The 70,281-nt window shown below is 42.6% G+C and overlaps 2 protein-coding genes across 5 annotated transcripts in view; both read left to right on the forward strand.

Annotated features, from left to right (window-relative positions):
* Positions 1-214: 214 nt before the first annotated feature.
* On the forward strand, positions 215-51,033 carry ACER3 (alkaline ceramidase 3). Of its 4 annotated transcripts, XM_042838203.1 has the most exons (13): positions 10,699-11,824; positions 12,585-12,822; positions 13,328-13,417; positions 18,197-18,307; positions 24,791-24,843; positions 28,823-28,875; positions 30,521-30,602; positions 32,166-32,201; positions 41,294-41,352; positions 43,096-43,197; positions 46,625-46,729; positions 48,991-49,036; positions 49,253-51,033. In XM_042838203.1, the coding sequence occupies exons 3-13, from the start codon at positions 13,408-13,410 to the stop codon at positions 49,304-49,306; spliced, it is 711 nt and encodes a 236-aa protein (XP_042694137.1). In that variant the 5' UTR covers positions 10,699-11,824; positions 12,585-12,822; positions 13,328-13,407; the 3' UTR covers positions 49,307-51,033. The 4 variants fall into 4 exon arrangements, with proteins under 4 accessions (XP_042694134.1, XP_042694137.1, XP_042694135.1 ...); XM_042838201.1 differs by having other exon boundaries at positions 10,699-12,822; XM_042838200.1 differs by lacking the exons at positions 10,699-11,824; positions 12,585-12,822; positions 13,328-13,417 and adding an exon at positions 215-337.
* A 17,682-nt stretch (positions 51,034-68,715) lies between these two features.
* The window catches only part of CAPN5 (calpain 5), a 51,261-nt gene continuing 49,695 nt past the window's right edge, over positions 68,716-70,281 (forward strand). The window contains exon 1 of the mRNA XM_042838220.1: positions 68,716-68,804. The gene's annotated coding sequence lies outside the window, so the exon portion shown is untranslated. The remainder of the gene's footprint in view (positions 68,805-70,281) is intronic.

Below are 70,281 nucleotides of genomic sequence, written 5' to 3' on the forward strand. Positions count from 1 at the left end.
CGGTCGCCATGACGACGCGCGGTGCCTCCTCTGCTCAGCTCCGCCTTCAAGCGGGCGGGCTCAGCTCGATTCTCCGCCCTCAGATCTCCGGGCCCGGCAACCTTCTTCTTCCCTCCCTCCCTCCCTCCCCCCCACCCCCCCCTTTTTCCATGCTTTTTTTTCCTTTTTTTTTCTTTTTCTTTTTTTTTTTTTTTCCCTTTTTGCTCCGCTGTGGCCTAAAGCCGGCGCGCCGCGATGGCTCCGGCCGTTGACCGGGAGGGTTACTGGGGCCCTCCGACCTCCACCTTGGAGTGGTGCGAGGAGAATTACGCCGTCTCCTACCACATCGCCGAGTTCTGTGAGTGGAGCCGGGCTTCCCCTCCTTCCCCCCTTCCTTCGTGCTCCCCCGCGGGTGTTGTGAGGGCCCCCCAACCGCACACGCTGTGCCCTAGGGCAGGGGGATTCCCCTTCCTTCGTGATCCTACGGGAAGCGAATGGTGTGGGCTGGGGAATAGGCGTACCCCTCCGCCAGCCCGGTGGGTGAGAATGGGTCCTTTCCCCCAAATCCCTGAGGGCTTTGCTTGTCCCTTCCCCCTTCCCCAGATCCCTGCCTGAAGGAAGGCCGTTTCTCCCAGTGTATCATCTCGTGGTCCCTTCTGCCCAGACTCTGCCCTTTTGGCTGTGCCCAAGCAGCAAAAAGGTGCCTGAAGGTTGTGGAGGGTTTGAAGGGTTTTGCCATTGCATTAAAGGTGTTCTTGCAGCAGTGCGTGGATAACCAAAGAAGGAAGCCTTCCCAGAGCGCTACAGGTCCACAGCCAGCAGTGGGTATCTTTATACAGAGCTGGCATCTTCAGCTGCCTGATCTTGGGTTGCCCAGTTCCTCGAGGTGCTTTATAGTAGCTGGGCCCCACCTGTTGGCATAGCTCTGAGGAGCAGCAAGAGGACAGGTCGCTGTGTGGACCTCAAAACTCTGTTCTTCAGGAGCAGTCAGGAATTTAAATGTATTCCAGTGTATTTCGGAGGGAAGGCGTTTGAACTATGCAGTCATCCAACAGGCTTGTTGGGTTCAGAGGGTTTGAGATGCTGTATGTCGTGGTAGGGAGTAAAGAATCAAGCCCTGTCTCTAATGTGTTGTTGAAAAATTACGTATTTTTGTGTTCTGTGGCTTCAAATGATGTAGAAGTTTTGTACTGCCACCTAACCCTGTCCTACGAAGGCTTTCATGTCCATTTGATGAGAGTGCTTTTGAAGTCTTAAAACTATAGGAAAGTAGTTCGAAAACTGAACAGGCTCTTCTAACCTGAAATGCTTGGAGTGGGAAGCCTGAGAGGGCCTTTTGCATAGCTGGGATGCTTCAGCAGCACTTTGGAAGAGCGTGGTATGCAGGAGAGTGAAGGTTCTGGGTGTACCTCCCGGGCTGCGAGTGGGTGACAAACACTGACATGGGTGGAGGACCAAAAGAAATAGTTGTTATTTATTGTTGAGGTTTTCAGAGTGTGGGAATGGGAAAGAGTGAATAACATGAGCACGGATGGCATAGAAACTGAGAGGAATAGGGATGTTGGGGTGTAGATTTATGGCTGAAAAGAGGCTGCTAAGAGAGGGCTTAATACTCTAAAGTGGGACAAACGTAGGAGTTCTTAAATAGAGTGACAGTTTTGCAGAGTATGTATTTTTGTGTTTTCCTCTTGGCAGAAATTGGTTTGAGAGATAATCTGCATGGGGAAGAGGAAGTTGGTACTTCACCATGTGAAAGTAGATTTGGCTAGCATGTAAATTTTGAAGTAACCCCTGCACTGTTGGGTGTGTGAACTGATAGTTTTCATCTGCTTCTAGATTAGACAAAGAAGATGAGATTAAAGGTGTGTGTTTAGGGGCAAAAGTAAAAAGGGATTAATTACAGAAGGTTTGGTCTCTCCTTATGGTTTTAGTGTTGGGGACTGCAGTTTGTTGGTCCGTCAGTTGTGCTGAAACAACTGCATATGAAAGCTGTGCTGTAAGCTGCAGCACTTAAATGGACCAAGCTCAGCAAGAAAAGCAATTAAACAAAAACTCAAATTCAGAGAGCAAAGAAACCAGAAAGTACAAAAATATTTTTCTTGCATCTCTCCCCGTTCTCACTGTGGTAATTTGTGATGTTGCAGTTAATTATATTTAAAGCTCTGTTACTTTGTCTTACCTTATTGAATAGCAAAAATCACTTTTGGACTTCCGGCTGACTTGGTACCACTCAGTTAAGCTGGTGGTGTATTTAAAATATTTTCATTAAACATTTATTGTAATTAATTCGTAAGAAATCATTGAAGACCCAAAGTTGAAGGATGCTGATGGGTCCAAATCAAATATTATGTTTTCTTCAGGTTTCTGAAGTATGCAAAGAGCCAAACTGAAAGCTTGTTTGGCAAATTAATTCCTAGAGCCATTTAGCAATTTATTTTTATACACTAATTTTAGTAGAAATTGCTACCAGTTGTGTTCCAGAAGCAGTTCTTTGCTATTCACTTCTTAAAGAAACAGCAAGCAACGGCAGTTCATCAGCTGTACCTGTTCAGAGGTGTGAAGGTAACGTGGTGCAGACTGTTGTTTGTTGTTTTGTTTTGTTTATTTAGCATGTCAAGTTTGCAATGCCTTCGTATGCCCCAAAAACAAGGACTTGCATTCAAAGACTCGTGCTTTAACTAAGGAAAATTGTTTTTTTCGTGCCTTTGAGTTTGCATCTAGCCAGTTTTCCTTCCTTGTGTAGGTGGATGACTAACTAAATAATATTAAACTGATTGAAATGGAGAAGCAGATGAAGATAATTACTTCACCAGCCTGTGTTTGATGCTGAAATGACTCTCGCATCCCTCACTGATGCATCTATTGTGTGGTGTAGAAATTCAGTCAGTGTTCCTTGGAGTTTTGGATTAATTCTCATGAGCTAGAGGGCAAGCAGTACAGGTGCATTTCTTTAGAACTGATCCTTTCTACCTCCCAGTGTGTGTATGCTGAATTATCTGAGCTTTTGTGCGCCAACAGAAGCGAAATAAGACCACCACCACCCTCCCACCCAAACAAACAGAACAAGGTCAAATGTAAGTCGTGTTGTTACAGTTTATTCCTTGTTTCGCAGGGGTGATGTTTCAGGTGAGTTTAACCCATATAGCATTCAGTTCTTGGGCTCTGTTTTGATTTGAACATTTGTATGATAAGTACTGTGTCCTTCTTGCATCCGTACTCTGGGAAGCACGTGTCTTGTAGGCTTTGGAAAGTGGATATAACTGATCTTCGTAATTTCTGTGCTGTGGTTCCAAAGGGTTTATGATTCTCTGTCAGAAGAATCTGTTGTTGCTACCAACTCAGTGTTTGGTTTCAGTTCTGATCAAACTTTGGTGGTGTTTCTGGGTGTGTGGAATAAGGCCTTGTGCTGTTGTCTGTGAGTAATGCGCATGGCCTACAACAGAACTGCTTTCAGGTGGAGTAAACTCATGTTGGCACAGACAGTGGCAAGCATCTTGAAAGCAGCTTCAGGCTTCCAAGGAACTGTTGTCAGATTGTTTCTTTCTTGGCCTCTGATCCTGTGTCACTATGTTCTGCCACCTTCATTTAAGAAAATATGCTTTTATTACCTTTTGTTTTCATTGAATGCTTGTTTACCATATTTCTTGAGCTGTTCTTTCCTTATAGAACCAATATTGGGGGGTTGAATTGGGGGGGAGGGGAAGACATTGTTTTGGTCTGCTTACGATTCAGGTCAAGCAGGGCTGGGCTCTGAGCACCTGATCGAGTTGTAGGTGTCCCTGTTCGTGGCAAAGGACCAGATGGCCTCAAAGGTTCCTTCCAACTCAACTCTGTGATTAGAGCCACTTCTGCCAGTGTTTCTGAAATCCTTCCTATTTTTCATCTAGATGAGAGGTAGAGGTGAGATGGCTGTTACCTGTGTTGTTGGATACAAGAGATTTCGTTCACATAGATATTACTATCAGAGAATTCTCTGTTGGAAACTAACACAAAAATACCTGTGCTTTCTTTGAGCAAGCCTTAAAAAAAAATAAAAAAATTGAGCTGTCAACAAATACACCTGTATCTCTGTTCTGCATGGGAGTCATTACTTTGGAACCTGTCAATTTGCTTAATGTACTTAAAGTTGGGAAAACATCTTGGATGTTGGATTTTGACTGCCGTGTATATACTCTTACCTGTTCCTCTCGAACATCCTGCTTTATTTTGCTTCCTTTGCCAGAGGCTTTGAAAAGGGGCCAGAGGCTGAAAAGCTTGATATTGCTGTGTGAGTGAAAATAAAGAAAGAAATGAAGTGAAATAAACCCAAACTGTCTGGCTTCAAGAGCTCTGTCTGTTCTTTCTATCATGAAGTGGCAGGTGAAGGAAGAATCATGAGGATTAATTGGGTGTGATCAGCCCAGCTGCCTGGCTGCAGCTGAATTATTTAAAGGCATCATGAAACCAGTGGTTTCTAAAGTGCTGTTTAAAAAGAAGACAGTGTCACAGCCCTGCAGCTTTCAAGACTGAAAGGGATTTGGACGTGCAGCCTTAATGACCTGATTGCAGGAAGCCGCATCACACATTTCCTCTTTAAACTTATCAGGTTCCTTCAGGGAGCTCCCTCAACTTAGGGGGTGGTAGAGATGAAAAGGTAAGGGAAGATTAAACTAATTGATGGTGCCTGTAATGTCAGGTGGAGTGTACAGAGCACTGTGGAGCTGCGGGATGCTTTTCAGCACAAACACTTCTCACTTGGTTTTTCGTGCTGTGGACAAAAGGAAGTTGATAGAAGGGTCTTTTTATTCGAAGAGGGATGTTGCAGAAGGAAGCTCGTTAGGCAGACAGCTGTCTCTGCTTACAAGTAACTTTTGGTCAGTGGCAAATAACTGCTGCATTATTTTTATTTCTCTTCCTAGTTTGTATATGGGTATGCTACAGCTGGAAGATCATCTTGTAGCCTTGCTCTGATTTATAATTTTTCCTTTTCTGTGTGTGGGTCTCTGATCCTTGATGCTCCTCTACCTGTCATGTCATGATAGCTTAACTTTTACAGCTTTCATTAAAAGGCATGGTCAAAGGCTTCAGGAAAATCCAGGCTTGCCCAGTGAACTTGTTCTCTTCTATCCCTCACCTTGTGGATGTGCTTAAAACTCGTGTGTGTTGTATAGCTACTAAGTGACAATAAAAGCCTTAAATATGGTTTAACAAAGCATTTAATTACTCTATAATTAGTGCTTCGCATTCGGTACTTGTACAGCTGGCATTTGGACATCTGCCACTCCACATGGTAACAGAGCAGTGGCATTTGTACAGTTCAGTTCTGCTTCATGCAGGCTGAAGCAGAGAAACTTATGAACTGCACGATATTAATCTGCAGAGTATGTATTATTAGCTAAGCATGGGAAAGTTAATGTAAAATAAATTATGGTAAAGGAACACTGCTGAGTTCTGAATGCCTGTAAATGAGCCTTTAGTGACAGCTGTCCCAACTGAAAAACAAAAATGTCTTCAGTCTGTTTGGAGTCTGTCTTTGATTTTTGAAACTGCTGTTTCTGTAATGCGTTTTCCATATTTGCTGGAGCCTTCTGTAGAACAGTGGGGAAGATGTTTTCTAAACAAAAGAATAATATTAATCACTGTAAAAATGTTCAGAGGAACTCGGTGTTGTTTTCAAGCCCAGGAGCTAAGTGGTATATGGTCATTTTGTCCTGCAGGGCCTGCAAGCACTATTTGGCCATTCTCTCACTTTTCAGTGGCATAAAGAGGGTCACAGGAAGGTTCACAGATCGTGAGAGGTTAAAAAATGCAAAAAGAGTTTTTAGTTCAAAGTACATATCAAATAATAACACGTACAATGCTGGGAGTGAGTCCAGCTGCAAACAGTTCTCGAGTCAAAGCTACCTACCTTTGGCTTTGAGTTTTCTATCCGTGCAACTCTTCATGCCTGCCTCATTAATTACAGCCATTTTTCAGTCCATTAGCAGAGAAGAAAAGCTGCTGCATGAATTCAAGGCACTTGACTATTTTGGTAGTTTTGGAAGCATTACAAAGAAGTCAGGAAAGTGTCAGGTAAAAAGAAATTTCTAGACAATATTAGAGCTCAGAAAACAGAAGCACTGGTTTTGCACTGATCTTTTTTACCACTGACAGATCTGAGTATCTCAGTATCCCAGACAGGCAAGCTCTGGGCAGGGTTGCAGTGATTTTATGGGTAGCATTTAGGTTTGACAATGTGGGCACAGATCTTTTTGTGCATCTAAAAAACTGAGCGTAAATACTCAGGTTTCTTGTGCTAGCTCACACAGGTCATAAAATCATCATTAAGGTTGGCAAAGACCTCTGAGATCATCTGGACCAACAGTCAATCCATCACCACCATGCCTGCTAAACCTTGTCCCTCAGTGCTGTAAAGTATTTTGACCAGGCTTATTTATTTCTTTAAAGGGAACCAGTGTGTCTGCAGCCTGGGAGGTAGCAGCTCTCATTCATTCATTTCTGGTGGCAGAGAGGCACCCTTGGTGCTCAGCCCTCCCCCAACCATCTGATGCTTCTCTCCATTTCTTGACCTTTCCAACTGGTGACTCAACCTGCCTTCTACACTGCAGATCTTTCCTGAGGGAAATTCCAAAACTTTATTTCCAAATTGAGATTAATGTCCAGCAGCAATGTTGCTTTCCAGCTGTGTCCTGGGGCATTAGTTTATTGTATCATTTTTTTTTATTGTCATTGGTTTTGCTGGGGAGATGTTATTCCTTGGTTTGATTTGTTTTCAGAATGTAGTGTCCTTGGAGTGACCTAGCAGTGATACAGGCATCTTTTGAAGGATCTCCAGCTGGCTGTGTGAGCAAGAAGTTATTTTCCCTTGCAGCCTGGTCCAAGCAACACTGTGCTATTGATTCTCTTCTCTAACCAGAGGAGCTGGTGAAGATGAATCACCAGAAGTTCTTGTCAGCTGGGCAACTTTCAGGCTTTCAGTTTGAGATTTGACTTTCGGGTTTGAGGAGAAGACAAGGTTTGCTCTGCTTTAGGCAGGAAAGTAAACAGGCAGGATTAGAGAAAGACAATGCTGAGGGTGAGCTGGACATCTGCCTCTACCTGCAGGTTTGCACCAGGTGTGGGTATCCGGGACACAATGTGTAATTTACACCAACCCTTCTTTCCTCTCAATATCTTCCTTCACGTTTGCTTCCCTGTGAGTTGGGATGTATGGCAGTGGATGTCTGTGTATGACTTGTGTGGTTTCCAGCTAGTAGGATTTCAGTATATCAACCTTATGGTCATAAAGCATGACCTTGGAAGCTCTCTTACTTACACAATGCCTTAATGAGCTCATTATTTGCAGTGAAAGCTCAAGATACTACTGCTCTGTAGGCTGGATTTTCAGTAATTGCTAATTGCAATTGGATAGGGGCCTTCATTTGGACAAGATCCAGCATCCAGAAATCAGATAAAGTATTAGACCAAAAGGAAGGAGACTGTAGTGCTGTTGTAAGATAGTTAAGCATTAATAATAGCCTGGAGCATTGATGATCCTGGGACAAAGTAATTCTGTCCACTGTCATTTCTTCATCACATATTTCCATCCTCCCAAGTCAGAGCCATTTGTCTGGACCATGGTTTGCCTCCCAACTGGAAAGCATGCTGCTCCCATCCCCTCTAATGGGTGTTTTGACCTTACCATGAGGAAGCACAGGGATCCTTGAAGAATTAGTTGCATATCTTCTTTGTGAAATAGTATCTGCAGACCTGGCTTTGCTCTGAAGCAGTTTCCAGCATTGCTGTGCTGTTAAGGACAGCCAGGTCTATGCTGGCTCTGGACTGCAGTGGGCCAGGGCACATTCCTCCTATAGGGCACAGCTCTTTTCAGGTTCTTGTTGATTTATAAATAAAGATTTATATATGTCAAAATTGCTCTGGGTGATATTTTGCTCATGAGTAAAAAAACGTCTTTTTTTCCTCCCCTCCCTCCCCCCCAAGTTGTTTTTACAGCTGTGGAAATGAATAGAAGGGAAGAGCAGTCTGGAGAAGCAAAAGGTTTTTCTACCAACTTTTGATTTGGTAACAGAAGCTTAGAAAGAGAGCAAAAGGAAGGTGCTTGTGTTCATGGCCTACTGTTACCTGCAGGTCAGGCTTCTGCAAATGGCTCTCCATAAAGCTGCAGCTAGCTGCATAATGTGGGAGATCATAACTTTCTTCAGAAGCAGCAGAGTGAAAACCAGGTGAGAATTGCTGGTTTATATTGCTTGTGGCTCTTTGGAAATGGTGACTGTTGGCTCTAAGAAGAATCAGCTCAATTGGACTGCATAGATGCTTCGGGAAGTAGCAGAGAAGTGTGGCAGGGCAGTGAAATCATCCAGCAGATGTTGTTTTCCTTCACTTAACCAAGCTGCTATGGCTTTGTGGTCTGTGATATCACAGTTGTTTTTCACTCAGGCGTTTGGGACTTGATGGCTCTTAATTCTTTTAAGGCCCAAGTTTATCTTCCTGTGATACTGTCTTCCATACGATGTCCAATGGGAGCACAATACTCGAATGCTAAAATTGAGTCCATCATACTTAAATTTGCCTGTATTTTTTCCTCTTTTCTGTTGTAGGCTGTAGAGAAATGTTTCCTTTTCCTAAACACATCCTGCTGGGAGGTCTTCTATTCTTTTTCTTGTTTTGTCCTTGAACTTTCCCACAGTGATTTCCATATGTCTTTTGTGTTAATTTATATTTTCTTCCACTTTTGCTGTACTTCTACATTTGTCTCAGAGCTGTCCTCTAAAAGTTTCCTCTGCCAGTCTTTGAGCCAGCAGTTGTGCTGGGAACTTGGTTCATTTTGTGTTCAGTTTGCTTATCTTTGCAGAGTAGATCGTCTTCCTGCCCAAATGTCTTCCAGCTAACATATGAATTGTTTCTTTGCAGCTACTGTATTAAACAAAGACGGTGTGTAAAGCTTTAGTCTTCAATGCACTGCATTCTCTCTTCCCATATTTGGTTTAGATTGTGAGATTGTTCAACTTAGACTTCAAACTTACTGTCTTTATGGAGAAGAATCTTCATTTTCACATAGATAGAATCACAGAATGGCCAGGGTTGGAAGGGATCTCAAGAATCATGAATCTCCAACCCCCTGCCACTTGCAGGGCCACCAACCTCCACATTTCATAGCAGCCCAGGGCCCCATCCAGCCTGGCATTGAACACTTCCAGAGACAGGGCATCCACAGCCTCTCTGGGCAGCTGTTCCAGCACCTCACCACTCTCACAGTAAAGAACTTAATAAATAGCTTTTGCCAACATTTGTGGGCTAATAGGCAACTACTTTAATTTTTCGAGTGAGAACATGCAAGTTGTGTTGAAATGACAAGTAAAAGGAGTTACAAATAGCAGACCAGGAGAAGACACAGCCTTCAAATGTTGGGTTAGTGAATGAGGTACAGAAGTCCTTGCAGGAGGTTGTCACCTGAATTACAAACTGTTAGAAAGACTTTAAAGGTGACATACTTAGAAGAAAAAAACCTAAAAGAAGTAAAGTTGGATGTTAGGAAGTGAGTAAGAGTAATAAGAGTCAGTCATTTCAGAGATCAGATGGTTGCTGGTTTTTTCATTATTTTCTTTATCTCATGCAGAATCACAGAATTGTAGGGGTTGGAAGGTCCAGAGATCATCGAGTCCAACCCCCCTGCCAAAGCAGGTTCCCTACACCAGGTTTGGATGTTGTATTGAGGAGCATCGTTTAGTGAGTACTATTGGTGATAGGTGGGTGGTTGGACTGGATGATCTTGAAGGTCTTTTCCAACCTTGGTTATTCTGTGATTCTGTGATCATTGTGTTGGCAGCCATACGGTTCTTAAGGTGGTGCTGCAAGAAAAAATGGCAGTTAATTCTGGATGGAGGTTTCTGTTGGTTTGCTGATGAGAGAGAAAAAGTCATCAAGTGGTATTGTGGTGGCTGCTGTGTGTCTGATTCAGGCTGTGGTTGCTGCTGGTTCATCATCTCAATTTACATTTATCACACCCCATCCTCCCTTTCATTTTCCTATCATCCGTGTGAGATGAATCATCAGTAGGAGAGACTTCTAGCTTTATCATTCTGGACACCCATGAGAAATCCATGATGAAAGTCAGGAAGGCAGGAAAGCAAGAGGGTTTGGATTTTGATGAAAGCTTTCTAAAGTTAATGCTGCAGGTATCTTGAAAAAAGCACTGATCCATGTTATTTTCTGCTGCTCACCTTTCAGAGATGCTGAGCTCTCATGCTTCACTGCACAGTGCCTGGGAAGGAGCTGCCAAAGCCTCTGAGACCATTCCCATAGGATACTGTGCCTCAAGGCACTGCATCTGGAGTAAGGGTAGAGGATGCTGAGCTGGATGTATTCTGCTAACTCAACGTCAGCTGCCAGAAGCTGTGCTTCTATGCTCAGAGAATCTCAGGCTTAGAGGAGTTGGTGCAGGCACTGAGTGTGAAGCCAGTACACTGATCCCAGCATAGGAGAGGAAAGGTGAACAAGGAGTTAAGTATGATGAAAATCAAATTAAATGGATGATCTCTGTAACAAACATCATCATAATCACTTCAGTTTTAACATTGGCTCGAGAGTAAGCTTGCCTTTCTTGGTAGCTTCTTGGCAGTCTGACATCAATTTGTCTTAAAATAACATTTCAAATAGGTTTTATTTTGTTTCCAGTAAAGGCTGTAGTGGCAGCAAATCTGCCCTTCAGCAATGAGCTTATCACATGTAATATTCAAACTTTACATCATCTCAGCCTAATCTCTTTACACTTTGATTGCATTTTCCGGATGTAGGTACTTGCTTTCAGTGTGCTTTCTAGATTGATATTGCAAATGATGTGTCTGTTAACTGTTTTAACTTCAGATTTACCTGCAAAATCCTTCCAGGTGTACTTCCAATGGTTGGTCTGCTTGTGTCTTAGGTGTGCGTTTATCAGGGAAATGATGCTTTCTTTCCCCATATTCCAGAAAAGCAATGTTCAAAGATGGCATATCAGCTACTGGTAATGAAAATGAAGTCTAGGTAGTTGTGGATGCCTTGGATTGGAAATAAAGTACAGTGGTAAGGAGGTGTTCGCTGTCTTGTTCGTTCAGACTTCTTGCAAACTCAAGAAAATGGTCAAGGATATATTCTGGCATTTTTGTTTCGTTCTCAAATACTGTTACATTTAGTATAATACTTTCCTCTGAACCCCAAAAATATTAATTAATGCTTCAGAACACCTTGTACTGTAGGCGTGTCTGGATGTGATAGGCATGGTTAAAGCCATAGGAAGATAATTATCAAAACTGGCCTTCAGTAGTGAGGAACTACAGAGAAAGGAGGACAGTCCAAGCCCACAGCAGCCCTACTGTGTATCTCCCTTCTATCGCTGGAAAAAGTGCCCTTGAAGTGACAGAAGGACCACCTCTGCTTTGGAATCCTGAAGTAAGATATCACATTGATGTCCTGGGCAGATGCTCTTTCCACAGCTGGTTTCATCCCATACAGAGGAGATGCTGAGAACATCCCCTGTCTTTCATGCTCTCAAGTCACACCCTCAGAAGAACCACACATCCACGTGTGGGGCTGTCATGTGCTTTTCCTTCATTTTGTTATCTTCTTTAAGAGTTCCAGTAGGAGGAGAACTCCATTATGCTAAATGCTGTAAGAGCTGGTACCTAAGGAACTACAGTTCTTACTCTTGCATACTTTGAAACTATAATTAGAAGAGATGATGTGGGTAAGTCAGTTATTGTGCTAGGTAAGGGTAGTAGAGTGGCTGGACATACTCTCTTCTAACCTGTCTTCCCCTCGCAGGGGTATTAAGGATAAACACACAGAAGACTGGAGTGGTTCAGACACAGCAATAATAGAAACTAAATAGGTAATGAGTATTTTTTTTGCTTTTGAGAGGGAAAAGCAAAAGCTGCTTAGTCCAACAATGGGTGTTTCACCATCTAAATTGAAGTCTGCATTATTTTACATGGTTGTGCAGCTATCAGTTTCTAATGAAGAAACATATGGAGTTATTTTAAAATTTGCTTTCACGCATTTATTTTATTTTTAGAGCAACATAAGGAATAAGATCAGTGCTGGAACAGTCTCCTGTTAGATTCTAATTTTTTAGTGTTTTTATTACGCAGTAGCAAAGCGATTTTCATAGAGGTGAGAGTCAGGAAAAGGATAACTTAATTGTAACCTAGAGCAATTACAGAAGCTGTAAGGAGACATAGCAAGGAGAGGGCTGTGCATTAGAAAATACCTGTACAGTGTGGGTGTTCAAACTGAGCTTGCTCACGCCAGCTCTGTTAGCAGCATTGAGAGCTTTCTCTTCTAATTACCTTCTACACGTTGGTTGTTTTGAAGAACACAAACGTGTCATGCAATACTGTAATTGGAGTAGAAGCATCTACAGAAATATTGGCTGAGTGGGTACACTGAATGCCAAGGGATGAGTTCTGCTGCTGGGATATGAGATGCATAAAGCTGTAAGTCAGCACTTCTTGCTTGATGCAGCATGTTGGAACTGCTCATAAAAGCACTGGAGATAAAAATCAAATTGCGTTGTTAATAATTAATCTATTTTTTTTTTTTTTCCTTGAAATTACCTCATTACCCCTCCCTGATCCACTGAATCGCTGGAGTGGTTTACCTGTGCAGTTTTGTTTGAAGGATACCAGTGTATATTTAAGGATCCAGAGAACTGAAGACCCAGCAAGGCAGCAGCAGCCAAGAGAGGTCAAAGCACAGGTCTGGGATGCTGACTTCAAGCACAAAACCTCCTAGCTGGCCACCTGTTTTCCTTTGTAGTGCTCCTGGTTGCTCTTACCTGAGCCCCTTCTGACTTGTCTCTCTCAGATTTTCTCATAATATTACACTAAGGTACGTTTCTTATTTGCCTAAACCTATGCATAGCTGCATTAATACAGTATTCCTTTCCAATCTGCTTAATCTATCACAGTTTCCTGTGGTGTTCTACCGACCTTTAAATGTTAAAATTCTTACTATTTATAATAGCCTGGTCTTTAGGTTTCTAAATTAAAAAAAAAAAAAAGGAACAGCTTAGGGAGATCAGTCCCTGTAATAACCCATTGGATTGTATTGCATCTGGACCAATTCTCGTGGTTCTTGAGTAAGTTTTCATATGCAGCTTATACAGTTCAGTAGTTCAGTAGTCACATTGCTATTTGTTTCCTTCAGTATTTTTCCCATGTTGTTATTTGGACTGTGATGACTAACGTAAGTTGCAGCTGAATTGCTACAAGTAGTAGCTTCAGTTAATGTCCATGTAAAGGACATCAAGACTTCCTTAGCATATGGAAAGGAGACCTGAATTGCAAGAGGTAGGAATCAGTCATTTAAAAAGTACCTTCTCTTTTTCTTTAAGGTCAGGATTGCTCTGGTGCTCCAGCCTGGAGTCACTGGGTTGTGCTTCTCTGAATAACAGGAAGCTGACATCGATCTTTCATGCACATCAGTAAGTAGGGAGCTCAGTAATCACCTACTGGCAGAATTCCCGTCAGGATGACTCGCTTTTCTCCCCTCAAGGTCCTTCTGAAATATCAAAAGGAGGCAGGAGTTTTCATTTCCTGATGCTCTGGAGTGCAGTTATTGTGGACTTTGAAGTGGAAGATATTAAAAATGGCTGGTGTAAGTTGAAATCTAATTGCTAGACAGCCCTCCTAGTGCTAACTTAAGTGAAAGCAGTTCCAGATTGAAGGTAGTAGCCAAACCAGCTGATCCTGTGTAGTTGGGTTTTCTCAGCAATTATGAAATGCTGGATTTTGGAAAATCAGTGATGCAAACATCTTCTGGCCTCTGAGTTAGTTATTATTCACTGACAATATATAGCATGTACTGTATGGAAACTTACTGGATTTTCTTCAGATTAATTCCTTTGCTGATTGCTTACAATGCCGTGGTAGGTGAGCTGTGAGGCACTTCTGTCTTAGCAAGGACTCCCATATTGGATTTGACTGAGATTCTGGTAAGGAGATATTCTAGAATCCTCCGCTGTGTTTAAGTCATTAGGCTGCCTACTTCTCCAGTTTGGAATTCAGATTTCAACACCTTTTTGTCATTTTTTGTCTCATCTCACCTGCTGCAGCTGGGACTACTCTTCTTATGCCATTCTTACACTGTTAATCTCTGAGTTTCTTTGGTTTCCCATCTCTAGAAATCCTTCCATGTAGAGAATCCATCCTTTCTTAAGGAGAGGATATTTCCATGGTAGGTGGTTGTGCCCTCAGATAAAGAGCCACGCTTTGCACCAGAGCTGCTTGAGATGCTTCCGAGAACAAAAACTGTGAGATAGAAATTGTATCTGAAAGCAGCTGAAAGGATGATTCAAGTTCTGAATGTATCATGAGGCCATCTGACAGGCTTTGGTTTTTTAAAATTATTTTTGTTTTTTTAATCCATTAATGGGAAAAAAGGAGCAGCTATGTGATCCAGGTGCTGCACTAAAATTGTGCTGTGCAGCGTGAGGTGCACACAATGGAATAGATCATTTTCGCCTCAAAATCTTGTTTGTTTTCTAATCACACAAGACACATTGACTTTACAGGAGCTAGGTGTGTATATTTGAGAAGGCAGGAGCTACTTCCCTTTCTTGTGTTTCACAGTGAGCTGCTGTTGATTTTAAGGGTAGGTTGAAAGCCTGTAATGAATATCATGATTCTTAGAAGCTTTTAATAGCTAGCTGACATCTTAAGCTGGAAAAAAATCATGTTGTTCTTCGCTATCTGAAGGTAATGGTTATTTTTGTTGTTGGTTTGAGTCTTGCAGAAACCATACTGAATTCAAAAGTCTTCCTTTGAGCGTGAGACAGCCAGATGGAGAGCAGAAAGGCAAACGTCTTAACATTTGAAAAGGTCCTTACAGTTGGTAAACCTTAACTTATTCTATGTACAAACACAGGAGAAAGGATCTCTTAACACTGTAAACCGTGTTAGGTCACCTTGCCAAAAGCAGAAAATGATAATTTTGGCTTCTTTTTAAATATCACTTCTCTTCCTGCAATGAAAACATTCCTATTTTCTCTCTTTGTGCTATGTTCCTGCATCCTGCAAAGTATTTTTTCTGACTGTGCTTGACGTATTTGCAACTTCACATGGTTTATCCTTGTAACTTCTCATCCACGTTTATTGTAGAAATAACTTTCTAACATAGAAGTGACTGCATCTTGGGGAAAACTGAAAGCTTATGAAAGTAGGGTCCTTCAGGTTTGTGTACCTTAGCTATACCAAACTCTTCAGATAAGAGTATATTGCGCCCATGTTTGCCTGTAAATGCTATTTCCTCTTGAAGTTTTGTTTGTAACTTTGGTGTAAACCACTAACCATGTAATTTCAGTCTCTGTACAGATCTTCATGCATTTATGATACCATAAATATATTTTTAACGGTCCAAAGATGACTGTACATGCATAGGGGAAAAAAAAGACCAGTCAGTTTTGCTGCTCTGTTTGTATAATAGAGTGCAGCTGTGGTGAAACACAAGTAGAGCTGTCCTTCCGGGAGACAAAGGCTTGTTGAAGCGATGATCTGATTTTGTTTTGGTACAGTATGGTGTTCTCCCAAGGAATAAAATCATCCTCTGAAACAGCGCTTTGTGCTATAACAGTCTTGAAAACACTTAAGAAATTTGGCAAGGTTTGTCATCCAGTCTGCCAGTTAACATGGTTAGAAGTTAAACTTCTGTTTGACCTGGTACCAAGTATAATCTTCATGGTTGTAGGCCACCATATTGCATCACTCCAGTGTTGGAGCTAACTGAGCTTCACCCTACAGCAGCAGACAGCCTGTTACTATTGGGAAGTAACTCATAAATGGTTCCTCCTCATTTGGAAGATATTTTCTACCTGCTAGGATGCATTTATTTAAGCTTAGTTTATTATCCATTTATTCATTTGTCACTCTTATCCTTTATTTCATATAGCTCCCTTTTATCCATGGCATTTCCCATGCTGTGTTTGTGGAGCCTGGTTTTATGTGTATATTTAGAGTATAACTTTCCCATTTCCAACTTCAGTATCTGTTTCCTTTAAAACTTGTTTCAGTCAGTCCTCTGTTAATTACCTTCCGAGCAATGGGGCTGCAATTACTTGTCATCTTTTTCTTTTGTGGGATTGTCTGCTAATTTCTGTGCATGTCCCACTGCCACTTTTGAGGGAATTAGTAAAAATCCTTGTTAATGAATGGGTGAGCTCTTCTATACGAGGATAATCCTGAAAAAAAGAACACGACTTTTATGAAATCCACACTCCTGGGGACACTATGTTGAATAACTGCCTTGTTTTGGTTCTTGAAATAAGTAATTTTGCCAGCAGCGTGCTATAGAACTCCACTGCTCCTCCGCTCCTATTCCCTTTATTTAAAAACAAAACAGCACAATTTTCAATAAGTGTTTCCCAAATAGGCTTGCTTAATCCATGCTGGATAATATGGGCCAAAAACTGCCCAGGAGGAGTGTCAGGAATTTACAGCTACACTAGGTCTGCAGCATTTCCTATCGCAGCAGGATGGTCTTAAATTAAATGCTCATAAATTTTCAATAATTTAACGTAATTATAACTTTACAGGAAGTGTTGGAGCCTTTGTTTTCCTACGGAAGAATCTCTTTTCTGTCTTCCTGTATCCATTAGCAGTTTGTTATCCTACTGCAGATGGCTTTGAAGGTCACGTGCCTTCCCATCTATGGATAAACAATGTGGTATTTCTTTTATTCAGCACTTGCATATTTGAATTTTTGCCAGGTTTTTGACAATTTCATCATAAAGTGACCTTTAACAGTGATATTTACATCAATTCTAATGACATCTTTGTTAGATGGATGTATTTGACAGCTCCTTCGGAAAGCAGGAGTTTTGCTATCCAGTCTGTGTAGCCTTTGCTCTATTTTCTGAGGCTAGATGACATCTCTGCCTGATTTGTGGGTAATGGTGATGGTGATGTACCACATAGTGCTGCATTTTCAGCAGGTTTCTTCCAAACCTGGTCTACTGCGTCACTGTAGGAACGTGCTGATAGGTTAATGATTCCCCAGAGATACAGGGCATCCAAAAGGCCTGTTATATTGGTTCAAGCTAGTGTGTATTTGCAGAGCTGTTTTGATTTGTGGCCTCTCATTATCTTCATACGTTGTGCCTGTGGTTATTGAGATCTTAGGAAATCAGACTTTACATTTTGGCTATCTGCATTTAACTGATGGCATGTGAAATTTTGCAGCTTAATTTATGTGAGCAAGGTTCTACCTTCTTTTCTATCTGCTCTTGCCTAACTTGCATGTCATTTCATTCCCATTGCAAAACCTTTCTCCTTGAAACTTTGATTTGTGGTTGGGCTCAAAATCTGAATCCTCTCTGCTGAGAAATGTGCTATTTCCTTTTACTTCACTTGTACTTCTCACCATTTCATTGTGCATTTTCCAATGGCCAGGACAGTTTGAAAACATGTCTAAATGAGGATGGCTAAGTAGTCATAAGAAAGAAAAGAAGAGGGAAGGTTTCTTCATCTTCCCCAGTGCTGGAAAGGCTGTCCTGCCCCCTGGTATGAGAGCTGGGCTCTGTGCTTGTTCGTGCTGTCTCTGATTCTGCAGCACATGTGTCATTCCTTTGTGTTGCATCCCAGCTTCAGCAGGAGGGATGGAGAGCAGCAACGTCTTGCTGAAGCTCCAGCTTTTGATAAGCTTTGACAGTTGCCTGTCATGCTGATCGTTAGTGGCTTCTAACTTTTTTGCTATTCTTATTCATACCCTCTTGCTCTTAACCCTTTGCTGTTCCTTTTCGAACCTTCTTGCAATCTTTGATCGTGTTGTGATTTGTGATGTAGTGATTGCACACAAATAGTAGAGATTGAACTGGTTAATTTAGGAATGAGTCACTCAGTGACCTTAAGGATCAGAAGGGAGAACTGTGAGGGCAGAAGAGAAAACAGCTCGTAGAATACCTAGCTTTATCTCCTGAAGGACTTGGGTTTGAATTCATGTTCCATGCAATCAAGGAACCCTATCATCATCTAAGCCAACCTTTTCAGCTAATTTAGTATTCTCTTACTATGGAAAGTGGCAACAGAGTGAAAACAGTCTTCAAATGGTTAACTGTGCTGCGCCAGAATTTAACTGTGTGTGTTATGTTTAAGCAGAAGACAGTTTCAAAAAGATGCAGCTTCCTGGGTGACAACTGTTGAAGCAGCTTTGTATATTGAAAGTGTGTAGTATCCAATTCTAAATCCCTGCTTTTGCTTCTGTCCTACAGGGAACACAGTGAGTAACCTGATTTTCATTCTACCTCCAATCTATGGTGCGATTCGGACCTATAAAGATGGCCTTGAAAAGCGGTATTTAGCTGCATATTTATGTCTTACAGGTACGTGTAAATGTTAATTTGTGCTTCTGGCTGCCTTTATAAGAAAAGAACAGTGAACAATATCCAAATATTAATAAACCAAGTAGTGGAATCCAAATACTGTGTGTGAAACTATAACAGCTCAACCACATTGAGGTTTATGTTTACAGGAAAATACTGTTTAGAATCGTAGAGTCATAGAATTGCTAAGGTTGGAAAAGACCTTAAAGATCATCGAGTCCAACCGCAACCAAGAGCATGAAATTAGGGTGTATTAAATAACTCTGTGAGGTTTTCATGCGAAAGGTCTCTTTTGTGGTGCTATTTTCAAAAGCTTAATGGCATATTAGTGTGCTTTTTGTTATTTTTAAATAGTATTTGTATTCCATAGAAACAGGCAAGATTTTAGAGGAATTGAAAGAGCATTCTTTCATGAGTTGGAATTGGCTTTCAATTCTTGTTTGGCCCCAACAACCTAACTGCTGTTGTATTTGAGAAGTTCTGCAGGGACGGAAGAGAAAATAAGAGACCTTGGTGTATCAGTGGACTTCACTGCAGTCTGTTTCTTCCTGTAATAACAAAATACAGAAAATAAACGTATTCCTTTAAGTTTTCAGTTATGTAGCTACTAATCGCATTCCTTCTGAGAAAAGATGTTAAGACCATTCAGACTTGGCAGTAGGGTCTCTAGAAGTGGATTTCACAAATCTGTTTGCTGTAGCTCCCTTCTCTGGGGAGGCTGACTTTCCCAGTCTTCTCAGTGCTAAGACGCCTGTTTATTGCAAATGTTACATTTAAAACTGGCTTGCATATGTATTTAGATAAACATTGTCAGAAAGCAGACAACCATATGCTAAGTGTATTTGTGATGCCAATGAAGCTGTTACATGCACAAGGTACAACTCAGGGTTTTTCAGCTACTTGGAGACCTAGTTCAGCTTTGCTAATATGTGTGAAATATAGGCAGCCGTGGAAGCTCCTGAGAACTTTCCAAATAGCCATATGGAGGTGTTCTAGAGTTTTGAGTAAAAACTGAGTGTTTTTTTGTCTCAGTTTAAATTACTTTGGTGGAAGGAGCTTCTGAAGGCCAGAGAGAAAACGAAAGTTTGTGTAAGCATTTGAATCATAGAATGACTTGGTTTGAAAGGGACCTTAGTGATCATTGAGTTTTAGCCACTGCCATGGGCTGGTTGCCCCCACCAGCTCAGGCTGCCCAGGGTTTCATCCAGCGTGGCCTTGAGCATCTTCAGGGATGGGGCCCCCACATCTCTCTGGGCAGCAGTGCCAGGGCCTTACCGCACTCCAAGTAAAGGATTTTTTCCTACCATCTAATCTAAATCTCCCCCATTTAAAACCATTCCTCCTTGTCCCATTGGTATCAGCGTAAGAAGTCAATTTCCTTCCTGTTTATAAGCTCCCTTCGTGTACTGGAAGGCCACACTAAAGTCTCCTCAAAGTCTTGTCTTCTCCAGGCTGAACAAGCCTAATTCCCTCAGCCTTTCTTCATAGGAGAGGTGCTTCAGCCCTCTGAGCACCTTCATAGCCCTGCTCAGGACCCACTCCTAACAGATCTGCATCCTCCTTGTGCTAGAGGCCCCAGACCTGGATGCAGTATTCCAGGTGGGCTGCCTCACAAGGGCAGAGAGGGATAATCCCCTCCCTCACCCTGCTGCTACCCCTCAGTTGATGCAGCCCAGGATACTGATGGCCTTCTTGGCTGCAGGCACACACTGCTGGCTAATATCTAGCTTTTCCTCTACCAACACCCTTAAGTCCTTCTCCACAGGGCTGCTCTCAGTGAGTTCTTTTCCCAGTCCGTACACATACCTGGGATTGCCTGGACCCAAGTGCAGCACCGTGCACTTAGCTTTGCTAAACCTTATTTGAATCCCACAGGTCCACATTTCAAGCCTGTCCAGGTCTCCCTGGGTGGCTTCCCTTCCTTCAGCTTTGCTAAAGTTGACTCTTCCCTTGTTTTTGAATCAAAGTATCCTGAAAGATTAGTTCCTTCTAAAAGATTCCTTCTAAACTGAAAAATGGTCAAACTGCATTGAGTCTCACTATTTGCTATATATTGTAGCTGCTTCATGATGGACAGATTGTGCCATTGTTTGACCAGAACGTCAGCATGTCACACCAAGACTGCTAGAGGGATTTCCAGCTCTGAACCGGCTTTTATCATATACCAGTTAATGTGGTAAAAGAGTCTGTCTTTGTTCATAATAAACACCATAGACTTCCATTTTCTTGCTGTTTCTGGTGTTCATGAAGGGGAACTCAGCCTGCATACTTGGCAGCATTGCTGCAGGGCAGTCCTGACTTCCAGCTGGGCTCATCTGTGACTGGGGAGAAGAAGTCTTTGAATGCTGTCTGCAGTGATAATGCTTGCATGACTCGACTTTCATTTCTTATGTTAGAACCTCACATTACAGGTCACTGTGTGTGACCCAGTATGTTTCTCTTCTGTTTTGTCTCCATTTCACTATTCATAATGCTGGGCTGTTTTGTAGCAGTTGGGAGATATGAAAGAACGTAGACAGCTTTATCACTTCTTGGTGGAAAAACAAGAGCAGAATCGTGTGGAATCACAAGCCTCTTAACATCTGTTCCTCTACAGAAGAAAAAAAGCAGCAAATGAGAAGAGAAACAGAATTTTAAATGCAGTTGAAATGTGCCAGGAACATTGGCATTCTATCTCCGCATGTGACTGAATGAAAAACATACTGACACAGAGAGAGTAGGTGTACAGAAATGTCTTTGTGTTAGAAAGTGCCAGAGAGCACATTTCCTGAAAATGGTTTTATTTATGAACAGATTTCATTCTGTCACTAATTTATCACAAATACAGACTTAATCCATAAAGGAGCATTGAATGTAACGCAGAAGTGCTGGTTTCACTTGAGGCTTCATTGAAAACACCACCAGTTAGGAGCTCTGCTGTCAATGGGTTGTTTTGTCAAAGTAGAAAGTCTTTCACAGTTCTGCTCTGAAGATATGGGGGTGGGAGGGGGCACTGTAGTTAGTTATGTTGAATCATTACTGATATTTTACAAGAAGCTAGTAGGCAGCTGTCAAAGCGGACGTTGAAATGAAATCTGTTAGCATTTGAGAATGTAAGTGTTGTTTCTAGACGTTATTTCGATCCAGATCAGCTGCTCCTTTTGGATGCTTCCAGACATTCAGCTGATTGTCAGGTCCTTTGTTTCACCACGCTGTGTTCAGTGCTTTACTTTATACCCTACAATTTCTGCTGCTGACATCTATTTCCTCTTTGAACCCAGTGCATGTTGAATTAGGGGAGGACTGTTCATTTCACATACGTGCTAAGATCCCAACTTGGCTCAACAAGAATGGGGATTTCTGAATAACTATTTAAATAAATTCCTTGTTCGTACTGGTGCCAAAACTGGGTTGCACTTTACAACAAGTGTTTTGAGATGCAGCACACTGTTCTCAGCCTTTGTTTCTGCTGCGCTTCAGCTCGAAGGGCATATTGTCAATGAACTCAATAGAAAAAGGATGAGATTTTTAGTGAGAACTATTTATCAGTCAGTCTAAAGTTACTGAGATTATTCTTAAGCAGTCGCTTTAGCATTTTGCTTCTCATCAAGCAGGTAGAAGAGATCAGAGTGTCATTACCTCGAAGCAGTTGGTTTTGGGTGGCTCATTTTGATGCTTTGGTTTTTTATTGGGTTTTACCCATGACATTTTCTCTTCTTACGGGGAAATGTGATTTCCAAATGTTTTATGTTCTAGACGGGTCTTGATTTAAATATATGTATTTCTTTTTCCACTGAAACTGCATCTGCAATAAGAGTTGTTAGAAGCCCTTCACCCCAAATTAATTCCCTTATTTTTATCTAAGAGCCACAGAGATGCTGCAGAGGCTGTGTTTGTAAATCAGATGTGCTTGGGAATGTTCCTGCATGCTGAAGCCAAGCAATGTGGAACGGTCTGTCTGTTTATCTCAGCCTCCAAAAGAGGGAGACTGCATACAAATATCCTATTGGGCACGAGCTTGGGGCTCTTCTGGCTGCTGGACTGTGCTGGGAACTGCTGGGGAAAAGTGCTAGTTGGAACAGGCCAGGCTCATGCCACAGACTGTTCTAACCATTCTCTAGCACAGACGCTTGCATTATGCTGTCTGGGAACTGGCCCAGCTGTGCTGGAGTTCTCTGGTAGAGCTGTACGGTGGGAGTAGGCAAGGTCACTCTTGTCTGAGGCGGAGGAGGGAAACCAGTACTGAGCGTAGAAAACAAAACAACTCCATAAAAATAATTGATTTAATTCTGCTTTTTCATCTTTCATTCTTTGACTGTTTGTGGTATGCTGTAGTTGGCCAGCTGAATTGCTCTTATAATGATGTTGTCTTTAGTGGAAGCTTTGATACCAAGTAAATATGTAAATACCTAAATAAAGATGTTAGCAGCTAGAGCTAAATTTCATCCCACCCTTTACAGTGTTCTTTATTTTAATTTAAATTCGTGCCACATCTAGGTGATCCTAATATGTTGCTTTTTCTGTAGATGTTAGGTTATGATTAAAGAATAATTCGTAATGCTGATGGATAGTCTTATATCAACATGAATTGCCACTGCTTATGTGACAGATCTAATTTTTCCTCAAACTATTGAAAAATTCATAGAATCATAGAATGTTCTGGGTTGAAAAAGACCACAATGATCATCTAGTTTCAACCCCCTGCTATGTGCAGGGTCGCCAGCCACCAGACCAGGCTGCCCAGAGCCACATCCAGCCTGGCCTTGAATGAACAAGAAACGGTGTGATCACTACACAGACACAGCAGTATTTTGATAACTGTTTCTAGAAATTAATTATAGTCCTGGGATTAATGACTTGCAACAGTGTTACCTGTGGCATTTGATGATACTGAATAGGAAAGATAATCTCGAAATAACTGCTTCTAATCATGTTCCAGGAGGAAGGGGAGGAGTGTGTTTAGTAACAAGCTGTTGAGATTTATAGCCTCAATAGCATTTAAAAAATGACAACAAACACAAACAAAAAAGAAACCTAATAACATATTTTGTTAATTTAAAACGAGTAGCAATTTGTTATGCAATGGTTTTGTTCATACTCGAAAATAATAGTTACAATTTTTAATGGATTGTATCATGAAGATACTGAAATCAGCATGACAGCCACAGTAATGGGTGGCACTGTTTTAATTACGATCTCAATGTGCTTTTTCTGCAGAGTGATTAATAGTTATAATCTATTCTGTATATGCAGAAATACAGCTGTGAGAATTTCTCATTAAAATCCCATGAAGTGGTTGCCTGTTGTTCAGAAAGAGTTTTCAAAAGCCAAGCAATGTAATCAGAAGTCCATTGTAAGTTACAGGGTGCGTATATATGGACTTGAAGAGTTTGGCAGTGCAGCTCTGTTACAGTTCTGTGTTTCGGTACAGCTTTGGTATTTCATTTTGTTGAGTATATATAATCACAATTCCAGGATAAAAGCATCTAAAGAAACATCTCCAGACGTGTCTATCAACTGCCTTGGGAAAACTGTATAAAAAGTGCTGTTTGTGTATGCCTCAGTGAAGCCAAGCTGGTGGGTGCAGAAAAGAAGGTTGTATTCTTGCAGCAAAGGCTGCACAGCAGCACTACCCAGTGTGCAAAATAGTTGGCTTTCTCTGAGGATGAGGTAAAGCTTCATTTCTTGAAGGAAGACAAGGCATCACATTAATGTAGTTACTCTTCCAAAATAAAAATGAGCTGGTGCTTAATGAGAGTATTTAATTATTCACATTCCAAAGCAGCGAATGACAGATTAAATACTCTATTGGCTTTGCTCTAAATAATGAAATCTAACTTACAAGAAACATTGTCCTTGTTTAACTGCTGAGAACTTGGTATAAGCAAAGCATACGTCTCATAAATTAAATTCTGAATTTACTTGTGAAATCATAGTATTTCGAATAAATAAAATGGATCATCTAGAAGGATTGCAGGAGGAAGCTAGGAGATGGTGCTCACATTTCACAGAATGAATGAATACTGATGGATTCTGATTGTGTACTTTGAATTTCTGATTCTGAGTTCTAGTAACAGTTGTGCCTCCAAAACTGGCCAAAAACTACTTGTCAAATTTACCTTTAAACTAGATGATAAGCAGAAATATTGCTGACTTTCAGGATAACCACATTAGAATGATGCTTTGCATTATAAGATTGACAAAGTGAAGTCTTAATGTTCTAAAAAGAAAGCTGCAGTAATGCTGTTCCATTCATTCTGGGTTCCCTTCACTCCTGATCTCAAGTGAAATCACACTAGATAGTAGGAGACAGGGAAACCTCCCTCCCCCCACAAAGAAAAAAATTGACAATATAAAGTGGGCAGCCATGGAAAACCGAGTTGTCCCCAAGGTAGGATGCTCATGGCTTTTTTTTTTTTCAGTAAGTTTTGCGTGTTTAAGTTAATGCACCCAAAATGTTTTCAGCATAGACTTGTATTCTAACCATGGCTTTGGTGTTTTCAGCTGTGGGATTGGGATCTTGGTGCTTCCACATGACCCTGAAGTATGAAATGCAAGTAAGTATTGATAAGACATTGTGACTCATTATGTTTCTCACTGTGTAGTCATACTGCCATTTCTTGACAAGATGAAACTTCTGTAACAGGAGTTAATGTACCTCAGATATGATCGTATGTGGGTCTTACTCCACCTGATGCTTTACACTAATAGATGTACATACTCCTAAAATAAGAGCTCTAATCGATTGCTTACTTTGTAGAAGACACTTTGTTGGGAAATTATACTATCTTCTTACTCACTGGTACTTTAAAATTTCTGCAGCTGTGTTTTAATAGCAAGCAATATAGCCTACTGTTATTCACTGTATCATCTTTTGTAGCTTAATGTCTGCTATTATATTTTCTATTGATCTGGATGTACTTGTAGCACAAATACTGCAGTCAGTGTCTGCTGAATAGTAGAGTCTCATTCTCAAGCAGAAGGTATTTAGCAATCAGGCACTGGGCATAAGGATTTGTCCTGGTATTACTCATTTTCTAAAGGGACATAAAGAGCTTTGTCCTGTTTTAGGTCTGAGAGAACAAAGGAAATTTGTCTTTATATCAAAGAATGAAATGAAATTCAGTTCAAAATTAAGAAACCTATGCTCTATGCTAGGAATCTGTGTTTACACAGATTCTATGTTGGTAGCCTGAACTTGAATCGTAGTCTACCAAAACAAAAGTGTGTGTCCTTTCAGACCATGTGAATGTTCTGTCTGGCCTCCAGGTGCCATCCCTCAAGAGTGCAGGTCTCTTGGATCCCATACTGTCTCTGCCAGCCTTGAGAGGGTGTAGTGGAGACCCTGAGCATCTGAGATAGCCTGTGCCTTGGCAACTGGATCAAGTCTTGAATCATAATGGGACCTGAGACTGTGTAGATAGACACCAAAAATCAGATGTCTTGAATTTGAACCAAATTACAGTCTGTAGTGATGCTTGCCTCTGTGATGCTCATTTTCAATTTTGTAGCATGTGCTGGAGATAAGTCACAGTGGAGCATTCTGTTGCCACCATACAAATATTTGCTGTTCTTTTTTTTTTTTGGCATGGAAAAAGTTTCTTTCTGGATCCATCACCCCACCCCCTGCCAACTAATAGCTAATACAAGTTAATCCCATCTCAGTGGGAAAACTTAAACCTTTTCATCTCTCTTCCCTCAGCTGCTTGTTTCTAACCAGACTTTCAGATCCCCTTTCATAGAATCATATATCCCACGTTTGAAGGGATCCATAAGGATCATCAAGTCCAACTCCTGGCTCCACATAGCTCCACCCAAAAATCAGAACATATGCTTTGGGGGCTTTGCCTAAATACTTCTTGAACTCTGGCAAGCTCAGTGTGATGACCACTGCCCTGGGGAGGCTGTTCCTGTGGCCTGTCACCCTCTCAACGAAGAACCTTTTCCTGATATCCAACCTGAACCTCCCCAATGGCAGTTTCATGATGTTCCCTTGGGCTCTCTTTCTTGCAGGTGAGCAAGGCCACACAAAAATGATCCAGGCTTTAAAAAAAAACTGGGTGGTTGTTTTTGTTTTTGTTTTTATTTTTAAATCCATGTGACTTTGCTGGTTATCATGTAGCTCTGGTGTTGCATCAGAACAACCAAGTGTCCTACAGACCATGGTGTATAAAGGGCGAACGGAAGCAGAGTAGAGGGGAGCAGCAATGGCTTGCATCATTTTTCCCACTGGAATAAAAGGCTTTATGTGAGATAAAGTACACTTATTATTTTGGCAGCCAAGCTAAATCTGCAAGTGGCCCATAATACTCTGCTTACTAAGCGATGAATCACCATAAAAGAAACATTTCGACTAGTAAATAGTCTTTTCTTGTTCAATTTTTCTCTTGTTATGATTCAAAGTCAGCACTGGACAGCTGTTTGAAGAGAATTTCTTGACATTTGTTTCAATCTTAATACTGTAAATGGTCAATTCACATGCTTTAATTAAGGGAAACGTGAAAGCTTTGCTCTCAAAAGCAGTTCCTGAGAGGTTTTTTTTTCTGAAGCAACCACTTTTTGATTTTTATTTGCTCAACCATGGTTTGCGGGCTCCAAAATACTTCTTTAACCAGCTAAATCAGCTCACAAAGTTCCCTTCTATACATGTTCCTTCAGTGTTCAGGTATCTTGTCACAGCATTTTGGGAAGGATGAATTTCTTTTGAGACAGAAGCCACTGTCTTCTGCAGGCAAATCCTAAGTAGGATCTTTTGAGAGTCTCTTTGCTGTTATTGTTTTGTCCCTGAAAAGCAGCCAGCATATGAACTTTGGACTACACACAGCTGTCCAAATGTGCAAGTATTTTCTAAATTGTATTTCTCATTCTTTTTACCCTCTTTTTATGAGTCCTTGAATCACTCATGCTCTTAACAAACTATGAATGAATTAATCCTGCAGAAAATTCTTTTCAGGCTTGGTGAAAGAATCACTGAACTTGTAATTAACAGTAACTACTATTATCAACTAGAATTTAGCTACTGCTTCTTTCTTTTTCTCCCTAAGACATCACAACAATGATGAACTCATCTGGTGGCAAAGTTGGCTTCATCTGCCCACTGTTCCTAATGCCTTCTTTGTGCTACCTACTGCAATCCCCGGCCCTATAATTCAGGGATTAAAACCTTCTTCCTGCAGTCTCAGCTGTGTGCTGGGTCACCTATTGGAAGTGACTTTCCATGGGTCAGACAAACATGGCTGCTGGCTCGAGAGGCACCGGCAGTACGTTTGAAGAAGAGCAAGACTTGCCATTTCAGTGACTTAGATCTGTTTAGCTGTATTGTGAAATATTCCTGAAGTTTCTGTGACCAAACCCAAGGAAAGCTTTATAGTTCATGCCTTGGAGAATTCATCTTCAGTAAAGAACTAGCTCGCTTTTTCCAATCTAAATATTCAGTACTAAAAGAAGCTTTTTGCCTTTGCAATTCAACCAGTGCTCCCAAATGGAGGAGAATCAGGTTGGCCATACAGAAAAACAAGATTGTGAACTAGCTAACTATCCTTTACCAGTAATGGGAAGGGAGTTTCTGTACAAACATGGCCATCGACGACTTCCAGCGTGGTGGAGGAAATAGATCAAAACGGCTTTGCATCTGGTTCTTGTTTTTCTTAGGAAAAAGTCCATTGTGTTGTGGGAGTAACAGTTCTAAGGTGGCGCAGTGTTAGCGTTTGATCCACGATCAGAAGCAGTAGACCTTCACTGATGCATTCGCTTGCTTTTGCATTTTCCTGATTTTTCAGTCCTTCACTGGGAAATCAGTTAACTGTGTTACGAGCAGAAATGTGGTGGTGTTCTTTGAGAACAATTTTAGGATAGAATAATGCAATGAAGTTGTGTGTTTCTTTCTTTTTGTTTTCCCCTCTTGGATAAATGCTTCACAATTCAGAGTGTATGTGTACCTGTTATTGAGAAATCGCCTGCAACTGTTTTAATTCCCTCGAAATTGAGGTGGAGAAATAACACTGATCTCTAAAATAATAAAAAATATTTAAAGTAAGACATTATTTGGCTGTCACAATATGAAAAACAAGCCCTCAAATCAGCAGAAAAAGCCATCTCAGAATTAAAACAGTGTCAGAAATTACCAAAATTAGGAAGTAAACATTTGAGCGTATTTCAGGGTGCTTCGTAATGGCCTCAAGATTTATTTTACATGCTGAAACAATTATATCATTACAGTTTGTTGAAGCTTGTATAGGAGCAGCTTGTATAGAATGTATTATAGAAGCTTGTGTAGAATGCTACTGCATCAAGCAGGATCCAAGTGATGTGGTCATAATGTAATGTAATATTCCAAAGATCCAGTGTAATTAGCTTATTAATATAGTAACATTTCAGTAGTCGAATAGGAGTTGATACTGCCTCATACTGAAGTTCATTTGAGAAGGGGAAATCGAAATGATGTAAAAGTCCTATTTTCTTAAGTCTTCTGTCTCCTTAATTAACTTACACAAGTTAAAAGCAGTTTACATGTTTTGATGTCTCTGCTTTTTGTAGCTGTTGGATGAACTGCCAATGATATACAGTTGTTGTGTGTTTGTCTACTGCCTGTAAGTATTTGTTAAATGTTTTTTTTTTTCCTGAATATTTTTGAAATAGTAGATTTTATAATATGGCATATGTGGAGCTCAACAGAGAGGCTGACATTGAGGCTTTCAATGAGATCTCAATTTTGCCAATAGTACAACATTGTGATTGGCCATTAGAGCACCAAGTTGACTTAAATCCTTGTTTTTGCTACTTTAGAGATGTCTTCCTAGTGTTTAGCAGGAAAACATTAAAGAGTTGCACTGCATCCAACCAGAGCTGTGGCACTTGGTATGTAAACAGCTGACATAAGAAAATCACTTCAGCAGTACCGATGAAATTATCAGCGTGGCAATTAATTGCAGCCATGTTTTTATGACATGGTCTGGCTTTACAGATTTCAGTTTTCTGGTTAAACCTGCTTTCCACTCATCTAGAAAAGTAAAGCAAAAAAAAGGCATGAAGTGCAAATTTTGTGAAGAATGTCCTGGAACATGCATGACAGCTTAATGCTGTGCCAAGATGGTTTGTGCTGTTTAATTTCAGGAATAGTGTGGCATTTAGTAGAGATACAGTAAGTTATTTTTCTTGCCTGTTGCTGCAAGGCCTGGATGGAATAACGGTTTGTTCCATTGCTTGGAAAATCTAAATGATTAACAGGACCCATTGCAGGCAGAAATTAATTGTCTTGTTGCTTTTGAACGTGTGATCAAATATTCAACTTGCAAACTGGATATCTTTTTTGTAAAGGGTACAAGTAGCTTGCAGTGGAGATGGGCTGAGATAGAACTAAATATGCATCTTGTGGAAATTACCATCAGTTTGTGATTCATACATTAGTATGATTTGTACAGACTGAGGAGCAGAATAATAATGTCTCTGTTACAGTTTTCCATTGTAGCTCCCTGTCTCCTTGAAATTGCCTTTGCATTCATTTTGTCTGATTTGAGTGTGATTGGAGAAAGGATAAGAAGAGGCTTTAGAAAGCCAATTGAAAAAATAATCACGCTCATTTTGTGCAGTGGTTGCTGTCGTCTTCAAAAGCACTGAACTCTGTTACTGCACATCCAGCTCTAACAAGACTCTACGTTTGGTTGGTAGTAATTAAAATGCTGTGAAGAACGAGCTAATGCTTGGTTCAGGAGGCCTTTAATAATCGTTCTGGTTTTCTTGGAGGTAGTTGGGGTGGTTCTGCATGGGATTCTCCCTCACCTCATCATTCAAACCCAGTGGCTCTCAGGCCATGCAATTACTTTGGCAGTGCATTTTGCAGTGTAACATATTGTGCTGCCTCATAGATTATATTTCAGATATTTCTACACTTTTTTTTTTTTTTTTTTTTAATCCATGCTGGTATCTTTCCAAAAGCTTATGAACTGAAGAGTTTGCTGTTTTGTAAGGTGGATCCTTTCCCACACTGACTTTAGCTATTACAGACGTAATGCTTTGGGGCACTTGCATTGCATTTTAAACTCATTTCTGATTTGTCACCCATCACCCCTTAAGCACCTTTGAAAAATGTTTATGCTTTCTCAATTTGTTCCACTGATTGGTTTATTTTCAGTACATGTATAAGCTTACTGTTGGGTTTTTTGCTTGTTTGTTTTTGAAAAATACATCGTTTGTGTGGTGACAAATGTTATCTCTCTCCTTTATGTTCTGTTCCAGGTACGAATGTTTCAAGTACAAGAACACAGTCAATTATCCAATGCTTTTCATTTTAATAACATACAGCTTCATAGTCAGCATAGTAAGTAACTTTTTCTGATACCTCTTTTTCACCTGCATGTTCGCAGCCTCCTGTCCCACAGCAATCCTGAGTCACTCCCACTATCAGTGAAGAATGACTGTTGTGGGAAAATTACATACTGGCCTTAGTAAACTGAAACCTCTCTCTCTAAGCTACTATACAGAATAAACGAAGAGGAAACAACGCAGTAATCCAATTGCTAGAATAAGAATGTGACAAAAACAATCCTTTGAGGACTGAGGAGTCCTTTTACAGGGCTGAAGCACCTCCCCTTTGAAGACAGGCTGAGGGAGCTGGGCTCGTTCAGCATGGAGAAAAGAAGGCTGTGGGGTGACCTCACTGCAGCCTTTCAGTACCCCAAGGGAGCCTACAAACAGGAGGGGAATCAACTCTTTGGAAGGGTTGATAACTGCAGGACAAGGGGAAATGGTTTGAAGTTGGGGGAGGAAAGATTTAGGCTGGATGTCAGGGTGAAATTCTTTACAGAGGGAGTGGTGAGGTGCTGGAACAGCTGCCCAGAGAGGCTGTGGATGCCCCGTCCATCCCTGGAGTTCTTCAAGGCCAGGTTGGATGGGGCCCTGGGCAGCCTGGTGTAGTATTAAACATGGAGGTTTGTGGCTCTGCCTGTGGCAGGGGAGGTTGGAGCTTCATGATCTTTGAGGTCCCTTCCAACCCTGGCCATTTTATGATTCTATGATTCCTTTTAGGTCCCTGAGGAAAGCTCTTTGACAAAAGTGGCAATAATCCTGTTTATCAGGCTGCAAGAAGTGAACTGTAATGGACTGTTGTATTGAGGGGTGTTTTGAAACAACAGCCCAAATAGAAAAGAGCATTGCTGATTAAGAAATGAGATTCAACATGGTTTCGATTCTTCTAACTTCATTCCCTTCTCAATGCAGACAGCTACCTGCTCGAACAAAATGACTTTTGCACAGGCTGTCAGCCACAGATGGAATCTCTTCCTTTATTTTTGATAAAGGTTGTTGTATTGAAATAGTGATGCAGGTTTTTTTCCTTTAAAAGACTTCTCTTTTACACCTCCTAAGCTTTCTTTTCTTTACACTTGTGGCAAGTTATGCCTAGGGCACGTTGCCTTTCTGTCTCCAAAAACAGAGCATAAATGAACTGTGTGACCAACGTGTCTGTTAACTACTGGCTTTTGGTAAAAAGAACAGGAATATTATTGTCAAAAACATTTGTAATAGCAAATCAAAGCAAAGTACATCATCTTCTTGCAATGCTTATCCGCAATGTGCCTGGCAATTTCTGTATTTTAATTGTTTTTGTGTTATAAGTCTGTTAAATGAGAGGAGGTCTTAGATGTTAATATCTCTATTTGTGCTTCCAAATGTTCCAAAATAACTCCACAGTTTAAAATGGATTGAAGAAACCCCAGATTTTGCCAGACGAAACTTCAAATGTTTAATCAGCTTTAATGGTATATGGGTAGGCCCTCGTTTTTATTCTAACAAACAAGCCTTGGCTGTTTAATCAATAATTTAAATCAGTAATGTTATGGTTGTTCTCTGTTGCAACTTATATATCTCTTTTTAATCTTTGCAGGTTTACTTAAAATTGAAACAGCCTGTGTTCCATCAGGTAAGCCTTGCTCTGTTGGAGAAGCTGGTTTTGCTTAAACCATGTTATTTTAGTGGAATGTCATGTAGGGTGCTACAGCTGGAAGGAAGAATGGAGGGTAAACACCATTTGCTTTTTACATAGTCTTTAGGCATCACTGCTGCCTGTCCCATTGCCATCCTGTTTCTTGATGACCTGAAAAACTGGTAGGTTTGATACGTGTTGTTTCAGTATTTGACCTAGTAGCCTACATGTTTCTTCATCAGTGTAATAAACGTAACAAGAGGAAGGCCTTAATGAGTCCTGATCTGCTTTAGTCCATTACTGGCTGCTGTGAAACTGCAACATGGCATAGGCAGTTTAGCCCCATGGTCTTTTCTTCCTTTTTCAATATCAACTTTCTTTTTTTAACTATTCAATTTTAATTTGTATAAATTCAAGCTGTATTTAAATGGAGAATATTTACAGGGCTATGCAGTGACCTTGTTGCTATTGATTCTGTCCTGTCTGCTATTGATGGGCTGAGAGAGCTGGTGCCCTGCAGCCTGGAGAAGAGAAGGCTCCAAGGAAACCTTATAGCAGCTTTCCAGAACCTGAAGGGGCCTACAGGAAAGCTGGGGAGGAACTTTTTATAAGGCCAGGTAGCAGCAAGATGAGGGAAAATGATTTTAAACTGGAAGAGGGTAGATGTAGCATAGATATTAGGAAGAAATTCTTTACTGTGAGGGTGGTGAGACACTGGCACAGGTTGCCCAGTGAGGTTGTGGATGTCCTCTCCCTCGAAGCACTCAAGGCCAGGCTGGATGGGGCTGTGAGCAACCTGATCTGGAGGGAGATATCCCTGCATATAGCAGGGGGTTGGAACTAGATGATCTTCAAGGTCCCTTAGAACCCAAACCATTCTGTGATTCTATGACTCTCTGGTTGTACAGACTTAGTAAAACATTTGGTACAGGCTCTTTTGTTGCTACACTGTCCAAAATTATTAAAGTGCATCTGCTGGTGTCAGGTTAGGACATGCATCTCTTGGCCATTCAAAGGACTTTAGAAGTAGTGCTTGCTTGTCTATGCCTTGTGTAGCTTTCCTTCTTTTATGACTTTTTTTTTTTATTAAGGATAACAGCAGAAAAATTGCCGAGCAAAATCACGGAGCTCTTTGTGGGATAGAGCTTTAAAGCCTTAATTTCAGAAATTGGTAGTGCTGTCACTTGTCAAATGGTGCGTGCTTCATCAGCAGTCATAAAAATGATGCATGCTTCCTGTTGCTGGATTAGTAAAGTGCTGGAGAATAAAGTAAATTCTCAATTGCTCCAAATGATCTGTCTTGGAAAGAGGAATTGTTAACACTACCTGTAGATAAAAAAAAAGACTTGCAGGTGTTTTTTACCCTGTTTATTAAACTCCATTTTACCATCCTGGTTTTCTTTTTGTCAGGAAGATATTAGGCAGGGTGAAAATGGCAGTTTCTGATACTTTTACTGAGCTGACTGTAACTAGCTTTGAATGAAGAGATTTTAAATATATATATTTTTTTACAATAGCAGAATCTACTACTGATGTTGGACTGTTTTATTTCTCTAATTTCCTACTCAACCTACATTTACTGCAATAAGTATATCACAGCTTCATTGTAGCTCAGTTTGGAGTGTTCACTTAGATATAGTTCCATATGACAGATATTAAGATAAATATTATGACTTGTCTGGAAAGAGGAACAGGGAAACTTTAACTTGCTGCCCCAAAGCACTAATTTTTTGCAACTGGTTTCTGTTTGGTTCTGTGTATGAATTCCCTGTAATAACTTATACGTGAAGAATCAATGTAGAAAAGATTTAGGCCAGTATAAGTGCTGAACTTCTATAACTCTTTCCAAATTGATTTTTATGCAGAACATACAGTTATGGCCAAATACCAAAGTCTGAAGTACTGCAGACATTTTTTTTCATAATCTGTGCCAAATATGTTGTAAATCTGGAGGAAACATTACTCTGACTCACAGCTAAGCAAGGTTATTTTCTTAATTCTTGTCCTCTGCATAATTACAGTAGGTATTTTCCAGCTGAATGAGTTGTATAGTCTTGAAGGTTAAGTATTAAATTTGTTTGTACCTCATATTGTAGCCTATATTCTCAGTCCCAAGCTGTATGAGAGAGCAGCATTAGGACTTAAAACAGCATTTGATTCCTCTATTTGTGGTCATCATCATTTGCCAACCTTGCAGAAATGAGAATAATCCCGTGGACGCCTTGGTATTGTTTATTGTTGCGGTGTGTTTTTTCCTCTAAATGAAGAGCAACAGGACTCTTGGAAAGGGCAGATAATAGCAGAGCAAGGGGAAATGGTTTTAAGCTGAAGAAGAGAAGATTTAGGTTGGATATCAGGGGGAAGCTCTTTACTCAGAGTTGAGAGTGGTGAGGTGCTGGAACAGCTGCCCACAGAGGCTGTGGATGCTTCATCCATCCTTGGAGGTGTTCAAGGCCAGGTTGGATGGGGCCCTGGGCTGCTATGAAATGTGGAGGTTGGTGGCCCTGCCTGCGGCGGGAGCTTCATGATCCTTGAGGTCCCTTTCAACCCAAGCCATTCTGTAATCCTCTGAAGAATGGGAGAGGATTCCATTATATTCAGTTGACAGGATCCAAGCTTCAGTTCTCAGTGAATTCCTTTCCGCTTTACTTCCCAACTTGTGCTCATGAATTGCATATTGCCAACAGGGCATGAAGGGAATTCAGTTTGTTTCTCATGGTACCGTGGCACTAGAGACCAACTTCTTATTCTCCATTCAGATACTACAGGTGTGCAAAGGTCTCAATGATTCAGCCATGGAAGGAATGAGATGTGCATTTTAGTTAGCTGGGTACTACACATCATTAGAAGGAGAGAACACTTAAAAACTGATCTGTAGGCTTCTTTTCTTTTTTTCTGTTTCATCAATTAATCAAACAAGATAGCACTAGTCTTTACAGGCTTGTATTGTTCTGCTTATATCAAAATTTCTACGGCTAAAGCATTGTTTTACCTAATTTACATGCTAAACAGTCACAGGTCCCAGTTCTATAGCTGTTCTGAAGCCAGCATCATTGACCTCTCCTCTCCCAGCCAGCACACCGATTTACTGTCTGATGGGGAAATGAACAGGTTAAAACTGTTCAGAGTTAGCTTTAAATCAGATTAGCTGCTTATCCCTGCTGCGTGCTTGTACCACGTGTATATTTGTGGTTATGGAAGGAAAGAGATGAAGGAAGATTGGTTGCAGGCATGGAATTGTCTACAGACAAGTTAAAGGCAACCCTTTAAGCAGAAAAAATGCCCTGAACAGTTAAATTTTTAGACTTATGTATCACTGGTGGCCTTCTAGTATGTTATGGCCTAGCAAGCTATCATCTACAAAGCATTTTCCATCCAGATTTATCTACTTGCTCCATGTGGGATGCTGGCTGTACAACTGAAGGGCTCGAAATCTTCATTCAGTAAGTGGGCCAAGCTACATGAATAATGAAATAAATGTAAAATCCTTTATTATTTGCACAGTCATCTGCTGCAGGAGTTTGAAGCAAAATTTCTAACAGAGTTAGTTAAAAGGTAAACTGAAAATTAGATGAAGCCTAACCTGACAGCTTTTTTTTGACAGCTGTTTTTTCCACATTAGGAAACACAGTTTAAAAATCTTTTGTATAGACATTACAAAAGTGTTGATATGTTCTCCCATGAATAACAGAGCAAGCTGGAGAAGGAGATCAGTGTGAGAATTGCAAATATGGTAAGGGAGTGAGTAGTGCAAAATGACTAAGGGAGATGATGAAAGCCAGACTTGGTCTGGACTTTGTCAGATTGGTTATGGGAGTGTTTTTATTTAATGACCTGTAGCAGGAAAAGAGTCACATCCTGATGGTATTTATGATGATACAGATCTCAGAGACATCACTAAGTACAGAGGAGGATGAAGAGTGAACTGGGAGACCTGGAGGACTAACACTGCTAAAGAGGGAGTGGGATCTGAAATGACTCTGAATGGAAGAACTGATGGGCACATACCAGCTACTGTTGTCTTAAGCTGTGCACAGATCACTCAAGGAGAAGAGAGCCTGGATGTGTTTGCTGATCACGGCATAATAATATGACCTGTGAATTTTCTGCAGCAATGATAGAAGTAAACCATGTGTACTGGATTTTCAAGTTAAGGTGATTTTAGATAGAGGGAGTGAGCGTGAGAGGAAAAGATATTTCATTTGCTTAAATGAATAAAATTATCTTCAGTGGTATTTTAAGCATACAAATGGAAAGAAGAAAGAAGAATAACTTAGGCTAATGTGAAACTTGAGATGGGAGCCTGAAACTGAATGAAGAGTGTGTTGTGGCACAGCATAACACATTTGGACTTACAGGTTCCCATTTTTTTAGGGAATATCTGTGGGCAACACACAGAGTCCTGCAGCTCTCCAGAGTCCTTCCTGCTAAGGCAGAAGCCAGTTGTAGCCTTTTGCCTTAATGATATTGTACCTCACAGTGTTTTCCTGCTTTCTACATGCTTAGGTTGCCAAGCAATCTGTTAAAAATGACCTTTTCAGAGCGTATTTTCACCACAGAGCTTTTCATACTCAGGCACTGTCCTGCTAAAGAACAAGTATAAAATGAATTGTGTGAAATTTTACTCTTAAGTTACATGGCCTCACTTCTAGAAAACAAGTACAGCTTTCACTCTGGCAAGTACCTGAACATAACAATAGCTTAGGGAGTGTGGAAAGATGTTCAGAATCTACAAAGGATGAGCTCTATGAGTCATTGAAGAGGAAACCAAGAAAAACTGCTGCAAACCGTGTCCCAGGAGCTCTGGAAGGCTGCTCAGCACCATGCAGCAGCAGTAACTTGCATGTCACGTTGATGTAATTAATACCAAACCTGGTGAATCTGGTTTGGCTCAGTAACGAGCTGTTGGTGCCACATGTAGTGCTGAGCTGCGATAAGACTGTTCTCAGATACTCAGTGTTACTGTAGGAGTTGCCTTTCCTTTTTACCTCTGCTCAGATGTCTTTTCTAGAAATGCATGAATACATAGAAGTCTGGTGCCTTTGCTGTAAATCTCAAATACGGTTTCTAGCTTCAAGTAATATTTCTTGATAGGTGGTTGGGATGTTGATAGGTAAGTAGTGCCATGATCCCCAAATCTGCAAATGTGATTCCCAAAGGATGCACAAATATTTGAGGCTGATGAATTTGTTAGCAGAGAATGGACTGGAGGTTAGGAGCAGAAGAAATAGAAGTGGAAGTAACAGGTTTTCTGTACTAGAAAGTAGATGAAGAACCAGTTTTATACATTTCCCCTGGTGTGGAGGACAAAGCTTGTTTCTGATGTACACAAGAGCAAATCTGTTTGATTTGTTAAACTCTACATCATCTCAGAAACACTGCTGAATACTGAGTGCTGGAATGCTTGGGTCCCATTCGTAAATGAGAAGCGTGCTCTTCATTGTATGTCCTTTTCACCAGGTAATGCTCAGTATGAAGAAGACTTTGAGTTTTTCCCCATCAGAAAGACGGGTGTGGAAGCTGAAATAATCATATCATAGAATCATAGAATGGCCCATGTTGAGAAGGACCACAGTGCTCATCCAGTTCCAACCCCCCTGCTATGTGCAGGGTCACCAACCAGCAGACCAGGCTGCCCAGAGCCACATGCAGCCTGGCCTTGAATGCCTGCAGGGATGGGGCATCCACAGCCTCCTTGGGCAACCTGTTCCAGTAGAGGGGAAACTGTAAAGGGATAACAAAAGAAAAGGTTCTACTGCTTTCTCTTGTTTAAATTGTAGTGAGGTGTTCTTTTGCTTACAATTTAATGGCAGTGTAAGGCAGACTTGCACAAAGCTTGCTTGGGTGTTCCAGTGTCACTGAAGTGATACATTAAAGAACAACAAAAAAAAGGGAACTGAAGGAATTGAGAAATTTGAATAGACTTGAATTACAGTAGATATTTTTTTATTTTATTTTGTACTGTATCCCTTGGGTGGGCAGATAATACCTGAGATACTTTTTTGGCATATTTAAAATAGTAAATCCATGGGTGGGAGAGGAATAAAAGTAAACACTGCTCCCAAAAGTAGAAACTAATTTATGCTGCACTGTTTATAGATACCTAGTAAGCAAAAGCTGTCATAAGACGTGCATATCGTAGCAACACCTCCTGGATGTTTGTCTGTGGTGTGAAGAGAAGGATTGGAGCACACAGAGCAGAACGCTGTTGTTCCAGTCTTTCATGGGCTTTTAAGCATGAATGTTGTGTTTTACTGCTTACAACCTATTTGTGTGGGAGAGTGCAAAAGGAAAGAAATTGTAGTGTCAGCTGTGCGCAGATTTTCTTTATACTCATTGCAAGGTTCCTTTTTTCCTTCCTACATTAAGCCTGTCCCCTTCTACAAGCGTTTAAGAGATACGGAGCCACTGGCTCTACACTTTTCAGAGCTTTCCCTTTTACCTGCTTTTAGGAGCTGCAAAGATAGTGTTTATAGCCAGTGTTTTACATTGGCTTTAGGCTGGCTCTAAACTGTGTTTCTGTGGACTTAATCTAGCACTGTTTATTGCTTTCTTGTACGAAGGAACTGAGAGAAATTACATAGAAAAAGCTTGGAGGTCATTCAGCTGGACTAGATGATCTTTTCCAGCCTTAATGATTATGATTCTCTTAAGCAGATTGGTAAAAGTCTCTCACTTCACATGTTATTTTTTCTGTAACCATGCTGCAGAACTGTGTTTTGTCAGTGCAGATTGTAGATGAGAACCACAAGGAAATGAGGTCAGGCCAAGGAGCCTTCCCAGGAGCTGCTTCTTCTCTCTTAGAATAAATTACTGGATTTGGTTAGGAAAGCAAAAGCGCTTTGAAGTGGGTAAGATGCTATTCAAGAGCACTGTGCTATTGTAGCTTGGAAAGCAAATGGGATCCTGGGCTCCATCAGGAGAGGGGTGGCCAGCAGGGACAGGGAGGTGAACGTCCTCCTCTACTCTGCTCTTGTGAGGCCCCATCTGCAGCACTGTGCCCAGATCTGGAGCCCCCAGTACAAGAGAGACAGGGAGCTGTTGGAGAGGGTCAAGAGAAGGGCCACAAAGATGATCAGGGGACTGGAGCACCGCCCCTATGAAGACAGGCTGAGGGAGCTGGGCTCGTTCAGTCTGGAGAAAAGAAGGCTGTGGGGTGACCTCATTGCAGCCTTTCAGTACCCCAAGGGAGCCTACAAACAGGAGGGGAACCAACTCTTTGGAAGGGTTGATAACAGCAGGACAAGGGGAAATGGTTTGAAGTTGGGGGAGGGAAGATTTAGGCTGGATGTCAGGGGGAAATTCTTTACAGAGAGTGGTGAGGTGCTGGAACAGCTGCCCAGAGAGGCTGTGGATGCCCCGTCCATCCCTGGAGGTGTTCAAGGCCGGATTGGATGGGGCCCTGGGCAGCCTGGTCTAGTATTAAATGTGGAGGTTGGTGGCCCTGCATGTGGCTCAGGGGTTGGAGCTTCATGATCTTTGAGGTCCCTTCCAACCCTGGCCATTCTGTGATTTAACTGTATTTGTATTTGTCATTGTGATGGAGAGGCAAACTCCTAGCAATGGGGAATTGCAGCAGCGCATGGAGCACTCAGCAGTGAGCAGTCCCAACACCACGTCCCCTTTCCAACTTCAGATGGCACTGATCAGCACTCAATACCAGGGCCATATCTAGCAGATTCTCTGATTTATGTGCTGCACTCCAACAGGGGAATTAGTTTACAGTTTTGTGTAAAAGTACAAGCCAGAACAAATTAGCTTTTCCAAATAGTTTTGCTTTGTTTACAGAGCAGTATGCACGTAGCAATAGTGTAGTTACTGAATTTATCTCATGCTGAATCCAAATAGAGAGCTGCTGAGCTGAATGGCTTTACATAGTCAATATTGGAACTTCTGTCTGTTGTCAAACACAAAGAATCCATTGTCTGTCGTGTTCTGAATGTATGCACTGATAACACAGTATGTGCTACTAACCTCATCATTAAAGCTAAAGTGAGTTTGGAAGGTGGTCTTTATGGATTTCTGAAGGGTAGGTTTTATTAAATGCTGTTACAGCAGTCTGTTTTGTGTCAGGTGAATGGCTGCGTGCATATGCTTGTGGGATATTAATAGTTGAATGCTCCAGTTATGGCAGAGCCTTGAAGACAGTGTAGTCTAAAAGAAGGAAAGTGGTGAGGTTGACTGAATGTGGTGAAGTCGCTGGTATGTAAACCAACTGTTCTGTTAGGTTTAGTGGGTTTTTATCACAGTAAAGTGATGCCACTGGTGTCTGAAAATCCTCTGTGCTGCATTGCTCTGCACCACTGCTCAGGCGTGGCACACTCCATTGCTTCACTTTGTTAATCCATATTGTCTTGGAGGTGGTATCATGTGAATCCTGAGGCTGTGGAGAAAGAAACGGAGAGTGATTCGAAGATCGTGAGGCACGAAAGAAATGAGTACTTTGACCTTTTATTTGTCAGTCCATTACATTCAGCTTCATTGAGCTTACAGTGAGACAGATGTTGCTCATGGGACTTCTCAGAGCATGCAGCCTTTTCTCTGTATGTGTAGAATGAATCCTAGCAATTTGGGAATAGATGATTTCAAATGCTCCCTGGAAAGTTTTTTTCATGCTGGTGCTCAGTGTGGGCATAGTGCATCGACTCTTGAAGTGTTTGCCTTCAGAAAAAATATTAAACGTATGTGAAGGAAGTATAAATTTCAAGTGTGTTTTCAACTGATGCTTATGCAAGCAGGGGTTAAAATTTACAGTTACAGAAGAAGTAATGGGAGTGAGTAACTGTTTTGAAGCCAAGGTGTTTACTGAGTGCCATCTAGTGTTTGCTTTCTAATTCAAAGAAACGAAACAGCAGCTTTCCACAACTGACTTTTCCCATAATTGCATACACAGTGTGATTATAACTTTGTTTCTATTTGTCTATTCTATAGGCATTCTCTTTGTGTTGACCCAAAGAGAAATTTAGCAGGGATTCTATTTTCTTCAAGCTAAGAAATAACAGTCAAGATGCAAACAGTTTTATTCATTTAGTCTTTTATAAAGTCTCTTGAATGCCACTGCTGATCTTTATCTCTGCTTTTATTTACAGATCATGTATGGAACACTAGTTTCTATTATAGTTCTGCGATCTGTTTATATAGTATTATGGTAAGTGTTATTACATACTACTAGTAACTCAACAGTATAAGATACATCTTAGCATGTGTATCTTTTCTGGTGGTCATAACATGGGAAATGAGTGGTGGCAGAATCTCTTTAACAAGGTACACAGTGCTAATTCACAGTGCTCTGGTTGAAAGAGAATGCCCCACTTCCTTGCATTTTCTTGAAGCCAACAAGTTATCATCAAAACTTGGTTTTTAGTTCCGTATGTAACTGTTCGGGAACACGAGGAAAAACATAACAAAAGCTGTGAATTTAAAGTGAATATGCTGAATCACCTTTCAATTGCAATTTCAGTTAATTTGGTTTGACTTTCCCCAAGAAATTTCCACAAACCAAGCATAAATGTTTGCAGGCTTCTGTTAAGCAAAAAACACTTAAGATGGATTGCGTGTTGCTTGCAGCTATAGAAACAACAGTTTAAAGATACTTTTCAAACCCATGAACATGGAAATTTTAATCATAGCATAGAGATCTTAAGTGATACTGCCTCTATTCACATCCAAGGGGAATCAAGTTCGAATCGATCTAATTTTATTCTTGTACAAGGATTCAGCACAGCTCTAAGCATTTAGATTAAATCTCTCCCTGTGTAGATAAGCTCTTGGGTCTGCTGACTTCTCAGTTCTGCAAATTCCACTCTTGTGCACGCTCGTTATTTCTGAAACATTGCTATTATGGCACTACCAATAATGCCACCATCCTTCTAAGATTTCATCCAATGTTTTCCACCTGCAAAGTTAATCTCTGAAGTTCTGCCTACTTTTTCTCTTTGGTTTTAGAAGTTTTGGAATATATTTTCTTAATTGACTAGATCACTTCATTGCAACACTACAAAGACTGACTTCCCTTTTCAACTATACTGATGCAAACTGTGGTTAGAAAGTTGAAAAAGGGAAAGAAGCTTTGCTGTCCTTACAGTGCCCTTTCTCTTTGAGAGAAGCCAGCCCTGAGTATACTTTCAGGTTTACTTCCTCTCCGCGTTGCTAAAATGCATTTCTGTCTTTCTCTTTGTAATTCTAGCAGTTGTTCAGGCCTGTTCTATTAGATTGCTGTTTCTGCTTTACTGTTTTATTTCTTTAATATGTAGTAACATCACACTTACGTTTTGTATAACTTCAGTTTACCCATGCACTGCTCATCCGTAACGCAACACTTAGGGGACAATTAGTGTAGAGGCAAAGTGTCTAGAAGACCAGTCCCAGAGAATGCTGTTTCAGCAGAAGCAGAGCAATATATGGACTTACTGGAGCACGTCCAGAGGAAAGCCACAAAAATGATCCAAGGGATTGAGAATGGAAGCAAACAAAGATAAATGGTTTTAAACTGAAACAGGAGATAATTAGATTGGGTATAAGAAAATTCTTTTTTTAATTTTAATTTTTATTTTTTTTATGATAAGGGTAGTGAAGCAGTGGCACAGGTTGCCCAGAGAGGCAGTGGATGCCCCGTCCCTGGAGGAGACATTCCAGGTCGAGCTGAATGGACCTCTGAGCACCTGATGGAACTGTAGTTGTTCCTGTTTATTGCAGGGAGGTGGATGTCCTTTAAGCTCAAAAATGTCCCTTCCAACTCAAAGATTTTTGTGTATACTTGAATAGATGAAATTTGAAGTTGATATCTTCTTAAATGAAGCACTTTACATGTATGTTATAGTGTTTATGTATGCTGCAGGCTGCCTTTAAAGCATATTGAACTAAGCTCTATTATTTCTCTTTCTCTCTTTAGGGTATACCCATGGCTTAGAGGTCTAGGCTATACATCTTTAACTGTATTTCTGATGGGATTCTTCCTCTGGAATGTGGACAACATTTTTTGTGAGAAATTGAGGTGAGCACTTTCACTTTGTCTCGCTAGCTTGCAATCTTTTAGCTGTTTCTTTGCTGTGTATATTCAAGTCCATCTCATGGTAGGTTTGATAAGCTGCCTACAAAGCATTCACAAGGCTTTTATCCAGTTTGCTTATGACCAGATTCAGCACTGAACAGTTCTTTTAAAGTGTTCTTTTTAAAAGTTCTTTTCTTATTCATGAATAGATTCCTTTTCTATTATTTTTTTTTTTTTAATAATAGGTATTTCTCTTTAACTTCAATTTAAATTGAGGGAAAGTAATGTCACTGAATTAATTTTGAGGATCTGTGCCTTACTGCCTTACTAACGTCTGCTCATCATACTTGATTTCATCTGAATGAGATTTTTATCCTGCTTTTTTTTTTTTTGTTTCTGATCTTATAGTTTCCTAGGAAGATATCAAAAACAGCAGTTCTGCAAGTTAAAGAGGTATCTGCTGCAATATATCTGTCACCAATAAATAGCAGCAATTTGAGTGTCTCAAAGAGCAGTAACTCTGTGAGCTGTTGCACTGTGCCTAGCTGTCATTATTAGCCTGAAGTCTTACAGTTTAGCACTGCAGAAGAGGCCAGAAAGAATTCATCTCTGTTCAGTCTATTGCCAAATGGGGTAAAAGAAAAAAAAAACAACAAAAAAATGGCTTCCACATAAACCATGTAGGAGTCCACCATCTTGTTGTATGGCAGATGCTGTACATGTGCATGAAAGAACACCAGACCAACACATTGGTTTCTGAGTGCGTCATCCCTTGGAGCTGGACAGCTTCCTAGCAGCACTTGTCTTTCACTTCACTGTGATGGTTATGTTCCACCACAAGCTGGAAGAATTGGACAGGTTGATGCCAGCAACAAGAAAATCCCATCTTGACTCTCTGTACATAACACAGAGAGGCTGACTCTCAGTGTACATAAAATACACTGTTATGTACTTGAGTCTGTGGTGTACAGAATTATCCTATTAGGTTGCTTTGTTAGGCTCAGATCATAACATGCTGTAAGGAATCTTACGTTTTCCATCTGTCCCTTTTGGCTCTGTAAGTCTTGCAGTATTTTGAGCCAATTGATATGTAACTCCACCAGGATTTTCATTAAACCTGGGGAGGAAAAAAAAAAAAGGCAAAAAAAGCCCCTCTAAAAATACTTCATAAACTTGCATAGAAAGTTTATTTTCCAATGCAAGTGGGTAGGTATACAGTCAGTTTGCACATGCTGGCATCCAAGGTTGATTTTTGCAGCTGCATCAAATTGCTGGTGAGATTGTAGCACCCAATTCACCAAGCCTGCTGAGTTCCTGGGTGTCTGTGGGGCTTTAGAGCTTGCTCTTAGACTCAATGATTCCACCAGCTGCTGAAGCTCTTTTTTTCCACCCTGATTTTGTAAAGGGAAAAAAATGTTAGCGTATTTCCTGTCATACTTGTTTGGTTATGGTGCTGGAAAGAAAAATTAAGTTTGTTTACTGGCTTTAATAATCAGATGTCGTCAGACCCTTTGAATTTCTCTAAGTGCAATTATGATTTGAACATTTTGAAGTCATTCAGGCAGGGCAGAAGGCTGGTCCCAGTTGTGAAGAAGGTCAAGAAAGATTATTACATTTACAGGCCTGTCAGCCTCATTTGGGTGCTTGGTAAAATTACGGAAGAGGTTATTGTGAGAATTACTGAAAAACACCTGTAAGGCAATGAAATCATTGGTCTCAGCCAGCGTGGGCTCATGAGAGTGAAGTCCTGTTTAATGAACCTAACATCTCCTTTGATATCAGGGCTACCCACCTAGCTGACCAAGGGAAGCCAGTTGATCTAATCTTCTTGGATTTTTGCAAAGCTTTTGATACTCACAATATCCTTATGGACAGAATGTCCAGGATGCAGCTAGACAAAAACATCATGTGATGTGTGAACAGTTGGCTGGTGGGTCAGGCTTAAAGGGTTGTAGTAAATGGGGTTACATCAGACTGGTGGCTGGTCATCAGGGCTCCATTTTAGGGCCAGTTCTCTTTAATGACTTTATCAACGACCTGAATTCAGGACTTGAAAGTATACTGAGTAAGTCAGCAGTTGACACTAAACTGGAAGGGTCTGTTGATTCCCTTGAGGGCTGAGAGCTTTTGCAAAGAGATCTCAACAAATTGGAGGGCAGGGCAGTCATCAGGTTCCCAAGGCAATGGGCTCAGCCTCAAGCTGCCAGAGCTCAGGGAATGTTTGGACACTGCTGACAGACTTTGGGTTTGGGGTGGTCCTGTGTGGGGTCAGGGGTTGGATTTAGTGATCCTTGTGGGTCCCTTTCAATTCAGCATATTCTGTGAAAAAATATGCTCAATTTCTTGTTCCCAATAACTTTTTTTTGTTCTCTAAAAGATCTGACTTGTGAATCATCCACCCACCTGTTCTTTTGGGCTCTAATGTTCAAAATTGTTTTGATTTTTCTGTTTCTCCTTACATCATTTAGTCTGGAGCTAATTAAAACAACAACAACAACAACAAAACATGAGATTCTGATTTTGAGCTTCGACTTTTCCTGCTATCAAAATGGTCAGATTTTTGAGTGGTGCTGTATGGAGGCAGAAGTTGGACTCTGTGGTCCTTATGGGTCCCTTCCAACTCAGGATATTCTGTGATTCTGAAAGGCTGGGGTGACTGTTTTCGTATTCCAGTAGTCATTAATGGTCTGACAGAATCAAAGCTGTGTTTACCTTTGTGACTGAGTTGGAAACCTAATCGGTAGCTCAGGGACTAGCATTTAGTGGAGAAGTCTGAACACTGTAACATAGTGCAGTAAATAAATGTAACAAAAGTTGCAGACTTTTATCCCTTACTCCTGCAGTCTTGATATTTTCCCTTTTTTTTTTGACTGAACATGAAGTACAAGTCAGCCAAGAAGGCAGGTAGATGTTCACATTTGCTCTACCAGCCACCAAAACAGGAGTTAACTGCAGAAATCTGGCGAACAGGAGAAATCACAGTGACTTAATTCCTTCCTTTTTTTCTTCCTCTGTCTCTATCATTGAGACTCTTCCCAAGTAGCTCACACCCTGTGACTGCTGAAAATACAAAATGTGTTGGCAGAGCATTTCAGAACCTCTGTTTTCATTGCTTCCTCACTAAACACTATGTTTCTCCCTGTTCTAAGTGTAAAACAGAGAAAGGTAAGCTAAGCCTTCACAAAGCTGGAATGAAGCAGTGAGGTCAGGTGGACCCCCTCTTCTCTCAGGCCTAATCCTCAGCAGTAGTTTGCAAGGTTTGGGACTAGAGAATGACAGAACTTATTTTAGCCAGTGGGATGCCATAAATGCACTCTCTGAAATTTAAGTCCAGAGGTAACAGATGACTCAAATCTGAGATTGTTCTGTTGGAGAAGGGGAGGAACCCAAGAAAAACAAAAAAAAAACAACAGTGTTTTCTTTCTTACAGAGCACTACGAGAGAAGATGCCTCCTGTTTTGGGAGCTGTGACACAGTTTCATGCGTGGTGGCACATTCTCACAGGCCTGGGCTCTTATCTTCATATCTTGCTCAGGTAGGAAATGTTTTCTAAACTGGATGATCGGGAAGCAGCCTTGGGAGTTTCCCCAGGTTCAGATTGACTTCAACATGCTGTGTCAGCAGAAGAGCAGGAAAATGACCTCGTAATGAACTGGAGGCAGTGGAAGTCCTTTCCTCTGAGTGACTTGTCTGTAAATTCTGGTAGTGTATGTTCTCCAAAAATAATCATCAATTTTTTAGATAGTCATGATTCTACAAGAAAGCGCAGTTTAGAAATAAGAACTCTGTACAGTTTACTGTTGAATACTTTGGAAGTTTTAATTAATTTCCAAATATAAGCTATTAATATCTTTCTGCTCTTGTGCGAGAATCCTCAAGGGCTTCAATGTGTTTAATTTTACAAGTGTAAGTAATTATTTGATAGGTGCTGTCACTCCTGGGGACTATCAGGCATTAAGCTACAGAGCAGAAGGGTGATGGCTGAAGTGCTTGCAGAAGTGTGGGATGTTAGTTTTAGAAGGAGACTTAAATGTGTAAGCGCCTTAATTAGCAGGTCGGCAGCCAGCAGATTTTCCCTGTTGTTGCTCTATACCGCCATCTACTGGAAGCAGGGATGAAAGTCGACAGAGTGCAGATCTTATGTAGTTTGTTCAATGCCTAACAGGTACATCCTGTATAGGTGAGAAAACATGATCACATATCAGTTTTGCTATGCCTGATGTAGTTCTCCATTTTTTTTGTCAGATGCTAAAATAGCCAGTAAAAAGAGAATTCAAGGAAAATAAGTACAATTCCAGTAGCTGATCTGATAGTTGTGTTGGTTTGTTTTTTTTTTGTATATAACTGTAAAATATATAAATATGTGTGCATATATATGTGTATGTGTATATGAAATACAGCATAGTACGTGGAAAACAGTTGCTCCATTTTGGCTGAAAAGTTGTCTGCTGTCCTGAAGAGCTTGAGATGATCTTTTGAAGAAAATTCCTTATGGAAAACAAGTTGATGGAGATGCTTTGAATACTGTAGGCAAGGTTTTTCCAGTATGCTGCACAGAGAAAACAATTTATTTCTGCATTCTCTGGCCATTGAGGAATGTATCCTAATCCAATGAACCACAGCTTTCCCTGCAGTAGTTTCCTTAGGGTTTTCTCTGAGGCACCACCTATACTACCTGAGCTGATGGTCGCATAATGAGTGGGGTCACAGACAGGAAAAGATCTGCTAAGGGGAAAGAATGAGTCAGAACAAAAGTAAGGAATCAAGCTATGCTTTTTTAGTATTATTTTTATTGATATCTGCTACGTTCTGTGATATGGTGAAGTAATTTCACCCTTCCAAAATGACAGGCTCTATCCAGTTCCTATTCATGGAGTCATAGAATGATTTGGGTTGGAAGGGACCCTTAAGATCCCCCGCAGCTATAGGCAGGGAAACCTCTCTCTAGACCAGGTTGCTCACAGCCCCATCCAGCCTGGTCTTGAAGCCTCCAGCATTCACAACCTTTCTGAACAACCTGTTCCAGTGTTTCACCACTCTCACAGTAAAGGATTTCATCCTGATACCTAAATCTACCCTCTTTCAGTTTAAAGCCATTTTGTCTTGTGCCATCGCTACCTGCCCTTTTAAAAACCTCCTCCCCAGCTTTCCTGTTGGCTCCCTTCAGTCACTGGAAAGCTGCTATAAGATCTCCTCAGAGCCTTCTCTTTTCCAGGCTGAAGAGCCCCAGCTCTCTCAGTCTGTCCCCACAGGGGAGGTTCTCCAGCCTTCTGATCATCTTCATTGCCCTTCTCTGGATGCGCCCCAACAGCTCCATGTCCTTCTTGTGCTGGGGGCTCCAGAAGTGGACACAGTAGTCCAGCTGGGGTCTCACGAGAGCGGAGCAGAGGGGCAGAATCACCTCACCCAACCTGCTGGTCACACTTCTCCTAATGCAACCTAGGATATGGTTGGCTTTCTAGGCTGCAAGCACATGTTGCCAGCTTATGTTGAGTCTTTCATCAACCAACACCCCCGAATCCTTTTCCTCATGTGTTTCCTGAGATCTTTTCCTGAGCAGAGAGGACTTCTCCCTGCTCACATAGTTGATTGTGTAGATCTGTTTGCTAATTGCAGTGGGATTTATCATGTGGGCTGTTTCCTATTTTGTGTAAACGTAGTCATAACGTTTAGTTCTACAATCACAGTATCAATTATTTTCCAGTTGGAAAACAAAACAAGCATTAGTACTTGATTATTATTTTGTACGCTGTCTTACATATTAAATTTAAAGTGTGCTTTCCTTCTCTTTCTCAGTTTATACACAAGGACACTTTTCCTGAAACACAGGCCAAAGGTGAAGGTAAGCAACCAATATTTTGTGTCCACTGGACCATTCGTGTACCTTGGGCCTGAACGTGCAGTGGGGCTTGCTTGTTGTGTCTGTTGTTATGGTACTGCCTTTGCTTTCTACTTGCATTCCAGTAAGTGCAATTGAGATGTTGTCAACAGTGCTTGCTTTCTGTTCCAAGAGATATTCCAAGAAATCTTTCTCCTCTTCATATTTTTCTTTTAACAGTTTCTTCTTGGAATATGGCCTGTTCTTCTTGTGGAGCCACCCAAGAAGCTTTGACTGAGAGCTAGGCCGTCACGTGCATCCACTTAGCCTGGCTGAATAAAGTGATTCAACACTTGTTATGGCTGGATTGTCAAAATCGTGGATCAGTTCAAGTCCCATTGCTACAAAAGGACTTCTCTGTGTTACTTGGCCTGCCCGCCAGAACAGAGCAAAGAGTTGGCACAATAGGAGAATAACGCTTAGTACAGCTTTATTCTAAGTTGTTAAAACAAAGATTAAGACACAATATTTTTATGTATATGTCGTATAGCTGATGATACTGAGCTAATATTTCGTGCTGGTCACAGAAAACTAACCGTTTTTGAAGTGGGTTGCTTAAGTTTTTCATTCAGTTGTTGTTCTTTCTGTGGTGTAAACTAATATTAGTAACTGAATGATAAAAACAGGTCACTGATGGCCAAGCTAAGCATCTGTGTGGACTGTAGTGGACTGAATGCTTAACCTGAACTACTTTAATCTTGCACTTTCATACAATTAATGAAGTATGTATGATTGATTTAGGGCTTTATTCTACCCTTGCTTCTCTACAGCCTCCTTTGCAATTGATATTTTAAGCAAAAAGGTTGGGATACATGTGCCATTTGGTTAATTTTGTACCAAGTTTTCACTTTTGTTTTAGCCCAACTGAGGTACATCATACAAGATGTTCCAGGGTGTGACCAAGAGAAGGCATTTGTGATATATAGGAGCTGTTTGTGTGTGGAAACAAAATTCCTAATTTGTTTGACTGGTGATCCATCAGGTGGTTTATAACCACAAGAAACATGTAAAAATCTTTTTTTATTTACATGCCTTCTTTTTCTCTTCATACTTTCCTAATCCCATTATGCTAGCCTTAGCACAGATTGACAAACACTGTGTATGTGTGTGCTTGTTCAGCTTTGAATTCGTGCCTTTCTATTATTTTATGAGTCTTAAATACTGCTGTGACTTTCAGAAGCATCTGTTTCAGAAATATTGACAAAAGAGTAAAGAACAAGATTTATGTTGAGGATGCCCCAAAACATGCAGCATTTTGATTGCTTGCTCTTAATGTTTCCATCATGTGGTTTCTCTGTGGAAAGTTGAATACCTTTTTAACACCAACCTTTGGCTCTTATCTGGGGACAAACCCTCTGATTTCTGTGTTTTTTTCCTACCCAGATGATCAAAATTAGCAAGCATTAAAAATTAAAATAAAAAAAATAATAATAATTGAACACAGTTTTTCAAAATATACCTCATATTGGTGGCTCGTTTTGTCTGTCCAGAGCTTGGGGTGGCTAATGTAGTTTGTCTCTAGGCCATCAAGCTGCCATGCTATGCAATTGTTGATGCTTTGAGGAATTTATCCTTCTTGCCACCAAGGGAAAAGGGAAGTGCTCAGACTGATGGCAAGTCCTGCTCTGCATTGATTTAAAACATGCCCACAGCAGTGAGGCACGGTAATGTGACTATAAAGCTGTCTCTCTGGTTGAAAAAATCAGACTTATGTATATCTTCTGTGTCCATTTGTGGCAGCCCTGCTGATGCAAAGCTCTAAACAAAATCATGGCTTTTGGTTATGGTGACTAAGCCTGGACTCTTGGGATCCAAACTCAGGACTAGAAAACAATGCTTAACCTTCAGTGACTCCAGCGAGGTTTGTGCATGTGCTAAGAGCAGTGCATTTTGACCTGTCATCAGTTAACAAGACTTCTGAACAACATTTTTTAAACAAATCCGTTGTCAACCTCATCTCTATAGAGCTAGAGGCTACTGACATCTGTGCTGGGAAAGGAGGGGTCTCTGAAACTGAAAGAGGTTGGAACTGCTAGCACAGAGGGAGGAAAGTGCTGGTTTGGACCAGATGTCTGTGATTACCCAGAAGTCCTATTTTCTTGTAGCGAGATTTGAGAACCATACAAAAAGTGTAGCTTGAACATAAGTGCCTGCCTGTTCCCCTCCTGGCTCTCTCAAGCATGCTTCTGCACACTGTATCTTATTCTCTTATTGAATACATCTGCACGCTTCCATCTGTTTGGGAAAAGAGTCCTGTAACAGGAGCAGTGCAGGGACTGCATATCAACAGTCCTTAGTGACGTTTGCTAGGTAGGGTTTTATTTTTAAGAAAAAGAACAGAACCTTTATTTTAGTGGTCTTATTTTTGTTTCTGGAAGATGTAGGGGCTCTGCTTTATTTGCCTGTAATTACAGGAACCACAGTATACGAAAAAGCCACTTTCATCCTGATAAAGCATCTCTAGAATGGTGTATTTTAAAAGAATTTGTTCACTCTCCCACACACTTGCAACAAAGATGTGTTTCCATTCAGACCCTGTTGAATTAATTTGTCAAGATTAAAAAGATATTAGCTCTTACCTTAATTTTAAGCTGCTGTTATCTTTTTTATTCATATCATTTATCAGCAGTGTTTTTTGTCTTAAAAACTTAGGCAGATTGTGTTCTTCCTTCATTCCAAATAAACGTGAGCCACCCTCCTGGTGACCTTTCAGGTTGTGCTGGACCCTGATGAATGTAATTTTTATATATATATAGATATATATATATACACATATATACACATATATGTATATTCTAAGCATAAATAACCTTATAGTTGCTTTGGGTTGACTGCCTTACTGATCCTGTAAGTGATAATGAAAATGGGAAGCCAGTCTTAACTTTATTGCTAAAATTCTAATGTTTTCTAGTGCCTGGAAAGACATACATCTTTACTCCTGTAATTTGGTAGATGTCTGTTAAAACTGATTTCTATTTATATTGCTTGTATGATGTGCTGATTTTTCTGCAGTCCCTAGAGCAGCATACCCCAAACTTTTGTTGCAGTACATCTTACAAGGTGGGTCATCTTTGATCCTGCTTTTTGAGTAGGATTCAGACAGCAGCTACTTTGAAGGGAATTACAGAAATAGCAGGTGTCCTTTAATATGAATCCTACAGTATGTGTTAGACAGACATAAAAATAATGAAGAACCCTTTTATTCTTTAACATCTATGAAGAACCAGGAAATGTGTCACCTTGAGCCCATCAGCTTGGCACAGATCAGGAGTGAGTGGTTATGCAGACTGTAGATGAAGAATTTTTCCTTGGAAAGCAGTAGAAAAATGTCAGAATGACTCTCTCAGTACAAAACAACACCATACCACGCCAGGAATCAAGATTTTCTGGATCCTTAAGACTCACATTGCCAACTGAACATGAGACATGATGAACAGAAACGCACCATCGAGAGGGATCTTGTCTGCGTTTTGAAGGCAGTGTTTGAAGCTGACTTGCAGTATTAGTCATCTCCAGACTCCTTTCTAATGCTTTTCCTTTCAGCACAAGGAAGGTGTGCTACCAGCAAGTGTTTAGAAGACTGCCCCAGAGTCAAGGTTGGAATATGCAGTCTATCACTTGCCAATCTACCTCTGTTGTGCATTAGACAGTGCCTGTGCCCTTAATGATGCCTGCCTGAAAATGAAGGTGTCAGAGCAGTCTGCAGCCCCCAAGCTTTGCAGTGGCACCATATGTGTCTGTGGCTGACTGTTCACTACATAAATGTCCACATTCATTTGGTGTCTGTCAGACTTTCTGGTCATGCCCCGTCTGCTGATCCTCTGAACACAGGAGTTTGATTTAGATAGAGATGTGAGTAGGAGGACTTAATAACTGAGACAGGTGAACTGAAACCTTTTTTTGGCAGTGTATTAAGTGACATTTAATGTTTGGATACGGTGTACAATTAATTTGATGTGACCATGGCAGAGATGTGGTAGGAGATATTGTCCTGTAATTAGTTTTAATTCTCTTCTAACACTGACGCTGTGTTCATCCTTGGCCCTGCTTTGTTTGCCTGAAGGGGACCGTATGATTTGAAGTGCAGTTAATTCTTTTGGCTGAGTACATTTGCTTCCAGCACTTGATTTCTAACAGAATGAATTTTTTTTCTAACTCATCCACCTGAAACTCATAAGAACACAAAATCCTCCAAGTATCACTCGTGTATCGCTCATGTTTCCCAGACTCACCACCACATTGTTTAGTTTTTGCATTCAAGAATTTCATTAATACCACTTCTGAAACCAGTTTCACCCTGTGGATATTTATTTTTTTGGCATCTGATAGCAGGTGGGTGAAATAAATCACTGTGATGTTTGGTGGTGGAAGAGGAGCTGTAACAAAGCAGCACTGCTGTTTTCTTCAGTAGACCTGAGGATCCAAGAACGCATTCGTTTTGATGGGCCCCCATGGTTGTAATGGACATTTTTGGGTAAAACAGTTGCTTTGCTTTCCAGAAACATGCTCTCCCTGTCTGCGCTTTATAAGGAGGCAGTGAGAGGCTTTAAATGCAAACTACTGATTGACTGTGAGCCTTCATTGTTTATCTCTTTTCATAATAAAGTCTTTATTACCCACGAGAAGCAAGAGGCAGAAGGAGATTAAGAAATTTGACATGGAAAGAGAATAATGAAAGATTAAGCACAGAATCCCACGGTATTACATCAGCCGCCTTCTTTATAACAGCACTTTGGATTTTTGTATAGCAATCTCGAGGGTTTTGATGTTTATACACTTAACTTCTCCTGCTGGCTCTGCCATAGAGGTGATGTAATGTGTTACGTGTGGTTCATTATGAATTATCCAGCTGTTGCTCTCTGAGGATGGAAGCTGACATGGATTGTTTCATATACAAGTGAAAATGCTTTTCGCGTACCAGGAACATCTTCTGCCAGCTTTCCTTGAGAGTCCATGATAAAACTACAGAGGATTTACTGTACAGCTGTTAAGATTGTTTGGAGGCTGGTCTTTCCCATGTATCACCCACAGCTGCCTACTGCAGCCAAGTGCCTGACCTGTTGCAAGTCTTTTCTGGGAGCTGAAGCTGTCTTTTTCCTTGAGGTCCGCAGAAGGTCCTTGTTAGGTGGAAATGGGCTTTGGTTTATGTTAAAAATCCTTCTAGTGCATAAGTCAGGGCACTTCTCGTGGCTGTTCTGTAGAAATACAGTTACCCAGTATGCAGCTGCCTCTCAGCTGAAACTCGTGCCTGGCTACCCCACGTCCCTGATGCTGTTGGATCCTTGGATCCTCTCATGTTTGTAAAGATGGATGAGGAATTTAGCCCCATAACTGCTGTTTATTGTAGCATGTGTAGTGCAGTGATGGGCAGTGAGAAGGCACAGCAGTCAAGCAAGCACTTTATGCAGAGTCCCATTTTGTTTCTGGAGCTCCTGGATCTGTTGATGTGATTTTGGAGGCAGGATTGTTGCCCGAATCTCTCACTTAGGATCTCTATTTGTACCTGTTGAAGTATCCAGTCTCAACAAGATGAGAATCCAGCTAATGCAAGACCCTAAACCAGTGCCTGTAAAATGTTTCACTCAAGTTGAGTATATGCATCTGCCTGATGCTGAGGGCAGATGACTGAGATTTTACAAATGCAAAGATAAAGGGTCTTCCTTGATTTTGTTTATTTATTTTTATTTTTTTGATCCTTCATCACCAGAACACAGGAATAGCTGGAAGAACAATCTCAGATTCACTCTTCTTTCTGTGGAACAACATACACCTGTTCCTCAAATGCCAGTATTGAATAAAGATGGGTTTTCCCACATGCCCATAGCAAACCCTATACCAAAATGTTTCCTAAATTAGAGCCTTGGTCAGTCACTGCAGAGGAGCATACTGTTGCTCCCTGGATTTTGGAACAGAGCTTCAAGCAGCGTGAACAGTGGTCACTCCTTAGACAGAACAGGGATGGATTTTTCTGTTAATCTCCCAAACTGACATTGTCTGTGTGATGTTGACTATTAAGCTGAGCTGAATGCACTGATGATGCCTCGTTTACTGTCTTAGCAAATAACATCTGTCCACCTGTATGGGGTGTGAAAAACACCATGTGTTACGTGACCAAACCTTTTAACACTGACACTATTGGTTCTAATGTAATATTTTGGGTTTTTTTTTTCTGAAATTCAGCATATTGTTACAGATATATAAACACACTGTGACGGACGAATGGCAGTTGACTTGTAAAACAGCTGCTTTGAGCAGTGTTTATTGACAATTTTGATAATACTGAACTGATTCTTTGTACCAGACCTGCTGGTAACTAACGTTAGGCTTCTGTGTATCAGCCTATCTTGTTTTGCGAGCACCATAGCTTTGAGATATTTAATGCATTTTGTTTGTTATTCATGTTGTGGTCAGGCACTAATTTGTGTCTTAGTTCAAATTATTAAAGAACTTTGTTTTAAGTATCCCTTTTCCCAGGTGTTTCTTGGCTTTTGTATTGCACTGGGTTGGCCGGTTCATCTTGCTGCTGTTTGGTACCCGGATAGCTGTGTATCTCAACCTCACCCTTCTGGTTCTTTGAATGCAAGAGGAAAATTAGCTGTGTGGTTGCATGCTACAGTATGGGACCTGCTAAGAAAAAAGGATTCTCAGTTCTCTGTAGTTTTGCTCCATCAGCATCTGTGCCAGTGCTGGGGAAGGACGCAAGCATGTTGCTAAGACTCATCTCCTGCAGGGTCAGCGTGGGACTCCTTTTGGTTGTGAATGTGACACTCACTGACCTTGAGAAGCCCAAGTGGTCTTCGATTGACTTGCCCAGAAGGACCACACATGCAGACCCCAGACTCATGGAAAATAAGACTTGAAGTCTTGAGAATGGTGATTTAGGCACTGCACAGGAAAACTGTGTGTCCTCAGAGGCCTTCTTCAGAGCCACCTGCACCAGCTCTGCCTCCTCAAAAAGCCCATTTTCCAGTAGTTAGGATAGAACTAACGTAGGCTGCCTGAAGTGCCAGGTTGAAAGCCAGATGAAGGTCCTGCAGGTCTCGGATGATCCTCACAAAGACAGGACAGAAAGACAACTCTGCTATCATGGAAGAGGGTATCAACAAAGGCAGGAAAAGGACAAGTCTGTCAGTGTCTGGATTCAGTCCTAGCTGCTCAGAAATCATAGGCTCATAAAGGTTGGAAAAGACCACCAAGCCCAACCCATCCCACCGTGCCCACTGACCGTGTCCCTCAGTGCCACACCTCCATGGTTCTGAAGCACCTCCAGGGACGGTGACTCCACCACCTCTCTGGGCAGCCTGTGCCAATGTTACCACTGCTTCCAAGAAGAAACGTTTCCTCAGATCCAACCTGAACCTCCCCTGGCACAACTTAAAGCCATTACGTCTCACCACTTGTCACCTGGGAGAAGATACAAGCCAGGATGCCATTGCAGTCCAAGTCACCACTGGAAGATGTCCAACCCAATTAATTTGCTTCACTCAGAGGCTGACTCTATAATTAGCGCACACTGATTTAATGAAGTTAGTAGTAATTAGTGGCACTGAGGAGTAGCTCCTGGGGACTGTACAACTGCAGCACAGCACCCAGCAGCACTTGAGCCATCGAGGGCTCTGACTTGGTGCTTTCTCATCTCGGAGATCACATAGGTGAACACTAACAAGGAGCAGCTTGAGAAACCCACAGACTGAATTAATTGAGTTGTTCAGCTGATGTAAACTGATGTCCAAACACCGATATTTATAGGCTGGCTGAGCATCAGAGCTGCAGTGATTTATGGGGATACTTCACCTGAGCAGTGCTTTTTCCTTATAGCTGGCGTGTTGAGTCACCACCAAGCAGCAGAACAGAGTGAATTTGTTAAAACACTTCAGCCCTGTGTAAAAGCCTGGGGACAAGTCCAACTTCTTCTAAGCTGCAAGAAGCAATGAACAGGACAGCTAAATCCATGCTGCAGTGGGGCAAACCTGTCCAGGTACTCAGGCGTGCTTAGCAGGATTTTGTTCACCTGCAGTGTTCCAAGGGATTTTTATTATTTCTTTTCATTTTCTACTTTTTTTCCTGTTAGTTCAAATCTTTAATCTTGTTTTTAATATCTCACTTTGGCTGGAATGAAAACAAGACTAAGTGCTTGTTAGGAGATTAAAACCAGCAGTGAACCTGCAAGCCACGATGTCAAAGCCTCTCTGCCACAGAAGGGATATTTTTATGCTGCTTATTTGAAAAGCAAACAAACTCCAGCTGGGCTTTCTTGCTGCTGGCACTAATTGAAGTGGGAGGGCTGATTAACGTGTTGCTGCTGAAGATCTCTCTCTCTGTTTCAGAATTTGACAATTTTCTATCACTTTGCTTTGCAGCTGATGTGCTCACGTCCACACCTCCCATGCAGTCGTGGCTCTTCAGTGGGTTTGTCCATAAGCTGACATCATTCGGTGTTTGTGTTCGAGACAGGATAGAAGCCCCTTTGCAAGGACTGTGGACCACAGTACTGTGATGTTCATGCTCAGGATGGAGAAAAAAACCCTTTGGGGGGATGGTGGACTATGGTACTGCAGTGTTCATGTGCAGCATGGAGTAGAAGCCCCTCTGCATGGACCATTGATCATGGTACCATAGTGCTGAAGTTCAGAATAGAGTAAATGTCCCTTTTTGTGGACCATGAACCACAGTACTGCAGTTGTTCAAGTTCAGGATGGAGTAGAAACCTATTTTTGTGGATCATGGACCATGGTACCATAGTGTTCAAGTTCAGGATGGGGTAAAATTTCCTTTTTGTAGACCATGGGATGGTAGTGTTCGTGTTCAAGATGGAGTAGAAGTGGGAAAACACTCACTGACAGCCAAACTGTATTTTACATACGTGTTTATATGCAATCTGATATGGTCAGGGGTTGCTTCAGTTGCAGTTAGTGTGAAGTCAGGAGTCAGCAAATTAGGGAGAGCAGGAGGAGTCTCCAGTGTCATTCATCAGAGGTGTGACAGTGGTTCTAAGTCTTATGCTTTGCTCTCAGAAAAGATGGTATGTGTGTATGAAGGTATGAATGAATGTCCGTAGGAATGTGTATCTGTATGGACATTGATCCTTCAGTGCAGCCAAAGCAGCATCTCTTCATTTTAGGTGTCTGGAGGGAGGGCTGGTGCTCTGCATCCCTGATTGGGCTGTTTCATCATAATTGAGTTAATTCTCACCCTCCAGATAAAAGCTGGGCTCTGTTTGCCACCAGGTGATCAGAGCCTTTCGCTGCACTTCAGGGGGATGCTGCCACCTCCTGTGTATTAGCACAATTGCATCAGGCAAAAACGAACCATGAATTCCTTTTCTCTCTGTAAGAAGCTGAGCACTAGGAGAGACTTTCTATTGTTTATTTCCTGAAGTATCACCATCACTGGACTGAATTTCTTTCCTCCAGCCTTTAGAGTTGAAACAGAAACTCCTCACTTCCAAAACCCTTTTTTTCTTTCTCTTTTTTTGGTATCCATGCTCTCTTTCTGGCGAAGACAGTGGGGGAAAGGCATTTCATTGGCTGCGTACAGCATTAGATCTAATAAAACACCACAAGGAAGCAATCAGGATGATTTGGGATGGATTTACACCCTTGGGTAGAATGATTTCCCAGCCTCATACATGCCAATTGGGTTTCCAGAGAATCATAGAATCATTGTGGTTGGAAAAGACCTCTAAGATCCCAAAGTCCAATCCCAACCCATCCCACCGTGCCCAGTGACCACGTCCTCCAGTGCCACATCTCCACGGTTCTTGAACACTTCCAGGGATGCTGACTTTACCACCTCCCTGTGCAGCTGTACCACTGCACGGACACTCTTTCTGAGAAGAAATGTTTCCTAATACCCAACCTGAACCTCCCATGGTGCAGCGTGAGGCCATCACTTCAGTGTCTTTTTGTGAGGTGCCCAGAACACTGTCATTTCTGTGCTACATGAGCACTGCTGGGTCTGTTTTGTCTCTATTATTTTTCTTTTTCTTTTTCCTGAGATTTTATAGCAAAACTGATCACTTTGTCTTCGCTTTCCCTCACCTAATGCTTTACACAATGCACTAGTTGGCTAATTAATACAGCCCTTCCTTCTCAACTGGCAAATCAATGAGATCACTTGAGTTATTAAAAAATGAGGAGGAACACGGATTAAAGGAGGACCGTATAATTAGCTCGCTGGCTGCTGTCCCTGTTGCCAGCCTGGGATATTAATTCTTTTCATGCTGATTCAGAGGAAGAGAGCCAAGCTGTGAATCAGCCCTGCCACTTCTTGCAGCACCTGTCTTCTCCCTGCATCTCCTCTCCGAATCCTAGCCAGGTCTGGCGGCGCTTCGTTAATGAGATCAGGCTTAATTGCAGCACGAGCCTGTAGGGTTGCAGAGCTGGGGGAGAGTTATCTGGGAGCAGGTGGTATCTTTCTGCCTAAAAATCCCAGTTAACAGTTGTGGTTTTTTGTAGGATCAGAGGGTTCCCACTTCCCTCCCATTGCTCTGACTGCAGAAAGAGCAATGTTGTCTCTTTTAAAGAGACTGAAACCCAAAAAAGACCCAAATTCTCACCTCCTGCAGCCGAGACGTGCATCCCTGTGTGAGAGAAAGTGGCACAGATGTAATGAGGCAACAGCTTCCTGGCAGCACCACAGGCTGCTCAAAAGCCACATCATTATTCATTTACTCAACTAATGCAGTCAAGTTGTGAAGAGGAGGTGGGAAAGCTATCTGAAGGGCTGAGAAAATGTGAAGGTTTTTTGAAATTATAGGTAACACAAAGAGGTTTGCTGAAGGCCAGATATAAAGAAAAAGTTCTTTGTATTAAGGGTAGTGAGGCACTGGCAGGGGTTGCCCAGAGAGCTGGTGGTGCCCCATCCCTGCAGACGCCCAGGGTCAGGCTGGATGGGCTCTGAACACCTGATGAAGCCATGGGTGTCTCTGTTCATTGCAGGGCAGATGGACCAGATGCCCTTTAAGGGTCTCTTCCAACTCAAACGACTCTATGATTCCATGACGCAGGTGGGAACCTGCAGCCCAGTTGGCTAATGGCTGCTTTTCCCAGAATGTGATGTGTGATAAAATGGTTAAAGCTCTTAAAATGCTGGTTGAGCCCATTTCCCAAACAGGCAACTCTAAGAAACTGCTGTGTCAAAGATCTCTCAGAAAAAGTGTGTTTGAGAATGTCTTCTACTGGACACTCCTTTTGGTGACTATGCAGTATTTTTCCCTCAAAGGCAAGGGGGAATGGGCAGAAGCCAGTCACTAAACACTGCAAGAGAAGAGCATGGAGGGAGACCAACTTTTGCAATGATAGGTAAGTGATGACAGGGGGGAAAGGTTTTAAACTAAAAGGAGATTTAGGTTAGATGTTGGGAGGAAATTCTTTACTCATAGGATGCTGAGACTGTGGCACTGCTGCCCAGAGAGCTGTGGGTGCCCCATCCGTGGAGCTGCCCAAGGTCAGGCTGGATGGGCCCTGGGCAGCCTGAGCTGGTGAGGAGCAACCAGCCCACGGCAGGGGGTGGAAATGGGTGGGCTTTAAGGTCTTCTCCAACCCAAATGGTTCTGTGATTCTATGATTCTATGATATCTGAGGGGCTGCGCCCAAGTGAAGGCTCAGGTGGAATCTCAAACCAGTTCAGGGGTTAGACAACGATGCTGAGCAGTGCCCTACTGCTGAGCTTTACACAAAGAATCCCATCGCTGTTTTTCCCACATCCTCAGTTCCATCTTTCCAGGCAGACTGTGCTGCAGCAAATAAATCTTGATTGTGCTAATAGTTTTATGCTTGTCTACTGATTGAAGCTAAGCTGATGAAGCTGGGACGTAGAGGTGACCTCTCTAATTAAGACCCATGCATGATTCTCCGAGCTGTGTAATCTGAGAGCTTGGAGCTGGCTTCCTCACCAAGTGCAGGACTCAGCATGAGGACTGGAGTCGCTAAACACTGACTTTAGGGTGAAGGTTGGGCTGATAGGCAATGGTAGAGGGGTGTACCTTAAGAGCCTCCAGGACAAGAGCTGACAGGACAACAGGCAATGCCCTTCAGTTGCACCAGGGGAGGTTCAGGTTGAATATGAGGAAGAATTTCTTCTCAGAAAGAGTGTTAATGCAATGGAACAGGCTGCCCAGGGAGGTGGTGGTCACCATCCATGGATGTGCTCAAGAAACGGGTGGATGTGGCACTGAGAGGCATGGTTTACTGGCCTTGGTGGGGATGGGTTGATGACTGGACTAGATGATCTTAGCAGTCATTCCAACTTCAATGATTCTACGATTCTCTGAAGTGTCCCAGAAGTGGCTCATATGAAAGGAGAAAAACTGGTTGCGTGAAAACATCTTCCTGGGAAATGGTGGGGAAAATCTCTAAAGATGAGTCCTCATGGGGTGACTGTGATGGGAATATGGCTTCTGTTACAGGAGGATGAAAGGACTGTGGGGACACATTGCCACTGTGGCAAGTTATTGTTTGTGAACAGATTTTTGGGTAGTCCAATGGGCAGCCAGGAGTTGGCCTCAGTGTTCTTTATGGGTCCCTTCCAACTTGGGATATTCTATGATTCCATGGTATGTTGTCCTTTTCTCCTCTGAATCCTTTTTCCTTGAATTGCAACGGATGTGATGGGCAACCTGCAGGTCTTCCCAGGTGTGGGAAGTAGCTCAGTCAGAATTGTATTGAACTAAATAAATCTCTGGGGAAACTGGTCCTTTTGGAGCCAGTGACTACTCAACTTAGTGTCTTGTCTTGCAGAGAACCATTGGAGTCATCTTCAGCCCTGACTTCATGCAGGAGTCTTTGCTCTACAAACACAGGAGCAAGGACTTGCTCGGGGGTATTCAATGTGTCCCACACCAGAAGTGGTATCACAGAATCATAGGATCATTAAGATTGGAAAAGACCTCTACGATCACCAAGTCTAATCAACTCATCCTCACCGTGCCCGCTGACCGTGTCCCTCAGTGCCACATCCACACACTTCTTGAATACTTCCATGCACAGTGACTTCACCACCTCCCTGGGCAGCCTGTGCCGATGCATTACGCCTCTTTTAGAGAAGAAATTTTGCCTAATATCTAATCTAAATCTGCTGCGGTGCAACACGAGTCCATTACCTCTCATCCTATCGCTGAGCCCAGTGGCTCTATCTCCATCATCCCTCATGTATGCTCTTGGGCACTGGAAATCAGACATCTGTGATCCTCAGATGTTTGATGAGAGCTGAAAGCAGGGATGGTGGAAGAGGGCAAAAAAAAGCCTACACAAAAACCACACAACCCTTGTGGGTTTTTTTATGTCTCCAAGGTGGAGAATCAGCAGAAAAAACTGCCTAAAGAGCTCTTGGCAGGACTGTTTGGAGTCAGCATTTGTGCAGGCTGCTCCTGATCTGCCAGAAATAAAAAGCAGCTGAGAGGTCAGTGGTGCTGTTTGCTCCTTTCCTTCTTCTCTGCTCCAAGGAATGTGGGCTGGCTGGCAACCTGTTGTTTTCCAAACTGTCTGGTGGAAAACCCCAAAGAAAAATAAAATTCATCTCCTGAACTGCTCCTGCAATGCTGGTCTGCTTCACGCAGGGCTGCATCCAAAGCAGCTGAGCCCTGGTGTCTTAAAGTCACAGAATCATTAAGGTTGGAAAACATGACCGAGAACATCAAGTCCAACCATCCCACCATGCCCACTGACCACGTCCCTCAGTGCCACATCTCCATGGTTCTTGAACACCTGCATGGATGGTGACTCCACCACCTCCCTGTGCAACCTGTGCCAATGCATCACCACTCTTTCTGAAAAGAAATGTTTCCTAATATCCAACTTGAACCTTCCCTGGCACAACTTGAGTCCATTACCTCTCATCTTATTGCTGTTACCTGAAAGAGGAGATCAACTCACACCTCACTACAACTTCCTTTCAGGGAGTTGCAGAGAGCTTTAAGGTCTTATTGCAGCTAGGTGACCCAAGTCCTGCAGGTTGTGGCCAGGAAGTGGCATTGGCTTCCCAGAGCCACAGCCCTGCTGCTTGTGCCATGAGGAACCCTGGCAAGGTGGGAGCTTGATGTACCAAGGCATTGGCATCACTGCTGACAGACCCCAGCCTGAGCCTGATACATCAGAAGAGTTTCAGAAACAATTTGGATCTCTTTGGGAACATAATGAGCCTGGAGGTCAGAGTTGTTATCTCTCTTTTATACGAGGTGGTGTAGAGCAGGGACAAGGGAGCAAAGAAGCATCCCTCCTCAGTGAGCCTCACATGGAGGGTGGTGACACACTGGAACAGGTTGCCCAAGGAGGCTGTGGATGCCCCATCCCTGCAGGCATTCAAGGCCAGGCTGGATGTGGCTCTGGGCAGCCTGGGCTGCTGGTTGGTGATCCTACACATAGCAGGGGGTTGGAACTGGATGAGGCTGTGCTCCTTTTCAACCCAGGCCATTCTACGATTCCATGATTCTATGACTGGGAGTTCCATTCAGCTGGGGTTCAGCTGGGGCACTTGCCCTCATTTCATCCCCACACATGCAGATTGCCCCAGATGCTTCTGCCAGTGCATTGCCACTCTTTCAGATCAATCACAACTTCATGTTTCCATCCCTTCGCAGGCAACCTTCTTGCTGTCTGGCTTTTATCTTGCTGAACACCAGGCGGCCCGCTGCGAAGCTCCTTGATTTGTGACTGTGGAGAAGGAAGCGCAGATACAGACAATTAAGTGCAGAACTTAACGGTATGGATTTCCCAGCAGAGCTATCAATTAGCATGAGCTGTTTGCCAGCCAGATGCATCCACTCTGCCACATCCAGGAACCACGGCCAGTGTGTTCAGCAGTGAAGCAGAGTGGCTTTCAGCAAGGGTTTTCCGTGTGTTACGATATCCAGCTTTCATTTTATGCAGAAAGAATAGGGGGAAAAAATGGGCTTTTGATGACAAAATGTTTTTTGATAGGGATCTTTGGATGGGAAGGACTCTTCTCGACAAGCATTGCTTGTCATTAAAACCTGGCTATTTTGGTAGAGATGCTTCCCTGTGGAAGGCCACGCAACAACCCACAAGGCTGGTTGGCCCCCAGTCACTCCTGGGCACGTCTGCCTACTTTAGTAGCTGCTTTTCCTACCTTAGTTTGTATATGATGGGAGAAAATGGAAAGCGAGGAGAATTCTGCTCTTTATCAGAGCTCTTAAACTAGGCTAGATCACTGGGCTGAGGCCAGTGGGATGAAATTCAACGAGAGCAAATGCCAGGTCCTGCACTTTGGCCACAACAACATCAGGCAATGCTACAGACATGGAACAGAGTGGCTGAAAGCTGGGTGGAGGAAAAGGATCTGGAGATGTTGGTTCACAGGTGTCTGAACATGAGCCAGCAGTCTGCCCTGGTGGCCAATAGGTCCCATAGCATCCTAGCTTGTATCAGCGATAGTGCAGCCAGCAGGAGCAGGAGCTGATCGTCCCTCTGTACTTGGCTTTGGTGAGGCCACACCTCCAGTGCTGTGTTTCAAACTGCCCATAAGGAGGTTGCAGCAAGGTGGGAATTGGCTTCTGCTCCCAGAGAACAGCGATAGGAGGAGAGGTGATGGCCTCAAGTTGCACCAGGGGAGGTTCAAATTGGATATTAGGAAACATTTATTCTCCGAAAGTGGTAACACATTGGCACAGGCTGCCCAGGGAGGTGGTGGAGTCACCATCCCTGGAGGTGTTCCAGAACTGTGGAGATGTGGCACTGAGGGATGTGGTTACTGGGCATGGTGAGGATGGGTTGATGGTTAGAGTTGTTCTTAGAGTTCTTTGTGATGATTTAATGATTCTAAGAGAAAAGGCATCTCAAGGTCTAACTTCTGGACAAAGATGTTGGTGAAGTTCCACTGAAATGCAAGATTTAACAGCAAGGATACACAGCAGCTGGACTGGCTACCAAAAGAGGTGACAGAATCCTGGGCAAAGAGCTGTCTGTGTGAGTGACCAAAATACTCACCTGCCCTTTGAACCCTACTGAGCACATCTTCATGGGAGACACATCACTGAATTATAGCCCAAACTTCCCCCATCATGGTCAAGGACAGCAATTTGGCTTCTCACTCAGGAGCTGCTTCTGCCAAAACCAGGAGGAGCTCCTGTCACTTCCCTTTGTTACCAACTGGTCACAATGACCCCCATAAATAAAGCAGCTAATTAATGCCCTTCTCCTCCCACCAGCGATTGGCCATGACCTTGAACGACCTTGCTGAATTTAACTTCCTCTACCAGCTATTTTTGACAGCAAATAATTTAACATCCTTGTGACCCCAGCCTTGCCTCTCTCCTGCCAACTGGCTCTGCAGCTTAAATGAACAGCAATAAATAAATACATATCTGCAGAGGGACCTAAATGACTCCCATTACTGGAGCATCTGAAGGCCCGCTTAAATAAATCAAGTGAGGAGGAGATTATGCTGCAATCATGTGGAGAGGAAAAGGAGAGAATACATTACTGGTATTCCAGAGGCTTTAACAGGGCCGAGCGACTTTGTAAAAGTCGGAAAAATGCCGTTCAATTCAAGCACAGCCAGAGGAACTGGGTTGGATTCAACGGTTGGGTACAACGTTGGGTTCATCGGTTGGGTACAACCTGGTCTGGTGGTTGGTTGGTGACCCTGCACGTAGCAGGGGGGTTGAAACTAGATGATCACTGTGCTCCTTTCCAGCCCAGGCCCTTGATTCTATGATACATCAGTTGGGTTCATCGGTTGGGTTCCTTAACTGGCATCTTCAAAAAGATGTAGAGCAGAAGCTCTGCTCACCCTCACCAGGCTCCCGCAGTGGGGACACGCATGGGGAAGGAATCACAATTTGCCAACACTTTGTTTTTTTCCTTATTTCTACTTTATTTATGGCACATTTTTCCCTTTATTCCAACTTTATTTATAAGATCCGGTCTTAAAGCCTCAGTATTTCATCCTCCCCCCTTGCCCACCCTTCATGTCGCTCATCACCACAGCCTCATGCATCCCAATGAGGAGCCACCGCATGTTGGTATCAATTATATGCACATAATTTAGAATAACATCAAGCTCCAGTTGCTGACTTGTTTCTTATTTCTTTTTTTTTTCGCTGCTTTTTCATCCCTTCCCTTTGTCCACTGCAGTATCCCCTGTCCCCACTGGGAGTGATAAACTCCCATAAACGCCCCTCTCCCCATATCCTTGACCCCAGCTTGTCCCCAACCCAATGACCCCTTAACCTAAACCCTAGAACCCCAACAACCAACCCAAACCATCAAACAGATAAAAATGTCTCTTTGCTTCTATTGCCACTATGGAAGACTACAGAAGGCAACAGGGCAGCAGATATCACAGAATCACAGAATCACAGAATCACGCGGGTTGGAAGGGACCTCAAGGATCATGTAGTTCCAACCCCCCTGCTTAGCAGGGCCACCAAACATCCACATTCAGATCAGGTTGCCCAGGACCCCGTCCAACCTGGCCTTAAACACGTCCAAGGACGGGGCATCCACAACCTCCCTGGGCAGCCCGTTCCAGGGCCTAACCACTCTCCTTGTAAAGAACTTCCCCCTAACATCCAACCTAAATCTTCCCTCCCTCATGTGCACTGTTGGGATGAACGATGTGTTTATCAACCATCACTAATTAATACCGAGGTATTAACATGATTATTGGAGTGTCATCAATCAATTAATGTTGATGGATGCCGATTAAAGCACATAAACTAGAATGAGCTTCCTTCCCTGCCCTGTTTTTGGGACCATTACTGAAGATTTGAGGCTTGGGGTTGGAGACCTGCATAGGGTCTGTCCTCCTTTCCTCCTTCCCTCATAAAAACCTTCACGAAGTGAGATTTCTCCTTTTCTATCTGTTTTGTTCTTTGACTTTTGCTGCTGGAGTTGTCCATCATGGGTTCCTAATATGATTCCGTGCCCCCCCCCCCTATTTTTTTTTTCTTTTGTATATTTTTATTGGGGTGAGGGGAACAAAAAAAAGAAAAAAGAAAAAACCATGGAATGGGGTCATTGCACTGACCTGGTTTTGAGCACAACCAGACCACAGCAGCCCCCAGGCCTGCGAGCAGAGAGGAAAACACACAAGGAGGAGGAAAACATGAACAAAGGCTTTTGCTGCCAGGGAAAAACATTGCATTCCTGGAACGACACTCTGGCAAACGAACTAAAATAGCCCCAACACAAATAGTGCATGAGTTGAATATGTGACAAAAGTTACAAAACAAAAGCCCATTTTTAGGTATATTTGCATGGCGAGAGCGCGCGTTTTCCACCGTGCCACCCCAGCCCCATTGCACATGGGCCAAGCACCTGCCCCCTCCTCTGTGCATCATGCTTCCCTCTTGCAAACCAGACAAAGGGAATGGATTTGGGTTCTGAAAAATGCGTCTCTTTTGGGAAGATTCCTATCCAAATCTTGCACCCTGATTGCTCTCCCCCCACAGGTGATGCCCTGGGGCACTGAGAAGCTAGGGGCTGGTGTCAGTGCCTGGTGCCACCTCCATCCCCCAAGTTCTCATCACAATTCCCCCCAATTCCCACCCCTACCCCCCTACTTCCCAAATTCAGTCCCCAATTCCTATTCCAATTCCCCTAATTCACCAAATTCCCACCTCTACACCCCCAATTCCCACTCCTAGCTCTCAAATTACCCAATTCCATCCCCAATTCCTATTCCTTGTCCCCCAATTCCCATGTCTAGTCCCCCAATTCCTACCTCCAGCCACCAAAGTCCCCAAGTCCCAGTTCTCACCCCCAGACCTCCAATTCCCACCTTACTTCTTCTCAATTCCCCCACCCAGCCCCCAATTCTCACCCGCCAACTCCCAGTATCCACTCCCAGCCCCCAAATTGATGCTCCCAGCCCCCCAGTTCCAATCCAATTCTCCCAACTCCCATCTCCGGTTCTCTTCCCCAGACCTCCAATTCCACCCCCATCCCCCCAATCCTCACCTCTCAGCTCCCACCCTGATTCCCCCAATTCCCCCCCCCCCTCCCTCCCCCCCCAGCTTCCCAGTTCCTACTCCAAACCCCTTGGCTCCCCGTAAGACTCATATCTACTCCCAGACCCCAACTGCTGCTCCCAGCCCCACAATTCCCACCTCAACCCCTGGTTCTCACCTCCCAGATCTCAAATTCCCACTCCCAGCCCCCGAGGGTGCAATCCAAAGTCCCACTCCCGTCCGCCCAGTTTCCAACCCAGACCCCCACTTCTCACCTCTACACCCATAATAGCCACTGCTACACCCCTACTGTTACTCCCAGCCCCCTAACTCCCACCTCAATTCCCATCCCTTCAGCTCCCCTAACTGGGTGACTAGAAGTCACCCAGTTCCCAATCCAGGCCCCCACTTCTCACCCATAGAATCATAATACCCACTCTCACACCCCTATTGCTATCCACTCCCAGCTCCCTAACCCCCACCCCAATTCCCATCCCCTTATCTCCCAGTCCCCAACGCCCTCAATTCCCACCTTTCCCACCCTCGACCACTTCCATTCCCCACTTCCAGCGCAACCCCTGAACCACCGCCGGATGCACCCTTCCTCCGACCGACTGCCATCACTCTCATCTCCCAACCCAGCCCCCTATATCCCGGGCATCCCTCTCCACCTCCACCTCCGTTCCCATCTCCCGGCCCCACGCAGGCGCGGCGCTGCCCTCCCCGTCGGGGCGGCGCTTGGGGCCGGAGCGCTGCGGGCATCGGAGCTCCGGGAGCGGCTGCAGCGGAGCGGTGGGATATCGGAGCTCCGGCAGCTCGAAGGTACCGAGAAAACCCCGGGATGACCGATGGAAGGGTTTCTCCCTGGCTTTTTCTTCAACCCCGAGGCTGTGACTGCGCGCTGTGCCCGGGGAGGGTGGGACTACAGCCTTTCGGGATACCTTGCTCCCTTTAGGATGAAGCTATCCCATTTGGGATGGCACCGTTTCCTTTGGGATGCTCGGGGCACTTGTGGCTTTGGGGACGGTGTAAGGGGGGACAACTGCATGGTGAGGGGTGAAGAAAGGTTTTAATGGGGCGGGGGGGAGTGGGGGGGGAAGGGGTAGGGAAATGCACGCACACCCCTGCACTGCTTTGCTTTAAACACGGTGCTGCCCTTGGCTCGAAGAAGAGGCTGAGATTTTGGGGATGCTGCAGATTGGGGTTGTGCAAATCAGACCCCTGAATGGTTAAAACCTTTCAGCTGCTCCCAGTGCAGCTGAGCTGAAGTGAAACTTTCGGCAGCGAGGCCTCGTGGAGAGCAGCATCAGCCACAGAGCATGGGAGGGGAAAGCTGGGAGGTTTCAGAGTTCTTCTTTGTTCTGAATTTTTGGGACAAACCCAATGGCTTTTAGAAAGTTAAAGTGAGATAGAGAGCTCCTGTCCTCAGGGTGACGCAGGGAGGAAAGCGATGTTTCTGCAGGTTCCCAAGCAGGGATGTGAGCCTGGCTTTCCCTTGTCCCTGTGACAGGAGGCATTACCTCTTTCTCCCCGTGTTTTTTGCTGCCCTGAAAATGTTATTTCAGAGCTGAAAACACCAGCCTGGTGCTTTTCAATTGGGCATCCCATTAGGAGTGTCTGTGTGCCTGCACCCCTCACCTCCTGTGCTGGTCACTGCCAGCTGAGCCTGGGATGCACGCACAGCACTTGGGTTTATTGCCACGTATATATTATCAATTAATTATTGCCAATTCCCATTATGCTGCTGCCTGGGTGCTGGGGAGAGCTGGCAGACAGCAAGAGGAGATGAGAGCAGGACACTGTTTGCAGGGATAGAGGGATGCTGTTAAATCCTACGGCTCGCTTTCTGGCTGCATCCAGCCAGGACGGCACTTTGTGGGCTGCTCTCATCTCCCTGCTGGCCTTCATCCCTTGGGATCATCCTCCAGGGAACCCCTTCCCCATTGGGTTATGGAAGAATTAAGGTGGTGGGACAAGGGAAGAGCTGCTCCTATCTTCCCCACCCCTTGGGATTGCCCCCTGGAAAGCCCCTTCCCCAAGGTTTCTGATGGGATGAGGGCATGGAAGAGTTAAGGTGGTGGGACCATGGAATGGTGTTGGGATGGACTCAGCTTGCAGCAGGTGCAGGGACTTCCCTAGAGGCTCTGCAGCTTCATCCCATTGGGAAGAGCATGAATTTGGGCAGATTTCTCTTCTAAGGTGCTGCGTGGCTCTGGGATAAGGAGGATTTGGGGCTGGTAGGAGGTAGTGATCTCCAGTCTGTGTGCTGGTGTCTCCTTTGTGAAGGGCCATGTTGGTA

The sequence above is a fragment of the Centrocercus urophasianus genome, unplaced genomic scaffold, assembly GCF_019232065.1.
Source record: "Centrocercus urophasianus isolate 14NV4802_14NV808 unplaced genomic scaffold, USGS_Curo_1.0 seq_74, whole genome shotgun sequence".
NCBI classification, from domain to species: Eukaryota; Metazoa; Chordata; class Aves; order Galliformes; family Phasianidae; genus Centrocercus; species Centrocercus urophasianus.

Bases quoted from the DNA above. Each gene is read 5' to 3' on its own strand.
- ACER3 (XM_042838200.1), top strand. From the start codon at position 235: ATGGCTCCGGCCGTTGACCGGGAGGGTTACTGGGGCCCTCCGACCTCC. The intron at 18,308-24,790 runs GTACGTGTAAAT...TGGTGTTTTCAG, and splicing joins TGCATATTTATGTCTTACAG to CTGTGGGATTGGGATCTTGG. The intron at 30,603-32,165 runs GTAAGTAACTTT...TAATCTTTGCAG, and splicing joins ACAGCTTCATAGTCAGCATA to GTTTACTTAAAATTGAAACA.